Source organism: Myotis daubentonii, chromosome 13 (genome assembly GCF_963259705.1).
Source record: "Myotis daubentonii chromosome 13, mMyoDau2.1, whole genome shotgun sequence".
Taxonomy (NCBI): Eukaryota; Metazoa; Chordata; class Mammalia; order Chiroptera; family Vespertilionidae; genus Myotis; species Myotis daubentonii.
In genome coordinates this window covers 62,999,455-63,058,485 of record NC_081852.1, presented here as the reverse complement: position 1 = coordinate 63,058,485, position 59,031 = coordinate 62,999,455, and the positions used below count along the sequence as shown (strand labels likewise).

Sequence of the window (59,031 nt, the reverse complement as noted above, 5' to 3'; positions counted from 1 at the left end):
GCCCCAGCAGCCCTCGCAACGCTGGGCGCCCAACAGGACGCAGGGGATGTAGGGGCCGCTAGGTCAGCTTCGCTGCTTCGACCAGGAAAGGCCTGGAAGATGCCGCCTGGCCCTGACCTCCGCCCTCAGCGTCCGGCCAGCCTCCTGCCCGCCCACCAGCTCCGCCTGAGGCTCTGCTCCCCCCTCCCACCCCCACCCCGCTCCTCTGCCTCCTGGAAGTTCAGGCTTCAGGACTATGAGGTCGGAGGTGAGAAGGGATCAGGACCAGCTCTGGTCTTTCGCAGCTGGGGGGCTGGGTCCCCTTATTTGGCCCCCCGAGCCTCAGTTTCTCCACCTGGATAATGGTAAAACCAGGACAGACAGAACCCCTTCCTGAGATGGGGTGGAAGCCGGAGGAGGAGGGCCCGCTGCCCGGGGCCTGGCTCTCGGTAGCTGCTCAGCGACCGGCTGGCACCGCTGCCACCGCAGGTGGCCTCCTGTCCCATGTCCGGCCGATGTCCAGGGCGTGCTCGCGGCTGCCCCGCGGAAGGCCCCGGTCGGCTCTGCATTCACAATGAACCCGCTGTCATGGTCCCCGCGTCGTCCTCCCGCCAGCGTGTCTGACAGGGACCTGCACTGTGACCCCATCACACGCCGAGCCAGCACCGAGGCGCACAGAGCTCCCTTCAGGCCGACATCCGACAGGTCCCGCGTGGGAGACTGCAGGCGGGAGAGGTGCTCAGAGCGGCGGGGATGCTGGGACCGGTCCCCGCACATGCGCGAGGGGGGGGGGGGTGCAGAGGGTGGGGGGCGTCTTGGTTCATCTCCTCGAAGACCTCGGGGGTCCCCAGCACCCCCGACCCGCCTTGGCGAGCGCCTCTCTGCAAAGCAGGCGGAGAGCCTTGGAGCCCAGCACAGGAAGGAGACCACCGGAGGGCTCTGCGGCCTCCTGCCCTTCATGGAGCTACAGCCGCAGCCAGCGCTGACCATCCCAGTGCGGTTGGGCCCGGAGATGACCCCGAGGTGACCTGCAGATGGCCTGGAGGTTACCCAGAATCCCCCCTGCAGATCACGCTCAGAGAAAGGACTGGCCCTTCCGACAGACAGATGGGTAATTGGACCTTAAGTGCTCTTCAGCGGTTCTCAACCTGTGGGTCGCGAACAATGGCAATGCATCCTGCATATCAGGTATTTACGTGACGATTCATAACAGTAGCAACATGACAGTCATGAAGTAGCAACGAAATAATGTTATGGCTGGGGGTCGCCACCACATGAGGCACTGTATTAAAGGGCCGCGGCGTCAGGAAGGTTGAGAACTGCTGCTAAGTAAAGACGAAAAGTCTAAGACGAAGGAGGGGTGAGGCAGGGCCTCCCCGCTCTCCCCACTTGCCCCGTTGGCTCTGTAATCTCAGCTGCTGAGAACGTGGGCCCGCAACCCCCCACGGCCTCCCCACAGATAACTGGTGCAGGAGCCAGCCTGGATCAGTGACGGAGCAGCACCCACCCCCACCCCCACCCCCGTGCCCGGCCAGGGCCTCCTGCAAAGTGCAGGTGCAGAAAGTGCTGCTAAAACCGTACATGCCACTCCGCACTTCCCAGCTCGCCTGGGTCCCCTGGCAACCTGGGCAAGGCTGAGCCTGGCGCAGGCACCCCCACTGGGGGGACGGCCGAGCTGGCCACGCGACGTTCAAGGAGGGCCATAGGGGGGAGCAGGGGGGAAGGGGGGGGAGCTGAGACAGGGACAGAGCAGAGCCCCGCAGCTGAGCCCAGCCTGGGACCATCAGGCAGGACCCGTGGACATGAGGTCGGGGGTCAGCCTTCCCCAGCCACCACCCTGAGCTCTCGGGGACCAGGGAACATTCTGGTTGTGTGGCTTTCGCAAGCTGCTTCCTTGGGAGCATGACTGACTCACAGGCCGCTGGACCTCAGACTTGGCACGGCCCTGTCCAGACCTGGCACGGCCGTGTGGCTGAGGCGGGACCCAGGAGCTGAGGACGCCCTGAAACACACACACACACACACACACACACACACACACACACACACACACACACGCAGCAGCACCAGCAGCAGCAGCAGCGAAGGCCGGCCCTGCAATGTGCTGCTGCCTGGAGCTGCAGACACAGCCCGGGAGGGGGTGCGGGGGGGAGGGGCCTCACTCGGGAGAAATGTGCAGAATGAATTCCAGAGGCCGGCGGGCCTTTCCCGCTCCCCTCACCCCCACTCTCCAGTGGCGGGACCAGGAAGGCGCTCCATCTCAGAGCGGGCGTGTCCGAGGCTGCCTGCCCACTCAGCCCTGGTGGACCCCACAGGGCACAGCCACAGGGACAGGCCAGGCCACCCACTCCTTCCCTGGACCGTCCGGCCAGCTCACTGACTGTCCTGCTGCAATTGGCTGAACAGCGGCCCTGGGAGGTGTCCACGCCTGGCCCCGGCCTGGACTGTCCCTCACTTGGCCAAGGCGCTTCGAGCTGCGTCCTGGGGACAGCGAGGGGCCTGCGAGGCTGAGGGCCCACAGCAGCCAAGGGTCCCTAAGGGGCAGGGGCGAGGGGCAGAGGGCGACGTGAAGATGCTACACTTTGAAGATGGTGCCCACGCGAGGCTGGCGCCGGGCTCTGACCCCCGGGACTAGGAGATGACACCCTTGTTTTAAGCCCCTCGGTCTGGGGTGACTTGTTACAGCAGCCACAGGACACTAAGGCAGCTCCTCAGGCCGACTGCTGTCCCTCCTCCCAGGACCCGCTGTCCCTCCTCCCAGGACCCCCCCGTCCCTGATGCCACCCAGGGAGCCCTGTGGGCGAGGTTCTGGGAAGACCAGGCTCTCCCACCCACAGGCCACGCCGCCCACGGAGCCTGTCCCACGCGATGAGGCCTGCGGTGCCTCCAGGAGCGGCCTTTGCCTCGGGTCCCCGCGGGGTCACCTGGGAGGCCATTCCGGGGAGAGTGACATGAAGACGCATGAGCCTCAGCAGGGTGTTCCGAGAGCTGGTTCCTGAGTGGGGGCCACACACAGAGGGGAGGGGAGTCGCCAATCAGCCCTCAGACCCACCTGTCTGTCCCCATCCCCCCTCACCCCCTTTCTGCTTAGACACGTCCGCTGCTGGGCAAAGCCGCTCCTGCCTGTTGTCAAGAGATGGGTCCCCTCACTTCCAGGTCTGGATTCACCAGCCCCCCTCCCCCCAACACACCCTGTGGGGGCAGCGCTGGCGAGAGAGGCTCCCCCAATGTGGTCTCCCCAGAACTGGGGGACCAACCAGAGTCCCCGCCGCCCCCCGATGGCCTGGCCTTCCAAACCCCACACTTGAGACAAACCCCAGGACCTGAGTGTCCAAAGGGACACAGGGGTCTCAGACTCGCAGCCCCGGAGCCAGGCAGGTGGTGGGGACGGGGAGCAGCCTGTGGGGAGTAGCAGGGCCTGTGGCCATTCGACCTTTGAACCCAGACGCCTGAACCCAGCACTGGGCCCGTCTGGGGTCGGGGGGGGGCCTCACCCCCGGCTCACCCCCGAGGCCCGCAGAGCCCCAGTCCCACCGGACCCTTCGCTGGGATCCTGCCTCCCTCCGCGGTCACCCTAGGGAGCAGGCAGGGGAGGCTGACCTCTGACCTCCCCGGCGACTCAGTCACACACAGCGAACCCCAGAGGACCCCGAGGGCTCAGCACAGCAAGGAAGCGCCTGCAATCCATCCCCGTCGGGGCCCACGTTTAATTCGGCAGAAAGTACAGCATCACGTGGTTCCCTCGGCAGCTCAGGGGGCGCAGAAGGACGGTGCGCAGGGCCCCGCACTCGGCTCTGCAGGGCACAGGCGGGGGCACGCCCCGTTCCACTTTGGTTTGGGGGGGGGGCTCCAGGGCCACCACGCAGAGCAGCACCAACCGGCCTCGAAGCAGAGCACAGGCAGTGCCCTCGGGGAGGCCCTGCAGACAGACACCGCGTCTGCGGGCACCGCGGGCCCGGACGGACGGCTGGCGTAGAAAACGATCTGTACAATAAACCGGCGGCATCGGCAACAACACCGCCGGGTGCTTCTGTGAGAAGCAGGTGGGCTGCACGCGGTCACGTGCAGAGGAGGCGTGAGAAGGCCGTGGTGGCGGCTGTGCTGGGAGCAAATCCCAGTGAGCGTGGAAAGTTCGCGGGCAGAGACCCGAGTCCAAGGAGCGCTGTGTCCAGAGCGGGGAGCGGGGAGCCGGGAGCCGCGTCAGCCACAGAACCGGAGGGAACCGGCTCATAACATGCACCTGTGCACACACGCACACACACGTGTGCTGCAAATAAATACACACACACACACACACACTGCTGTCCTGGGGCCAGACCTCCCGCGGCTGCTGCTCTGCGCCCCGCCGGCTGCGAGAGGGGTGGGGGCTGTCCCTGGAAGCCGTGTCAGGACTTACAGCCCCTCCAGACAGGAACAGCCAGGCCGCAGGGCTCCGAACCCCCGCTCGCCTTCCACGGGCTGCGCCCCCACGGCAGGAAGACGGGGCGCCGGGCTGGAGTGACGGGGTGTGGAGGTGTTGACTTCCGGTGGGTATGGGGGTGCCGACGCGCTCCGCCTTGGCGTCGGGACCTCAGAGAGCCCTGGTCCGGGCCACAGGGAGCCTCCGACAGCACTCGAGCGCGAAGCCTCGCTGGGTCCCCCGGGCAGGTGCCCAGTGGGCTCAGGGCTCCCCTCAATCCTTCCCCATCGCCTCTGAGAAACGACGAGGCCTTTAGCCCATCCACGGGCACAGCAGGCTGCAGTGGCCCCGCAGGTTCTCCTGGGGATCCCAGCGCCCCACGCTCGGCCCGTGGGCTCACGCCCCGAGTTTCTGAATCAGGACGGGGCGTCTTGTCGCCTGTGAGCTGAGCCGGGGCCTCATGAGGGGCTGATGGCCCGGCTGTGACCTCGCAAAGGCCTCCGGAAGGTCCCGGCTGAGCCGTGCCCGGGGGCAGGAGCCTCGGACGTCGGGGTTTCTCACGCTGAGCCCACGGCCCGCGGAGGGAGATGTCTGCAATCACCGTGACGCTGAGCCTGCACCCGGGCGCCCGGCCTCACGTCTTCCTCCAGGCGAACGCCTCGTCAGCGAGGACCTGGGCCAGCCGTGCGTTGAAGGGCCCGTAGAAGTCCCGCAGGAGCCGCTGCGTGAGCGGCCACATGGGCCCCAGGCTGCGGTCCTCGGGGCGCCGGGCGTTGGAGGCGGGGCTCCTGGTCATCAGGGCCTCCTGCTTCTCGCTCAGCGGCCCTGGAGCGCGGAGAACAGAGGCTGAGGGGCAGCAGGGGCGCCGGGCAGGGCAGGCCTCCCCCCACCTCCCGCTTCCCACTGAGACAGGGGCCTTCCCCGCGCCCTTCAGCAGCGGGACCCCCGTCACCCACCCGTGCACCTGCTGGGACACCCACCCTCCCGCCATTCCACCAGGAACAGGGCGCAGCTCTCTCCCTCCAGGGGACCCCCCGTCCCTCCCCAGGACCTCTCCCCACACCACCCACAGCTGGTGCCGAATGGCCGCCCAGCTCAGCCCAGCCCTGCCCAGCCCTGCCCAGCCCTGCCTGGCTCCAGCGACCTTTGACCTCCGTACCGAGGCTGAGGAACTGGAAGACCCTCCGCATGGTGGACTTGACGTCGGACGCGTGGTCCTCCAGGCGCAGGACGAGGAGCTGCTCTCTGTGGAAGACGGCGAGCCAGTCCAGGAGGTACACGGCGTACAACCCCACCTGCAGGCGCACCTGGGCGGAGGAAGGCCTGTTCCAGGGCAGCTCCCGGCCAGCACCGCCCAGGGGGGCCCGACGTCGGGGGCCAAGCCCCAAGAGGGCCTGGCGTGCAAGCGACCTCGGACGCTGGGTTTAAATGCCGCGCGTTTGTTTTTCTAGATGTATATAGTATAGTCTCCTTTTCTTTTTTTTAGATATATAGTTATTTCAGATCAGCTGCCTCCTGCACGCCCCCTACTGGGGATCGAGCCCACAACCCAGGCCTGTGCTCCTCCGACCAGGAATCTAACCCATGACCTGACTCATAGGTCGACGCTCAACCATGGAGTCACACCCACCGGGCACACCACACATTCTTGCAAGACTCCCACTTAGGGGGGCGCTTCATCCTCGTGACGACCCTGTGGCGGCTCCACGGCACGGCCACGCCCTGGTCGGGGCACACGCAGGGTGCGGTTCCAGCTCTGGTTGGGGTGCGCATGGGAGGCAACTGCTCAGTATCTCTCTCTCCCTCTCCTTTCCCCTCTCTTTAAAATCAACAAAAACACATTTAAAACAATAAGCACCTGCCTCCTGCTGACTCGGGTCTCTGCCCTCAGGAGCCCCAGGGAAGGTGGGAGCCCCTGAGGTCCAAGGCCGTGGGCCCCGGGCTGCAGCCTGAGCCTGCCCGGGACCAGCCACAGCTCGGGGTGCCCGGGACCCTCGGTGCCTTCCCGTAAGGCGGGCTGGGTCTCAGGGCCCCTGGAGGACTGAGCAAGAGGGTGCCCTGGAGGAACCAGGAAGGTGCCGGTTCGGTAATGAACGAGCCCGAATCCCGTCCCCTCCCAGGGACGGGGGATTTCAAAACGTCTGATCTGAAAAACCAGCTGCACAAACGTGGAGCCTGGCGACCACACCCGTGACCTTGTCCCCGTGACCTTGTCCCCGTGACCTTGTCCCCGTGACCTTGTCCCCGTGACCTTGTCCCCCAGCCTCCGCATGTTCTCCTTCACAGCTGCAGGGCCAACGGGGAAGCTGGAGGCTGGAGGGAGGGCACGCCCTGGCCTCGCCGTGGGAGGAAGTGGCTGCGGGCAGCCTGCCTCCAGGGGGCATTAAAGACAGGCCAGCCCTGGCTGGGCAGGCAGCCCAGTGGTTAGAGGGGCATCCCCGTACACCAAGGGTGCAGGTTCGATCCCCGGTCAGGGTGCATACAAGAAGCACCTAATGAATGCATTAAAAAGTGGAGCAACAAAGCGATGTTTCCCCCCACCCCCCTCTCTCTCAAATCAGTAAGTAAAAATTCAAAATAAAATAACGACAGACGACAGGCACACCCAGCCTGCTTTGTGCTGTGGCAAATGCACTGCTCTTTTGTTAAGACGCTTTATAAGCCAGAGTTACAACCACCTCTTTGAGTTACTGGCCACTGGGCGCTCCCGTGTGGGTGTGCAACGAACGTGTCCACCAACTTCTGTTTCATTTTCTCGCACAAATCGGCCTTTCGTCAGTCTACGTGACGGCCCCAGCCAACGGATGAACTACCACTCTAAGCCTTACAGCAGCCTGGAAAAGTGGTATCTATCTCTCCCTCTCCCTTCCCCTCTGAAATCACACACACAAACCCTGCCCCCCCCCCCCGTGTGTATGCTGAACCCCCCCGACACCACCTGCAGCAGCAGCAGCAGGGCCCTGGGCCTGGCTGGGTCGCACGCACCGGCATGGCGTTGTTGAGGCTGTTGTTGTAGACGCAGGCACGCAGCGAGTAGTCCAGCAGGCAGCTCTCGAACAGCTGCAGCGCCTCCGTCACCTTCTCGTGGAAGTCTTCCGCGGACTTGTTGGAGCTGGCGAAGTACAGGTAGTCCGAGTACAGCCTGGAAGCAGAGTCGACAGCGTGTCACCCCCCAGAGCAGGGGGGTCGCCCTTGGGGTGACCGTGAAACCAGCGTGCAGTGACCGTGTGGAGTTCCATTCCTTAAAGCTCGACCGTTTCTCTTTGTTCCCGCCGGTGAGCCATTTTCCTACTCCCCTTTTTAAAGAAATATGTTGTTATTGATGTCAGAGAGAAAGGGAGAGGGAGAGAGAGAGAAATGTCAGTGATGAGAGAGAATCATGGATCGGCTGCCTCTTGCAACCCCCCACTGGGGCTCAAGCCTGCAACCCGGGCCTGTGCCCTGACCAGGAATTGAAACCTGACCCTCTGGTTCATAGGTCGATGCTCAACCACTGAGCTATGCGGTCTGAGCCCTACTTCCGTTTGTGTGTCCCCTCTCCCCACCCAACAGGGCTGCACCTCCCTCCACCCGAGGAGGGAAAAGGGGAAGTGCGGGCTCCTGCTTTCAGGGAGCACGTCAGGGTCCCCACGCCCGTCCGCCCCCTCGCCCCTCCCCCGCCCCCTCGCCCCCCGCCCCCCCCCCCCCCCCCGACGAGAAGTAGGTGGACGCTGCATAGGAATGCCTGCAGTAAGCGGTGCCAGGACTTCCCCACAACTCCCTCCAGGGAAACAGTCAGGTGACCACCTTGCAGGAGGGAAAGCCACTTGCTGGGTTAAAACGACTCAGAAAACATTGAGGACAGCAAACGTATCGAGAACAAGTACCCAGCCCAGCCAGTGCTGAGTGTCAACCCATGAACCAGGAGGTCAGGGTTCGATTCCCAGTCAGGGCACAGGCCCAGGTTGTGGGCTTGATCCCCAGTGTGGGGCGTGCAGGAGGCAGCCGGTCCATGATTCTCTCTCATCATGGAGGTTTCTCTCTCCCTCTCCCTTCCTCTCTGACATCAATTTTATAAAAACACATAACACATTAAAAAGAAGTATCCAAATGGACCTCACGGACTGGAGCAGGCACACCCATAAAAAGACCCGACGTAAGGAGACCCCTGAACGTCATTTTCGTCTTTAAAATCAACTCTACAGGATGAAGCAGGGAAAACACAGGAGACGTTTCGTCGACATAAACTCATAACAAATCATCACAGAGCTGCAGGCACACAATGCAACCTGGGGATGCATTAATAGAGGTAAGGCACTGAGAATGTGGGAGGGTGTCCCTCGGCTCCACCCCGGCAGGCCAGGACCCCTAGGGACCCTTGGCTGAGCTGCTGCAGCCAGAGAAGGGAGCCGGCAGGAAGCCACCTGCTTCCGAGGCAGGAAAGCTGCCCCAGGCTGAGAGATCCGCCCAGGTTCCTAAAGGACTGACCAGTCCATGGAAGGTTCAGGAAGAAAGGCAGGCTTGATTCAAGGGCAGATGTCTTGGCTGGGCAGTCCCGCATGACGTCAGCGGCCGGGCAGTAGGAGCCCAAGGCTGCAGGGGACGAGGTCCTGGGCAGAGCGAGGGCCCGGGACCCGACACCCAGGCAGCCCCGAGTGTGGGGTGCAAGCCCCTCCCTGCAGAGCCGCCTCATTCTCTTGCTCTTAAACCATCCCAAACAGATGGGGTTACATTTGGCCGGGCCTGTTTCCAACAGCGATTCCAAATATAAGCCCAACACATTCCGGCCTTCTGTGCTGTGGTTATTTTCGAGGCGGCTGGGGCGGCTGAGGGGTGTGACCACGGCCTGCTCCTGGGCAGCGCTCCTCAGCTCCATTCCTGAGCCCGGCGGGTCCCGGGACCCCGCACTCCTGGGGGGCAGTGGGGTTGCATGTATGCATTGGGGGGGGGCTCCCTGACCTGCTGCTTCTGGAAGGACCGCGTCTCTCCCCATGGGGACAGAGCAACAGCCACAGTGAGCTGGAAGGCCCTCCAGGTAGGAGCTAGACAGGCACCCACGGCCACGCTGCTCGCCTGCACAGACACCCACAGCCACGCTGCATCACCTTAGGACCTGAGGGTGTGGCTCTCACTACCTGCCCAGAGGCAGGTACATGGACCACGTGACAGCAGGGGCAGCCTGAGCCCGGGTCTCCCCTCCAGGCCAGGCCCTCGGGGGTTGTCCCACATGCACCCTATCGCCCTCCTGCACACACGTGGCCTCGGGTCTGCCTCCGGGGACCCAGCCAGCGGCAGCCGTGAAAACCTTGGCTTCCCAGCCGGACCGACATGGGATCAAATCCCCGCCTGGCCCCTCACTGACAGGCGACTGTGGGTCATTGCCTTCACACCACGGAACCCGCTCGCCGCCCCTGTGAGCACATCACCTCTCCCCTCTCCCCTGGCTGAGAGCTCACAGGAGGCGAGGCCTGGAAAGGGCGCGGCTGGCAGCCAGGCCGGTGCCCTGTCAACACGGCCTCGTCACTGAGGGTTGTCCCCACCCAACCAGACAGGCTCCAGGAGGGCGGGGGAGGACCTCAGTGTCCATCGCGGTGCGCCCAGCGTCTCAGGCCGCTGGCTGTTGGTATGTGCGACCACAGGGACCAACCGCCATCGCCCGTCATTATGTGGCTCCCGTCATGGAGTGCTCACGCCCTTGCGGTAGGACATCTCCCCCCATTTCACCGAGAGGTGAAGCAACTCGCCTGAGGCCCCACAGCCGGTGAGCGGCAGAGCTGGGGGTCAGGTGCAGCCACCTGTCCCCCAAAGGCCGTGTGGCTATTGTGGGATCCTGGTCCACTCTGCTCGCCACCCCCACCCGCCACCCGCCACCTGCCACCCGCCCAGCACGGAGCGAGAGCCTGGGCCCGGGACTCCCGCCCACCCTCGCTGTCCGGGCTGCAGGGAGTGAAGGCCCGTCGGTCAGCCTCATTCCTCTCATTCCGAGTCGTCCTTGTAAACCGATGATTGTTTAACCAGGCCCAGCGCGCAGCGCCGGTTACATAAGCCGATGAGGAACGCCGCGGCCCAAGTCCAGAGGCCCAAGGCGTTGGGGTCAAAACCAAGTCCCGGGCTCCTTCCCCGCCGACCTGTCGCCATGAAACGTGCCGTACGAACCTCCGGGGGTTGCAGGGGGGCGTGTCTGTGAGCGGCGAAGTCTACACGCAGAATTAGAACGAGAACCCGGAGCCGGCAACCTCCTCGCAGACGGGGCAGGACACCCCTCCCCGTGGCCACCGGTGACCTAGGTCAGAGGCCGGCCACCAGCCGCGGGTCACGGGTCTCGGCTCCCGGCGGGAACTGCCTCCGAATTAGGGGCAAACCCGTCAGCGTCTCAGAGGCAGGGGTGAGGGGCGTCGGAAAGAACAGGCCTTTCCCTGGAGGCATCGGATGAACTGCTGGTCGGTGGCGGCTGCTCCCTCACTCACCGGCCATTCAGCCCAGGGACGCACCGCCTGCGTCTTCACTCCTGATTTCTCAGGCAGAGAGACGGACGAGAACTTCTGGCCAAAGAGCCACCCCGTCCTGCGGACCTAATTTACTTCTTTTTGGTTTCACTCTCAGTTCCAACATTTTCAAACCCTCTCCCTTCAACCAATGATAGAAATAAGGGCCACATGTGAATCTAAATGTAGAAATAAACGCCCCCCCCCCCTTATCGCCCAGCCAATGAGTAAGAGGAAATGAACGATTTGGCCCCACTCCCTGGCAGCCAGCACCGGGCATCTCCCTGCAGAAGCGCAAGGTCACGGAAGGACCGGCCTGGCTCGCGGCCGGGGCCCAAGGAGGGGATGTCCTTCCAGCGTGACCTGCACCCCGGCCTGATCATCCCCCCTGGCTGGGTGGGAGGGGGCCAGCCCCTCAGAGAGGCCAGGAGGCGCGGCTTCTAAGAAGACGTTCCCACTGTGACATCGCGTGTAAAGGTTTAAAAAGCAATGAAACAGCTGCTGCCGTCATCACCCACACGGAGCACGCACTCCCCGTGGGCGGGAGGCCTGCCGGTCCCACCGGCCTCCGTGTTCCCTGGCTGCAAGGCCCGGCTCCGCGAGGACCGGCCGAGCAGGTGCGGCAGGTAACAGGCTCTGAGGATGGGCCCCCGGCCCGCTTCCTGGTCTCCTCGCCCTGCCTTCCCCGCCCCTGGAGTGTGGCCTGGGCCTCGTGACTTGCTTCTAAGCAACAGAGCGTGGCCAAGGCGACGGCGGTCGCTCTGAGATCCGGTCGCGGGGATGGAGGCCTCCGACCAGGCGGCAGGCGGCGTGCAGAGGTGGGGGCGAGGCCCTGGGACAGGACGCGGAGGCCGCCTCTGCCCCCGGCCCTGGAGAGCTGCATTCTCCGCCACCACGGGCGGACGCGGGTCCTCCCCGCCCAGCTGCCGATGAGACCCCTCCCCGGTGACACCCCGACAGTGAGGAGAGGCGGACGTGGATGCCCGGGCGGCTGGGCCAGGTCTGACCCTCAGCCACTGTGGTTTGTTACGCAGCTGTAGGCGACTGATGAGCTCCCCGTCGCCGGAGGCGGCCACGCACCCTCCCCGCTCCTGGGCACAGCACACCCGTGGCATGGGGTCCAGGCCTCCTTTTCTGATCACATGCCGGCTCCAGGAGGGCAGGCGCCAGACGCTCCATCGTTCACCACCGAGTGTGCGCGCAGCACCACGCACGGCCCCACGTGGGGGCAGGGCTCGGTGGCGTTTTAACTGGTGAAGGACTTCGAGTGGGTGTGGGACCAGGGGCAGCAGCCTTCGCTCTCAGTTCCCACGTACACAGAGCACTTGCTCTTTAAGAAGGAAGATGAGAGCGTGGCGTCCGCCTGGACAGCCGCCCTGTGCGGGACCCTCCTTCTCTCTTGATCCTCACCCAAGAGTGAGGGTATTTTCCCACTGACTTTTAGAGAGTGGGAGGGAGGGGGGAGAGGGAGAGAAATAGAGAGAGTGGCAGAGAGTGGGAGGGGAGAGAGATGGGGGTAGAAGGGGAGAGAGGGAGGGGGGAGGGAGAGAGGGAGAGAGGGAGAGAGAGAGAAACATCGATGTGACAGAGACACACCAACTGGGTGCCTCTCCCACACGCCCCGACTGGGGGAGGGGATCGGACCTGCTACCCAGGTCCATGCCCTTGATTGGGAATTGAACTCACAATCGTCGGTGTGGGGGCTACAGCTCTAACCACTGAGCAACCGGCCAGGGCACCATGACTCTTGCTAAGGAAGCCAGAGCTGGGGCTGGGGACCCAGATGGCTGACCCCGGGCAGCACTGCCCCCCTCGCTCAAAGGCTCGCCTTCATGGCGCTGGGCCCTCCGAGGCAGAGTCGGAACCGCAGGAAGAGGGGGCGCTCAGGGAAGTGGGCTCCGCTCCCCAAAACAGAACAACCCCCACCTCTGTCCTGTCCGCTCTCCTGCTCAGGACGCTTCGTCCCCTAGCTCACCTTCCTTCCCTGCTCACCTGGCAAACTCCTACTCATCCTTCAAAGCCCTCTGGCCTCAGCTCCTCCGGAGCTGCCTTTGAGGACCCCACTGGGAGCTCCTCGTCTCTTACGGCCACGCCTCACCCCTCTCTGCTCTGGCTGATCCACAGGCCCCAGTGACCACGGCCGTGCCAGCGTGTCCTCCCTGCCCCCCCACCCAGTGTGGGCTCCGGCTTCCCAGGGCCTGGACCTGGGCTGGCACCCGGGAACCACGCCCGGGCACAGGCTGCTGCCCACCTCTGTGCCCAGGCAGCGACAGAGGCCGCAGTCTCACCCCTGACCCCTGCCTTCCTCCGAATGAGGAACCAGGAGCTGCGGCAGGAAGTGAGCAGCTCACTCCTGGGAGGTGTGCCAACAGCATGACCTGCCGCGGGGGAGGGGCGGCTGGGAGGTGGCAGCGCAGCTGTGACAACACCCCCATGGGCGGGGGGCGGTCATTAGTCCCCAGGCCCCCCGTCAGGGCTGACCGTCAGCTATCCTGCCCCGAGGACCCCTGGTCTGTGTCAACTGCTTTCGGCCACGGGACCAGCCCACCCGAGTGTGGGAGCGGCAGGCGGGACGGGTTGTTCCGAGGTCGCGGTGGGGGGTCCTGAGGCTGGAGGCCGCACAGACGGACACAGAGGGAACCGGGCCGCCAGGGGGACCGTGGGGCGGACACGGGAGCATTGTCCACTCCCCCTGACCAGGCCGCCCAGCAGCGGGGCCCCTCTGAGCACCTCGCGAGGGCAGACGCGGAGGAGCGCCCGGGGCAGGACTGTGTGGCGTGTCCCCCGGGAGCATCGATGTGAAGCGTCCAAAACGCAGTGTGAGGCTCGTTCACACGCTGCCCTCACCCGCTGGGCGGGCATTCACGCTGGGAGGGCTTTCACGCTGGGCGGGCATTCACGCTGGGAGGGCTTTCACGCTGGGAGGGCTTTCACTCTGGGCGGGCATTCACGCTGGGAGGGCTTTCACGCTGGGCGGGCTTTCACGCTGGGAGGGCTTTCACGCTGGGCCGGCATTCACGCTGGGCGGGCTTTCACGCTGGGCGGGCAGGCTGGGGACACCACAGTGTAGGCAGCAGCGTGGGGCGGGGGGGGGGGGGGGGGGGGGGCGATGGGTGATTTCACACAGTTCCCAAGGTGCTTCCCAAAGCCTCCGGGACGATGTGTCTTGTTGCAGGCGAGGCCGTGGGGCGGGGCGTGTGCCGTCCTCGGAGGGACCGGGCCGAGCTGGTGCCCGAGGCCACAGCACAGATGACCACACTCGGTGCCTCACCCCTCGGGAGCGGGTCCTCTCCTGGCTGAGATCCGGGGGGGAAGCAGGTGCGGGCGGGTCGGTGCCCTGCGGGCTCCGGGGACAGTCCGGGCTGCGCCTCCAGCTCCCGGGGCTGCGGGCGGCCGGCTGGTGGCTGCATCTCCCTCGCCCGACTCCATGGCCCCGGCCTTCCGTCCTGTGCGCCGCGTCCTCTCCTCTTTCCAAGCCGCCCATCACAGACCTGGGCCCCGCGAATCCAGTGTGACCTCATCACGCAGGACTCCACAAAGACCCAGTCAGCAAGGTCATAGCCCACATCCGGGCTCGGGCGCTAACCGGTGCAAGAAGACAGAGGCCTGGCCGCCGTCCTCAGTGCCTGGTGGGCGACCTGTTACGGGTTGGACGTGGCTATGGAGTTCCGTGGGGGAGGTGGCGGCCGTGGGGCTCCGTGGGGGAGAAGGCGGCTGTGGGGCTCCGTGGGGGAGGTGGCGGCCGTGGGGTTCCATGGGGGAGAAGGCGGCCGTGGGGCTCCGTGGGGGAGGTGGCGGCCGTGGGGCTCCGTGGGGGAGAAGGCGGCCGTGGGGCTCCGTGGGGGAGAAGGCGGCCGTGGGGCTCCGTGGGGGAGAAGGCGGCTGTGGGGCTCCGTGGGGGAGAAGGCGGCCGTGGGGCTCCGTGGGGGAGGTGGCGGCTGTGGGGCTCCGTGGGGGAGGTGGCGGCCGTGGGGCTCCGTGGGGGAGAAGGCGGCCGTGGGGCTCCGTGGGGGAGAAGGCGGCCGTGGGGCTCCGTGGGGGAGAAGGCGGCTGTGGGGCTCCGTGGGGGAGAAGGCGGCTGTGGGGCTCCGTGGGGGAGAAGGCGGCCGTGGGGCTCCGTGGGGGAGGTGGCGGCCGTGGGGCTCCATGGGGGAGAAGGCGGCCGTGGGGCTCCGTGGGGGAGGTGGCGGCCGTGGGGCTCCGTGGGGGAGGTGGCGGCCGTGGGGCTCCGTGGGGGAGAAGGCGGCCGTGGGGCTCCGTGGGGAGAGCGTGGCCGTGGGGCTCCGTGGGGGAGAAGGCGGCCGTGGGGCTCCGTGCGGGAGGTGGCGGCCGTGGGGCTCCGTGGGGGAGGTGGCGGCCGTGGGGCTCCGTGGGGGAGGTGGCGGCCGTGGGGCTCCGTGGGGGAGAAGGCGGCCGTGGGGCTCCGTGGGGAGAGCGTGGCCGTGGGGCTCCGTGGGGGAGAAGGCGGCCGTGGGGCTCCGTGCGGGAGGTGGCGGCCGTGGGGCTCCGTGGGGGAGGTGGCGGCCGTGGGGCTCCGTGGGGGAGGTGGCGGCGGTGGGGCTCCGTGGGGAGAGCGTGGCCGTGGGGCTCCGTGGGGGAGGTGGCGGCCGTGGGGCTCCGTGGGGGAGGTGGCGGCCGTGGGGCTCCGTGGGGAGAAGGTGGCCGTGGGGCTCCGTGGGGGAGAAGGTGGCCGTGGGGCTCCGTGGGGGAGAAGGCGGCCGTGGGGCTCCGTGGGGAGAGCGTGGCCGTGGGGCTCCGTGGGGGAGAAGGTGGCCTTTGGGCTCCGTGGGGAGAAGCGGGCGCAGCGTGAGGACCTCCCATGCAGACTGGGTCTCGAGTGGGAGGAATGGCCCTGGAGCTGCCCGGGCGGCACTGGCCCAGCCTCGCCCCATCCCCGTCGGCGCAGGAGGTGCCACTGTGCCTCGTCCACGCCAGGCAGCGCCTGCTCTTTACGCCACAGCCATTCCGCCCGGCCCCCTCCTTCCCGCTGGTCTCACAGAAAAGCCAGAGCCGCACACCCAGAGCCGGCGGACAGGCCTCGGTCAGGCCCGGAGCCGGGGACCCCAGGCGTTAACCCCCCGATTCCAGGGCCATTTCTCACTTCCTGGCAGTGCCGGCAGAGCAGCCACAGTCCAGCCAAACCCGCCACAGGCTGCGGGCGGCAGACCAGGCCTGAGCGGCCAAGAAACCATCACAACCGTTTAGACGCAGAAGATCGCCCCGAATAATATTTACGTAAGAAATACCGCTAACATTGCAAGGCCAGCTTGTTTATTTTTTTCCAAGAGGCACAATCTAGTTTGTGACAAGAAGAAAGACTATTCTTTCAATCCGCCTCGTCTCCTCCCCACCCCGGCCCGGACAGAAAATCTGAACCGCTCACCTCTCGTCCGCTGGCGTGGCTCACTGGTCAAGCATGGACCTATGAGCCAGGTCAGGGTTCGATTCCCGGTCAGGGCACAGGCCTGGGTTGCGGGCTTGATCCCCCGCGAGGGGTGTGCAGGAGGCGGCCGGTCAGTGGTTCTCTCTCATCATGGATGCCTCTCTCTCTCCCTCCCTCGCCCTCCCGCTCTGAGGCCCGTACAATTAAAAGTCCTAACAGCAAAGCGCTCACCTCTCCACGGGGTCCCTGAGCATGACGATGAGCCTGGCGTCCGGCTGGAAGGCGTGGATGAAGTCCTGGGTCAGGAAGGGCGGCTCGCCGTCCGTGCTGTTGTCGTAGAAGAAGGTCCAGGCGTTATTGTCCCACATGGTGGAGGCGCTGGCCTCCCCTGGAACGGAGACGCGGCCGGTGAGCTGCGCCGAGTGACGGGGCCCCAGAGCAGCCTGCGCCAGGGCCACGCCTGGCTGATGCCTTCCCTGCACACGGCCGCGGGGGGCGAGCTGGTCCCCACGCTGGCAGGCTGGTCTCCAGGGAGCGGAGGCTGAGACCCACCCCCTGCCGCAGTCACACACACACACACACACACCAAGGACCTCAGTGTGGCTCCGTGGTTGAGCGTCGACCTATGAACCAGGAGGTCAGGGTTCAATTCCTGGTCGGGGCACGTGCCCAGGATGCTGGCTCCATCCCCAGTGGGGGGCGTGCAGGAGGCAGCTGATCAATGATTCTCATCGTGGATGTTTCTCTCTCTCTCCCGCTCCCCTCCTCTCTGACATCAATAAAACTATATTTTTAAAAAGGACCTCAACCTGGACCTCACGGTGACCCAGGCGGCAGGCGCGTGCCTCCCACGCTCGTCTCTGCAGGACGTGCCCACGCCTCCACCGGCAGCCGGCCTCCCGGCTCCACGCTGTGAGCGCTGCGCCGTGCACAGCTCTGGGGCACGGAAGGGCCCGCGGAGCACGGACGAGGTGTTTCCCTCAGGGATGGAGGGACGCATCGGGGATGGAGGATGCTGGGAGCTGATCCTCACTAGGAAACGTGCGCAGTCGCATCGACTCCGCCAGGAAGCCCCATGGCCAGTTCCCAGCTCTCCGAGGGGCTCCCGGGACCCCCGTCTCGGGCTCCAGTACAGCTCCCGGGACCCCCGTCTTGGGTTCAGGTCCAGCTCCCAGGACCCCCGTCTCGGGTTCAGGTCCAGCTCCCAGGACCCCCGTCTCGGGCTCCAGTACAGCTCCCAGGACCCCCGTCTCGGGTTCAGGTCCAGCTCCCGGGACCTCCGTCTCAGGCTTGGGGTCCGGCACACCCACCCCCCAACCCTCACCCAGCCGCCTCTCCTCAGTCCTTCCCGGGGAGCTGTTCTGTTTTTTAAGAGGAAAGCCACAGAATACAGAAAGACAGTCAGAGTCCTCTGGAAGTTCCACTCACAGTGAATAAGGGACTATCAGGACAAGGCGAGCATCTTAGACTAAAGTGCACAGGTTCTGCCAGATGTCACAAACGAGCTCTACAAACAAGAAGCACTGTCTACTCACCCATCCATCCCCACCCATCATCCATCCACCCACCCATCCATCCTTCACCCATCCATCCACCCATCCTTCACCCATCCCCACCCATCCTTTCCCACCCACCCATCCCCACCCATCCTTCACCCATCCCCACCCATCCATCCCCACCCATCATCCCTCCATCCTTCACCCATCCCCACCCACCCAACCTAACCCATTATCCATCCATCCTTCACCCATCTCCACCCATCCCCACCCATCCATCCATCCCCACCCATCCATCCCCACACACCCATCCAGAAAGCATCCAGCTGGTGTGTAATAGATGCCCAGCACTGCACTTGGCGTTGTGGACAGATCAGGGAGAGAGGACGGATAACCCCTCCTCTCTCAGACGGGATCTGGAGCAAGACCGACAGGTCAGCACTCAGAGCCCCCGGGTGCTCTCTGACAGGGCAGAGCGGGGGCCGAGGGCAGAGGCAGCACCTTTCAATGTGTCTAGAGCCCCAGCTCCAATGACCCCGGCCACTCAAGTCCTTGGTGACTCCAGCCTTCAGTCCAGACCACAGAGGAAAGGCCCCCCTGACTGTGGGCTGAGAGAAAGAAAGAGCCTATAGCTCTAGCCAGGCTCTAACCGGGGCAGAGCTGAGTCGCCGCTCAGGGCTGGGAGGAGCCCAGAACGGATCTGGTCCAACAAGCCCATTTTACAGATGTGCAGACTGAGGTCAGGACCACGAACACAGACTCGGCACACGGTACATGAGCAGGGCTGGACGCCAGCTCCCCCCGCCTCTCTGCTACCATGAAACACCCCGCTCTGCTCTGGGTCAGTACAGAGCAGCCTATCTGCTCTTTATTCTGCCTTTGCAAACGAAGACGTAAATAACATCAGGAAACCCAGCGAAGGCTTCCCTGTCTCAGTCATTAGCTCGGGCTCCCTTCCCTGGCCCAGGCAGGCATATTTTTGGCTTTTGCATAAGAACGTGAGACCTTCCCAGAGGCACACGGGGTGGGAATCACAAGTAATGAGACTTGTGGTTTGGGGTGTTGGGACCCCAAGGCTGTAAGAATATAGCGAGTAGCCAATCCAGGCTGGGAGCAAGGGGTATGCGCTCCTGTGGCTCCAGGACTTGGATTTGAGCTAAAATTAAAAACAAAACAGTCAGGACTTAGGCAGGTTGGACAAGAGAATCCTAAGTAAAGACCCATCGTTCAAAGGGCGGTTACAATCCCTCCCAGTCGCTGCTAACAGAGTCACTGAATCTGGAGATTCAAAAATCTAACAGACTCAGGACATTTTTAAAAACTGGTTTCCTGCCAACTTAAGCAAAGCCTGTGATTCGATGTCTCTCTTCCAGGGGATGCGTGGGGACAGATATCCTGAGCTGCACCCAACACAGCGAGCAGATGAGCTCTGATAGCGCACCCCGTGCTCGTGCACGAAAGCCATGACACGCATCGCACCTCCTCGCTCTGGCCTCCCAGGCACCGGGTGAGAAGGGCCACTTTCTAGCAGCGATTGGCTGGCAAGGACGCCCGGCTGGGGCTGTGCCAGAGGCTGCCTCGGTCTCCCTGGGTCCCGGCCGGGATTACAAAGCCACGCTAATCACTTCACGGCACTGTGACCCCGTCCAACGCAGGCGGGTTCGGCATTTAGAGAAGCCAGGCCTGTGCCCTTCGTTAGAATAGGGACAAAGAAACGGCAGCTTAAAAACAGCCATTTCAGCTGCACTTGAGTCTCCATGGAACCAGGACGCCCCCAGCATGTCTGCTTCATAGAAACCGTGACGACAACGTGTCACCCAGGGCGAGGAGACGGCGGGAGGGGGACACATGCTCATCAGGGTCATGCCCTGGGCGCAGGCGCGGGACGGCCCCGGGCTGAGCGGCTGAGGGGCCGGGCTGCTTACCGATGACGATGCGGCTCCTCCTGCCCGGGTCGCCCGCGGCGCCGGCCTGCAGGCCCCGGTGGATCTGGTGCGCCGCCAGGTCGAAGAGGTCCAGGTAGTCCTCCACGGGGTAGCGGTCCCGCAGCCCGTCTCTCAGGCGCACGATGCCTGCGAGGACCAGAGGCAGGAGTTACCCAGGACAGCGCTGCTCGCCGGCTGAGGGCTCCCGGGGCGACAGGAAGGACGGAGGCCCCCAGCCACGTCCAGAGCCAGGCTCGGCCCAGGAGGCTGCTGGTGGGGGCGTCAGGCAGACAGGGTGGGCACTTGAGTTTGATTTCAGAGAGGAAGGGAGAGAGAGAGGGAAACTTCCATGATGAGAGAGAATCACGGATCGGCTGCCTCCTGCACGCCCACCTCTGGGGATGGAGCCCGCAACCTGGGCCTGTGCCCTGACCGGGAATCAAACCAGCAACCTCTTGGTTCATAGGCCGATGCTCAGCCACTGAGCCACACTGGCCAGGCCGTTCAAGAACCGTCACCGTGTCTGCTGGGAGGGCCAGCGTCTGGCTGGGTGAGGTGGGCGCCAGGGCCGACGGCTGGGCCGCGGGACGCGCACACTGCACCTCGGCTCTGTCCTGTGCTGTGGTCAGCAGCCTGTCCGTCTGTCCAAACAATAAGGAAGCTGATGGTGCCGGACAGACACGTGGGTTGAGCTCGGCAGTGACTCTGGCATCAGCCACGTGCAGCCACCACGGGCCCAGCCTGACGTGGCTGCATTTCACCCGCAGGCCCAGTGACCACACACCGGCCCAGTCCAAGCCGCCGAGGTCAAGGGGAGTGGACACGCCCGTGGACAGACAGGAGGCTGATGGTGCCACCGGTTCCCACCAGGGGAACGGAGCTTCCACGAGGGAAAGGGGGAGTTGTGGGGGGAGCACCCCCAAATGAGCACCAACGGGACACCCTGGCTCCCGCCGCCGCCGTCGCTGCACCCCCGACACATCTGTGCTCTGTCCGCTCTGGGAGGCACATCAAAGGATTTGGTCAAACGTTCGTCAGGAAACACCCTGAGCGCCGGCCCCAACTTGGTTCCACTCGGGAAAATGTAGGTCCCTCCTCACAGCCTGGCCCCGCATCCGGAAAACGCCCTCGGCCCGCCCAGACTCCAGCATTTGTCATTCCCGAGCTCCGGTGACCACATGTCTCCTGGCAGAGGGAGAAGGTCAAGGAGAGGAAAGAGTGACCGGGCGTAGGGTGGCCCCGGCCGGGCAGGAGCCACAGCAGGAGGGACGGCGAGGCCACGCCAACCCGAGGGGCAGGGGCGCTGGATCCCCCTCCAGACAGAGGCACCAAGAATCATCTCCATGTGGCTTCGTTCCAGCCCAAGCAGATGCCGGTGACGGGTGAGGACACAGGCACAGAGCAGCTGAGCGGGCGCCCGGAGCCCGGGCTGAGCCCAGGGAGGAACCCGCCCACGGGCAGCCTTTCTCATCTCTGCCCAGCGGAGGGGCTGCAGGGGACAGGTCAGAGGGGGAGGGGACAGGTCAGAGGGGGAGGGGACAGGTCAGAGCGGGAGGGGACAGGTCAGAGCGGGAGGGGACGGGTCAGAGGGGGAGGGGACAGGGCAGAGGGGGAGGGGACAGGGCAGAGGGGGAGGGGACAGGGCAGAGGGGGAGGGGGACAGGTCAGAGGGGGAGGGGACAGGTCAGAGCGGGAGGGGACAGGTCAGAGCGGGAGGGGACGGGTCAGAGGGGGAGGGGACAGGGCAGAGGGGGAGGGGACAGGGCAGAGGGGGAGGGGACAGGGCAGAGGGGGAGGGGGACAGGTCAGAGGGGGAGGGGACAGGTCAGAGTGGGAGGGGACAGGTCAGAGCGGGAGGGGACAGGTCAGAGGGGGAGGGGACGGGTCAGAGGGGGAGGGGACAGGTCAGAGGGGGAGGGGACAGGTCAGAGGGGGAGGGGGTAGGTCAGAGCGGGAGTGGACAGGTCAGAGGGGGAGGGGACAGGTCAGAGCGGGAGGGGGTAGGTCAGAGCGGGAGTGGACAGGTCAGAGGGGGAGGGGACAGGTCAGAGGGGGAGGGGACAGGTCAGAGCGGGAGGGGACAGGTCAGAGGGGGAGGGGACGGGCCAGAGGGGGAGGGGACGGGTCAGAGGGGGAGGGGACAGGTCAGAGCGGGAGGGGACAGGTCAGAGCGGGAGTGGACAGGTCAGAGGGGGAGGGGACATGTCAGAGGGGGAGGGGACAGGGCAGAGCAGGAGGGGACAGGGCAGTGTGGGCCAGGACAGCCCCCAACAAATGTCCACCGGCGCCTGCCCTCACGCTCCTCGGAACGGCGAGCTGCCCGCTCTGCACCGTCCCGGGCCCTGCAGACCACGGGCGCTCGGTAGCTCCCTGGGCGGCTGGGGGCCGGCTCCTGCCTGTGGGCGTTTGTCTGGGAAGGATGAGCTCAGACAAGGGAAGGATGACTCTGCGTCTGCGCCCGGGAGCCCAGCCCAGTGCCCGGCCCAGAGCAGCCTGCCTCGCTCCCCCCCGACCCCAGGGACCTCAGTGAGCAGAAGGCGTGGCGAGCCCGGCCGCGTGGCTCAGTGGACGAGCATCGACCTATGAACCGGGAGGTCACGGTTCAATTCCTAGTCAGGGCACGGGCCCAGGCTGTGGGCTCGGTCCCTGGTGTGGGGCGTGCAGGAGGCAGCCGATCAATGATGCTCTTCCATCATTCATGTTTCTCTATCTCTCTCCCTCTCCCTTTCTCTCTGAAATCAATAAAAATAAAAATATATTTTAAAAAAGAGAAGAGCCTTAACCGGTTTGCCTCAGCGGATAGAGCATCAGCCTGCGGACTCAAGGGTCCCGGGTTCGATTCCGGTCAAGGGCATGTCCCTGGGTCGCGCGGGCACATCCCCAGTGGGGGGTGTGCAGGAGGCAGCTGATCGATGTGTCTCTCTCATCGATGTTTCTAACTCTCCATCCCTCTCCCTTCCTCTCTGTAAAAAACCAATAAAATATACTTTTTAAAAAAATAAAAATAAAAAAAGAGAAGAAAAGGTGTGGTGAGTGATGGAGGCAGAGGCCCGGGCCACCCCTGGGCCCCACCCCCCCACCCCCCCCCCCCCCCCCCCCCCCGGCCGGGGCGCCGCGCGCTCACGCACCGAACCGCTTGCGCGTCCACCAGTGGGGCTCCTTGATGGCGGAGAACTTGACCTCGGGGTGCAGCCGCAGGCGGTCGTACAGGTCGGTGGTGCCGCACTTGGGCTGCCCGACGATGTAGAAGCGCGGCAGGCAGCGCAGGCGGTAGTGGCGGCCGGCGGCGTGGGCCAGGTGCCCCCAGAAGGCCTTGCGCAGCGCGTCGAAGGTGGCGCGGAAGCGCTTGGAGTAGAGCGCGTAGGAGTTGGTCAGGTAGGGGTCCGAGGTGTTGCGCCCCGTGAACTCCTCGTACCAGCACGGGCTCCTGCTGCTCGGGAGGAACTTCCTGGGGATGACGGCGAACATCTGCGGCGAGAGAGGGAGGGGGACGGGCAGACGGACGCGCGTTCGGGGGGAGGCACGCTCTGACAGGGACTCCCCACCAGCATCGAGCAACACCGGTGAGGAGCCGAGGACCCTGCCTTTTCTTAGCCCAAAATTAAAAAGTAAAAAATCCTTTGGAGAAAACGAAGATGAAAGTTTGATCAAGAGTCACCCTAGCATGATTTATCTTTCACACGCATGCACACGTGCACACACGCACACGCACACGCACACACACACATGACAGGCTAGGTAAACAGTGGGGGCCTTTTCACTGGTTGTATATTGGAGACAAAAGTACTAATTAGGACAGAATGGAAACAGGCTGAGGGAGACCTAAAAGGCAGCTGTAGCCCGGCCGGGGTGGGGGAGGGTAGAGCATCAACCTATGAACCAGGAGGTCACGGTTCGATTCCCGGTCAGGGCACATGCCTAGGCTGTGGGCTTGATCCCCAGGGTGGGGCTGCAGGAGGCAGTGGATCCATGATTCTCTCTCATCGTTGATGTTTCTCTCTCTCTCTCCCTTTCCCTTCCTCTCTGAAATCAAGAAAAAATATCTTTTTATAAAAATACATCCTATCCTATGTAATAAGAGGCTAATATGCAAATCTACCGAACTGCGGAACAACCAGTCGCTATGACGCACACTGACCACCAGGGGGCAGATGCTCAATGCGGGAGCTGCCCCCCTGGTGGTCAGTGAGCTCCCACAGGGGAGCGCCGCTCAGGCAGAAGCCGGGCTCACGGCTGGCGAGCGTAGCGGCGGTGGCGGGAACCTCTCCCCCTCCGCAGCAGCGCTAAGGATGTCTGACTGTCCAACTAAGCTGGACAGTTGGACAGCCCCCGAGGGCTCCCGGACTGCGAGGGCGTAGGCCGGGCTGAGGGACCCTCCCCCGAGTGCATGGATTTCGTGCACCAGGCCTCTAGTATATAAATAAAATAAAAAGCAGCTGAAATCGCCGTGACCACCTGTCCATCCTCCTTCAGCTGTCCAGCTGCACCATTTATATCGGAAAGTCCCTTCTCAGGTAACGTAACAGACAACTCCCCGCGCACCCTGGGCCACAGGCGTCCGATTACCCCGTCACCCGGAGAGATTCTTCCCAGCGATGCTGACAGAGAAGCGTCCATTTTCCAAAACCCGCCCATCGACAGTCTAGCGGGGGGCCACTCACGTGGGGCTCCTGCCTCCTGAGGTCGTCTGTGCCCGGGAGCTGCCTGGCCGTGAACTCGATCCTGGCCGCGATGCTGTCGATGACTGACCTCAGGCCCGGGGCGTCCTTCGCGGAGGACAGGTTGCCCGCGGGCGGCTGGGGATGCAGCTCCTGGGCGTCACTCGGGCTCTCGCCGTCCGGCGGGCCGGGGCTGCCGGGGAAGGCGCGGTAGCGGAAGGGCGAGGCGAGCAGGAGCTCCTGGCGGGCCCCCGAGAGGATGTACGAGGCCATCACCAAGGTCATGATGACCAGCCCGAACGCCAGGCTGCATCGCCGCCCCTTCCCCAAGCGCCAGCACCCGCCCCAACTCTCGCTCCCGTCCGGCCGCCCCTCCAGCACGGCCAGCAGGTTCATCAGCTTCCCGTCCACGCGGGACGCGGCCCCAGTGTCGCCTGGGCGCGCGGGGCCCTCCTGGGGGACGTGGGGGGGGCCTGCTCGGCCGCCAAGCAGCGGCTGGTGCGTGTCGTCAGGCGACACCTGGATGCCCCCGTCAATGCCGGGCCTCATGGTAGCGCCCGCGGCCGGCCGGCCCCAGCCATGGGCGAGGAGCCGGGGGTGTGCGGCGTGCGGGCGGCTGGAAGGGGGTCTTGCGGGCACAGGAGGCGGTCGGAAGGCACGGGCCACGGGTGTGAAAAGGAGGCGCCGCCGCAGCCCCGGGGCACGGGGGAGGGCGCCCTCTGGTGCCACGGGAAGACGTGGCCTCCCAGGGTCATGCTCCGCCGGAGCCGCGGCCTCACGCTCGCGGGCAGCCCCGCCGTCCCTCAGGTCCCCCCCGGGCACGGGAGGAGGTGGGGGAGGCCTCGCTGGGGAACGCGGGAACGCCCAGGAGATCGGCAGGGGTCATGGTCTTCTCGGGGGGCCGGGCCGGCACGCCATCCGCGGGGTCCCCTTCTGCATCCCGTGCTCCTGCGGAACGTCTCCTCCTCGGGGGCAGGCCAGTCCTTAGAGCGTCAGCTCACCTAAACGGCAAAGGGAAGCTCTTCTTGCTTGTTCTTTTCAAAAGTATTTTTACTGATTTCAGAGAGGAAGGGAGCGGGAGGGAGAGACAGAAACATCGATGAGAATCACGGATGGGCTGCCTCCCGCACGCCCCGCACTGGGGATCGCGCCCGCCACCCGGGCCTGTGCCCCGACCGGGAATCGAGCCGTGACCTCCTGGTTCCTGGGTTGACCCTCAACCGCTGAGCCACGCGGGCCGGGCAAGAAAAGAGGTTTCGTTCCTTCGTGCGGTGACACAGTAACCCGGGGGCATCTTCCAAGGAGAGACAGCTAGGCTCTGGCCCCAGCCCACTGGGTCACAAACAAGTCACAGGAAAGCAAACAGGGTACAGGGAGGTCCTGGGGCCTTGGGGCCTGGCTTTGGGGTTCAGTCTCAGCCAGCAAACGTGGCCCCAACACCAGCAGCACCAGCCCCACGTCAGATACCTCATATTCTGCCCACCTCTCAAGCCCCACATCCGCCCCCCGACCCCACGACCCGGCTAAGTTACGGGAGCCCTCAGCCCCTGGGTTTGGAATCTTTCCCAGATTCAGGCTCAGCTGGTGACGGGGAACGTGAGAGACGAAATGAAATATCAGCGCTTTAAGCCGACGGAACGCCCAGAAAGGCGGGCGGCGCGGCCAGGAGCAGGCGGAGGCCAAATGCTTTCCTCTCCCAAGGCCCGACGCCTCCTCCCGGGACCCCGGCTTTACTGCCCGTGCAGGAAGCAGGAGCCCACGAGCCTTCAGGCCGACGAGGACGCTCCTCACAGCGGGGATCGCACAAACACCACTCGGCTCGCGGTCCCTCAGCAACGAGACCCAGCGCGCAGCATCCCCCGTGAGGCATCGCCCTTCAGACCCTGCACTCGCTGTCCCGGGCACCGTCCTGGGAACAACACGAGTCTTTAAAGTCTATGCAGAGAATCTTGTGGTGATAAAATGTATTGTTGCCCAGATGATCCATCTTGGTAGATGTAGAAGAAGAAGAAGAAGAAAAAAAAAAAGCGGCCTGGCCCAGGTGGCTCAGTGGTTCAGTGTCGACCCATGAACCGAGAGGTGACCAGACCAATGCCCTGGTTGTGGGCTTGATCCCCAGTAAGTAGGGGGCGTGCAGGAGGCAGCTGATCGATGTTCCTCCCTCATCCATGTTTCTCTCTCTCTCCATCCCTCTCCCTTGCTCTCTCTCTAAAATCAAACAAATTAAATATTTTTTTTTAAAAGCCAAACCTCCTCAGTTCCAGGGGCGGTAGACCGCCACGCACGAGCTGTGTGACGCTGAGGAAGCCAGGTAACCTCTCTGAGCTCTGGTCTCCTCACCAGTCACATGAGGACCGGAGACCCTCCCGACCCGTCGGCCAAAGCACTAAGTTAGCTGGCGCATGAAAGGAGTTTGCATAATGTCTACACGCCTTTCCCATCCCCTGAAAGGGCGGTGCCGTTCATGATACTCGCATCTGCAGTGACTATGGCGACAGGCGGTTTTTAATTGGCGGTGAAGGCCAAGGACATCTGAAATGGCGTTGGAAGTGGGAGATCCCACCGCACCGACTTCCCTCCGTGCCCTTGCCCGAGCGTGGTGGACGCCCCCCCACTGTCGGCACACCCTCTCGATCCTGCCGTCTCCAGGGAAGGTGGGACCAGTCTGCGTCAGGGCCTCGTCCTGCTGGCTGGCGGGCTCGGCGGCCGGAAGTCGCTAGCGGGGGGCGCCCGCCCTGGGCCCGCAGCGAAGCCGGTGCTTTAACGGCGCACGTGGACCGGGCAATAGTCACGCAGCGTCTCCTGAAAGGGCCTCCCCAGCATTCCCTGCCGCGTGCTTAACCCACTGGGAAGAGGTGGGACGGACAGAGTACAGACTTTTTAAAAAGTATTTTAAATATATTTTTACTGATTTCAGAGAGGAAGGGAGAGGGAGAGAGAGAGAAACATCAACGATGAGAGAGAATCACTGATCGGCTGCCTCCTGCACGCCCCGCACTGGGGATTGAGCCCGCAGCCTAGGCATGTGCTGATGACCAGAATCGAACCCGGGACCCTTCAGTCCGCAGGCCAGTGCTCTAGCCACTGAGCCACACCAGCCGGGGCAGACAGACAGACAGACAGCTTTACAGCAGGACTTTTCGGGGCCTTCCATCTGCTCATGAGCCCTGTGAGCCCACAGGAGAGGAAGATACACAGAATTTCCAAAACACACCCGGCCGTGAACTTCTCCCCGAGGTTCAAGGAGCCAGCTTGAGAAACCCTGGCGCGCGAGGGCTGAGTCAGGGGTCAGGCAGTTCTGAGAAGAGCGGAGGGGGCGGGGAGGGGGCCGTGGGAGCAAGCTGCCCCGGAACGGGGACATCCCAGGCCCCGCCGCCCGCACCCTGAGGCGTCTGAGGCGCGTCCGCGCCGCGAGGCTCCAACCTCCGCCTCCAACTTGTCCACCACCCTGACCCCTCTCTCGGGACAAACAATCCTTCCAAACCAAAGACACAAAAGGGCAGGCCCCGGCCTGGCAGCCCGTCCCTCAGCCAAGAACACATTGCTTTAGCGTCGGAGATAAGGCTCCCGCCGGGGTCCCCGTGGGGGGCATGTTCCCACCCCGTCCCGGGCGTGGAGGGCCTCATCAATTTATTTTTAAAGAAAACACGGTCTCTGATGCTCCAAGACAAGAATGTACAATTCTCGACCCAGCAGAAGGGGCAGAACATTCCCAAACCAGAACAAAGGTTTCTCGATCCCAGCAAAGTACGTGAACACGCCCAGGGAGAGGGAGCCGCTGACGGCGGCCGCAGCGCGGCGGGCGTGTGGGCTCCGCGAGGGGGCACAGGTCAGGGCCTGGAGCCCGTACAAGATGGGGGGGGGGGGATGTCATAAAAAACATGAGTATTTGGGCCTGGCTGGCGTGGCTCAGGATCTTCCCAAGGATCCTACAATGTGTGCAGCTCTTAACCGACGCACCTCCGTGGACAAACATTGGACGGACGGCCTGCACCGAGGAGGATGGATGGCTACTCCGTCCCTGGCCTGGCCTTTCCCACGCGCCACAGGTGACCCCGAAACAGTCCCTCCGACACCAGACACTCGGCTGTCCTGCCTTTCAAATGGAGCCACGCAGGCCCCGCCCTCACCACGTTCGGTGCCAGCGGACTCGGGTCAGACGGGACCGGGCGCGCCCGCTCAGGTGTTCACCCTCAGCACCGGGTGTACGTTTCAGCGAGATTTCAGGAGATTGCTCCCAGCGGGCTCAATGCGGGGCCTGTGGCCGCAGGCTGCCACCGTGGGAACCCGCCACCACCGTGAGAGATCGCATCACTGCTCCCAAAATAGCTGGCGTTCAATTCCCTGGCCGGGAGGCCCCCCATTAACCTCTGCACCCCAGCGTCATTAGCGAGCCATTTATAACAAGATCGTAATCGAGAGCCAGGAATCCCACCGCAGGCTCCGTAACTGAATGCCCCCTCGTGTCAGATCCATAATGGCGTCCAGTGTCACCCCAGGAAACACGTAGGAAAGCATGGCAGCCATGAGCTGACACAGCAGAAGAGAGACGTGTGCGACTTCAGAAGCGATCTGGATGGAGTTACACAAATCGCTTCTTGTAGGTGGAACATTCCCGCCTGCCCTCTGGGAGCAGAGAGGAAGCGATGGCTAATCACATCATTTCACTTTAATGTTTTAGCGGAGGAAAATGGATGGTTCCTCATTAACCTTTACTAACACACAGAGCCGCTCCGATCAGGCTGTCTCACCGCGGACGTCTCTCTCTGGGCTGTGGATGTGGAAATGCACGTTCCCACGGAACATCAGTCCGTGGACATGGAAATGCACGTTCCCATGGAACATCAGCCCGTGGACATGGAAATGCACGTTCCCATGGACATCAATCCATGGACATGGAAATGCACGTTCCCATGGACATCAGTCTGTGGACATGGAAATGCACGTTCCCATGGACATCAATCCATGGACATGGAAATGCACGTTCCCATGGACATCAATCCATGGACATGGAAATGCACGTTCCCATGGACATCAATCCATGGACATGGAAATGCACGTTCCCATGGACATCAATCCATGGACATGGAAATGCACGTTCCCACGGAACATCAGCCCGTGGACATGGAAATGCACGTTCCCATGGAACATCAGCCCGTGGACATGGAAATGCACGTTCCCATGGACATCAGTCTGTAAACACAGAAATGCACGTTCCCACAGGACATCAGTCCATGGACATGGAAATGCACGTTCCCATGGAACATCAGTCTGTGGACATGGAAATGCACGTTCCCATGGACATCAATCCGTGGACATGGAAATGCACGTTCCCACGGAACATCAGTCCGTGGACATGGAAATGCACGTTCCCATGGACATCAATCCGTGGACATGGAAATGCACGTTCCCACGGAACATCAGTCCGTGGACATGGAAATGCACGTTCCCATGGACATCAATCCACGAGCGGAGGAGGGACCAGGGTTCCCATTCAGCTCCAAGACATCCTAAGAACGTCACTGAGGCTGAGAGAGCTGTCCAGAGTGGAGGGTTCAGCCCAAACAATAATAGCTCATCCGGTTCCATTCCTTTTCTTTTTTAAAAATGTATTTTTATTGATTTCAGAGAGGAAGGGAGAGGGAGAGAGAGAGAGAAACATCAATGGTGAGAGAGAATCAGCTGCCTCCTGCACACCCCCACTGGGGACCGAGCCCGCAACCCGGGCATGTGCCCTTGACCGGGGTCGAACCCAGGACCCTTCGGTCCACAGGCCGATGCTCTATCCACTGAGCCACACCATCTGGGGCCTCAGGTTCAGTTTCTAGCTGGAGATGAATGCTTTCGATCACAAGATCTAGTCAATCGACAGAACGAAGCTACCCGGGTGGACGCTCACTGGCCTGCGCGGTGGGAAGGACACGGGGGCCGTTATGCGGGCGAGGATGCTAATGGCGTGTCCACTTGGAGACTGCAGACCGGTCACGTCCGTGATGGGGCCTCTGTATTCGCAGAAGTCCTTGATCCTGACAGGTCACACCCTGCACCGGAGCTGGGGGCCGGGCCAGGTGCCTGGCAGTGACCTTGAGCAGGTCACGCAACCTCCCTCCGCCCGCTTCCTTGGGCGTGAGGTGGGAATGAGCCCAAGACTCCTGGTCGCACGGCTGTGAGCGGAAGTGAGCCAGCTCGTGTGAAGCGTTCGGAAGAGCGTCCGGTCCACGGATTGAGTTCACGCTTCTGCACACACAGCCCTGGCCCACAGCTAAGTGTTTGCTAAGCAGCAGTCTAGCACTATTTTTAAAATAAATTTTTACTGATTTCTGAGAGGAAGGGAAAGGGGGAGAGAGAGAAACACCAATGATGAGAATCATTGATCAGCTGCCTCTTACACGCCCCCCACTAGGGATTGAGCCCGCAACCCGGGCATGTGCCCTTGACCAGAATCGAACACGGGACCCTTTAGTCCGTAGGCCGACACTCCATCCACTGAGCCAAACTGGCCAGGGCAGGTCTAGTCTATTTAGTGCAGATCGCAGATGGCTTCCATGGCTGACCCCTCCGTGTCTCCACACCCCTCACCACACAAGCGACGGTGCCGTTCCTACAACTGAAGGCATGGAATACGCTTCCCTCCCCCACCCCCCACCCCCCACTGAGTTCAGAGACCCGCTTTGGCCCATAGAACACGGCAGGAGTGACCACGCGCCAGTCCACGCCCGGGCGTGAGGACCTGTCGCCTGCCCGGCACCTTTGCCGTCGAAGGACACGGCAGTGCGGCCGGGAGGAGGCGAGAGACACAGCCTGGCACAGCCGATCCCTGCGGACACGCGAGAAATGGCAGGTTGCTCCCTAGTTCCGGGAGTTCTGTGACGTGTCGAAAGCCGACCGACGTGCTCCTCCACAGACAGTGGACGTGACCAAGTCAGACCAATGTGGCTCCACACGCAGGAGTCCCGGAAAGCGTGTTCACACGAGCAAAGGGAGTCACGGGCCCTTCACCCGCAGACCCAGGCGTCGTCTGAACCACGGCCCTGACCGTCGCGGACCCGGAACCAGACGCGCCCCACGCTGCTCCAGCCAGGTGGCCGCTGTCTCGGGAGCGAGACAGGCCCGCCGCCCGCCTCACCCCGGGGCTTCTCTGGTAAAACGTGTTACAACCAGCACAGCTGCTCCGCTTTGTTCTCCGACAGCTGATCCCGCGCCCCCGCCAGGGAAGAGGCCTGGCTCCTTCCTCTCCAGAGCTTCTGTAACTCCTTCCTCCCCTGGAGCAAGCCCTTCCTGAAGCCGGATCTCACCTTCCTGACGACGAGCCGCCTCATCCGGGCTTTGTCTGGAACCGGCCGGCTCTTCCCGGTTGGCCCAGAGCGCGGTCCCGCGGAACTCAGGCTGGTACTTTACGTTCTGGACATCACGTCAGTGGTGAGAGGGAACGGCGGCCGCACGCGTTACAGCGTTGGACGTGCACTCTAACCCCAGGCGCGGGGGGGGGGGGGGGGCGGGCTTTGCTCTCCAAGGGCCATTTGGAGCTTTACCACACCACTCGCGGGCCGGGCCTTGCGAAATATCGACTGTAAACTCAGCCTGCGGTGTCTGGTCGGACGCGTCATGAACTCACCCCGCTGCCTCGGGAGGGCCCCACCAAGTGCTCTCCCGGGCCTTACCCCGCCCGCAGGCCGGGCGTCACCCCCCCACCCTCACCGAGGCCAGTCTCCCCCACAGGCAGCCCCCTCTGCGTCCGGCCCGGGGAGCCGGCTGAGCCAGCTGTGCCTCCCCTTCCTCCTGTGCACAGCGGGGGTGCACCACCTCGGTCCCCAGGGAGACGGGAAGAGCAGGGCAGACGAGCGCCCGGCACGGAGCAGCCTCAGCCACGGCGGGCGCTGTTCCCGTGACTACAGGAGGGGCTCGGCCTCGCTCCGGGCCCCCCGCGCTCAGGGGACATAACCCCGGGCCCCAGGGAGCAGTCCTCCTGCCTGTGGCTGATCCCAAGTCGTGGGGAGGGGGGCAGGAGGCGGCTCTGGGCCCCCACACGCGGGGAGAAGAGTCGCAAGGCAGACAGCAAAGGCAGAGGCGCCTGATCACCGGGGTGGGAGCGACTGGGCGGGGGGGAGCCCGAGAGGCTCAGGCCTCGGAACCGGGGTCGGCCCAGCACCTTTCGCTGCCACCGGGAGGGTCCGTTTTCCAGAAAGTGTCCGACCCCAAGGCCTAAGGGTCTGGCTGGGCGAGCCGCCTCTGGGAGGGGAGAGCAGAGAGGAAGCCCCTCCCCCGGGCATGATGGCCCAGGTCCACGCCAGGCCAGCGCCTGCGGACCAGCCTGCAGGCACCTGCTGCCCAGCCTGCATTTCTCAGTCGGGGAAACTGAGGCCAGGGCGGCTCATTATGAAGACAAGCTCATCATAAAGACCCAGGTCTGACCCCAGTCCCCGCCCCCCGGCCCCCGCCCCCCGCCACGGGGGAGACCATCCTAACCTCGACCCGTCGTGGCCTGGAGCAGACAGCCCAGCCGTCCAGCCCGCACCCCACCCCTCGGGAGTCCCTTTAGGGACAGAGCTGCTGTCTCCCCCACAGACACGGACGGGAGCCCAGGAAGCCCTCGGAGGCAACGCGGGAGGAGACGCAGGCACCCCCTCCCCTCGCCTCCTCGACCTGGGCTGCCGAGTCTCAAACCGTCTACACGGGCAGGGTCCCTGACACGCCACCTTCACTCAGACCATCGGCACCAGGCCTCCCGCTCCGGCCCGTGTGCTGCGTGCCTGGCGCGGGGGGCTGCCCACGAAGTAGTTTCTAAGTTAACGAGGGGAGAAGCGAACGGCCAGCAGGTCCCCAGGGCAGGGCTCGGGCCACCGCGTGACGTCCAAGTGACAGGCGCCAGGCTGAGCGCCAGGCTGAGCGCTCCATGGACTATACTGTTGAGGCACCTCGGCCATCTGCGTGGAACACACGGTCAGCACCCCATTTCACAGACGGGGAAACTGAGGCGGGGACTCCAGGCCCTGCCCGCCTCCCCCAGGACTTAGCGAGGGGAGCTGGCCGGGGCATCTACAGGCCCCTTAGCCAGCGGCATGACCGCAGGCCAACCCTCCCCACCTGGACCCTCGCCTCTTCCTCTCGCAGCGGGCCATCACGCACGGCCCACGGCTCGCCGGAACCCCGGAGGCGGTCACTTCTGTCCTTACTCTGCGCAGGCTCACGAAGGCTCCGACGGCTGCAACAACGGACCCTGAGCGCCAGACGCGGGGCCGTCTGGGCTCCAGCACAGCCCGACCTCAGAGAGGAGATTCCGGCTGCCTCCCCGACTTCTCCCCGCGTGCAGGAAAGCGGGTGGGAGGATGTGATCCGCGCACAGAGCACGGAGACTGCGTGGCCGGGCCCGGAGGAGCAGGGTGGCCCGTCCCCACGGGGCCCCGCCCGCCCGCGTGGGCTGCGTCAGGAAGAGTGCGAAGGTGGCGAGCGCGGAGAGGCCCAGCCCCGTGTCCTTCGGGCGGCAGAGGGAGGGGACGTGCGTACACACGATGCTCACGTGTTCAAACCGCGTGCGAACAATGGTGCGCAGGTGTCCGGTCCCCCCAACGCATACATGAGCGGCCGCTAGACAGACAGAAGCCGCCGGTCTGAACACTTGTCAGCACTGTTTTATCCCACAGGCCCACCCCCCTCCACGGGCTGCGCCCAGCAGACAGGGACAGCCTGACCGGGCGGCACCGGCGGCCCCGGGGACACACACGGTCACGGACCCTGTGATGTGGGCAGGCCACCCACGCTCTGAGCCCCGGTCGGCCGCTGGGCTGGGCTGTAAACGCGACACTCGCCAACCCCATCAAGTATCGCAGGGGGGCCCGGCCAGTGTGGCTCAGTGGTTGAGCATCAACCCCATGAACCAGGAGGTCAGGGTTCGATTCCCGGTCAGGGCACAGGCCCGGGTTGCGGCTGGATCCCGAGTGTGGGGCGTGCAGGAGGCAGCCGGTCCATGCTTCTCTCTCTCTCCCTCCCCCTTCCTCTCTGACATCAATAAAAATGTACGTTTTTTAGAAAGGACCACAGGAGGGTGAAGGGAAACACGAAACCGCGCCCGGTGCCGCCTCTGCCCTCCGGTCTCATCCCAGTGCCTCGGGGTCTGCCTGTCTGTCTGGCTGTGTGTCCAGCTGCCTCCCCCAGCACCACCGGCCGGCTGGACTGGAACTCCAGCTCACCCTCAGATGGCAGCCCAGCCCCCCAAAGCCCAGGTCAGGCCCCCCTCTGCCCCACCCTCCTCCTCCCACCTCGACGTGGGCTGCTGGACCGGCCTCGGCCGCGTCCTCTGGGCTGTCACCTCCGCTGTCACCTCCGCGAAGGTTGCAAATGTTTCCCGAAGGAAGGAAATCAGAAAGGACGCCTCCCGGCCAGCAACACGCATACAAAGATAGCGCAGTCGCCAACAGAATCCCCAGGGAGTGTGGTTTCTGCATTTAAAATAGAACTGAAATTCTGCGAGTTTTAAAATTCTCCTCTCTAGGGTCAGTTCCTTCCTATGTCACTCCGAACCCATTTCCTGGTACCGACCTAGCCTGCGGCCATTGTGCTGGCCCGGCTCCACAGGGGACTCTGCTGGGCTGGCCCAGGCTCCTGACACCCCAAGGCCCCGGGGTGCGTGGGGCGGGGGTGCACCTCCCGCCTGCCCTCCTAACTGAGCTTTCCCACTTAAGCAAACACCAACACGCTGTGTCTTGGTTAATTAAACGATTCTTATCTGTGGCCAGAAGTTTTGTTTTTTCCATTTTGTTTTGTTTTTACCCGTTTTTTTGTTCTTAGAGGCCCTTCAGGCACATTTCTGAAGGTGCTCCGTCCCCCCAGCATTTCAGGACGAGGAAGGAAAAAGTCCCTCTTCCCTCCGATCATGTTCCTTCCTTTCCTGTAAAGGGAACCTGGGAACGTTTCAAAGACAGCAAGTATTCAGAGGCAACTACCATCCAAATCGCCTCTCTCCTCCTTCCTCTTTTTTCATATTTAATGTCTGGTCCCCTCAGCTCCCTTCCCCTCCTCTGCACTTCAGAAGAGACGATACCAATTACCTACGTAATTAAATGAGTTCCTCTACTTAATCCATTCGGGGTTTTTACTGGTTTTATGGGCGGGGAAAACGAGACTTTTGGATTAAACAATTCCCCACGGCATTACAGGGTGCCAGGGCTGGAAGGGGTGTCGGCCAGCTCTTTCCAGCAGGGGAGGGGGATGGACAGAAGCTTCTAGAACCTCTTCAGCTTGCAGGCGACGGTGGGACTCACACCCACGCCCAGACCTGCTGTCACTGCCCTGCCTCCCTCCTGAGCCCCACCCTCGCCTCCCAGAAACCAGCAGAAAGAAGCAAGTTGAGCTGTGACCCAGCAATCGGGTCATTTTCACGTTCTGAGCAGACACAGTTACGACCTGGCTGGACTGCCCTCGGCTGACTCAGCTTTTCTGAGGTTTTCACACTTTTTGTTGCTGTAAAACCTCAAGCAAAAAAAAAATGAGTGATTAGGAACAAATGCCAAAGCGTTGACTTTACAGTTTAAAAAGGAGACAGAGAGCCCGGCCGGCCTGGCTCAGGGGTTGAGCGTCGACCTAGGAACCAGGAGGTCAGGGTTCAATGCCCGGTCAGGGCACAGGCCCGGGTTGCGGGCTCATCCCCAAGTGGGGCGTGCAGGAGGCAGCCGATCCGTGATTCTCTCATCACGGATGTCTCTCTCTCTCTCCCCCATCTCCCTTCCTCTCTGAAATCAGTAAAAATATATTTTAACAAGAAGAGCAAAGGCTCAAGGAGGGGCCTTCCCAGGAGCCTTTCAGAACCCGCGGCCTCCAGGCGGCACAGGAGCGAGGCTGGCGAAGCGCTTCCCCCGAGCCCGCCCGGCAGCCCTCGGTCCACACAGCATCCTCTCACCAGCTCTGCCCTGAGCAGAACCACGGGCCCTTAGATTTATCGCGTTCCTGCGACGACAGGCTCACCCGGCCGGCCGCCTCCCCGCGCTCAGGGCAGCCCCTCCTGTGAATTTTACAACCTGACGGGCCCTCATGCTCCCCCGGCCCTTCCAACGGGAGAGTCTTTACCTGGGACGGTGATGGGCTCATCCCACAGCCCGGGAGGACACCGAGCCCCCCCGGGAGCGTCCCCAGGACCCTGCGGTTTCAACACCAGTAGCAAGCGAAGCTGCTGGTGGAAACCGCAGCCTCAATCAAGTCCTTGCTGACGATGCCCTCGCGTCGCCTTCTGGCGGCATCTCAGGATGGATGCACCTGGAGGCCGACCGCGTGACGGCCTCTGGTCATTACAGCATCGCTCGGCCCCAGTGGGCATGGGGCTCGGACGCTGCGGGCCGGCGGCCTGGGGAGTCTGCATCTTTAGGAAATCGGTTTGTAGACGGTTTAATTAAAATATACCGGAGCATAATCCCATCAAACCAACCCACGCAGCCTCAGCATACGTGCACCCAGCCAGCCTCAGTATACACGTACCCAGCCAGCCTCAGTATACGTGCACCCAGCCAGCCTCAGTATACACGTACCCAGCCAGCCTCAGTATATGTGCACCCAGCCAGCCTCAGTGTACGTGCACCCAGCCAGCCTTTAGCATCTGTACACCCAGCCAGCCTCAGCATATGTGCACCCAGCCAGCCTAAGTATACGCGCACCCAGCCAGGCTCAGTATATGTGCACCCAGCCAGCCTCAGTATACGCGCACCCAGCCAGCCTCAGTATATGTACACCCAGCCAGCCTCAGTATATGTGCAAGCAACCAGCATCAGTATATGCGCACCCAGCCAGCCTCAGCATCTGTGCACCCAGCCACCCACAGTATATGTGCACCCAGCCAGCCTCAGTATACGTGCACCCAGCCAGTCTCAGTATACGTGCACCCAGCCAGCCTCAGTATACGGGCACCCAGCCAGCCTCAGCATCTGTGCACCCAGCCAGCCTCAGTATACGTGCACCCAGCCAGCCTCAGCATAATTGCACCCAGCCAGCCTCAGTATATGTGCACCCAGCCAGCCTCAGCATCTGTGCACCCAGCCAGCCTCAGTATACGTGCACCCAGCCAGCCTTTAGCATCTGTGCACCCAACCAGCCTCAGTATACGTGCACCCAGCCAGCCCCAGTATACGCGCACCCAGCCAGCCTCAGTATACGTGCACCCAGCCAGCCTTTAGCATCTGTGCACCCAACCAGCCTCAGCATACGTGCACCCAGCCAGCCTCAGTATATGTGCACCCAGCCAGCCTCAGCATCTGTGCACCCGCCTGAGCCCTTCAGGGGGACTGGGGTTTACTCAGAGCTCATCAGGGAGCACATGCAGGGTAACTGGACTGACCCCGAGGCTCCATGTGGCCTCTCTGGGCCTCAGTTTCCCCATCTATGAAGTGGGGCGAAGGCCTATCCAAGCTCTAAGCTGCATATAATCCTGAGGGGCAGCGGAACCCCGTCTGAGAATCAAGCCTTCTCCGGGACCAGAGAGAGAGCATGTGAGAAAGTGCATCGACCTCATGCACAAGAGCAAGGAAACAGAACCTCCTAGACTATAGCCTCGGACGCAGAGGCGGGTCCCCAGGAAACGGGTCCAGGAGCGTCTGCAGCAGCACCCCTCTCAGGGGCCGGAGGGAGGCAGCCCGACAGACAGACGGGGGACAGAGAATGTGTCCGTCCGCACACAGCACAGCCCTGGCCGCGAGGAGGACGACGTGCCCCCCCAGATCCCTGCGTGGAGAGCCGTGGGAACACCGAGGGCAAGCAGCCCGGCCACGGAAGCACCTGCTGGAAGCTTGCGTTCATGGAAAGTCCGGGAGAGAGGACAGGAAGCGCGCTTCCCGCCGCCTGGGGCTGGGGGGGCGGGGGGGGCGGGGGGAGGTCACGAGGGGCCGAGGGCTGATGGCCACACGCTTCCTTTCTGAGCTGATGCCATGGCCTCGCCTGGAAGGTGGTTCCAGTCGTGTTCACGTCTGTGTACATACAGAGCCCCCTGCCTGGCACCCTCTCCATGGCGGATGCATGTGTGTGAGTTCCATCCCAATCAAGCCGTGTTCAGAGAGCGGGTGGCACAGAGCACGGCACAGACGGACGGTCTCAGCGGTGAGGCCGGTGGAGAGGTCAGGTGGGAAACTGACTGCAGCTGTGCATCACCCACGGACGCAGACAGCAGTGCGGTGAGGGCAAGGAAGGGCGGCTGCAGGGTGGACGGAGTTCATGGGGGGAAAGACGAAGGGGACGTCCGCAATACTTTCAACAAGAAAGATAAATTTAAATTAAAAGTAAATAAATAAAAAGAATGGGTCGAATGGGCAAACGGTCTGTTCCATGATTTTAAAATAACAAATCAGATGGGGAAAAAAATAAATCAGATGAGAATTTTGCAACGCACACTCATACACACAAACACACACACTCACACACACACACACATGCACGCTCACACGCGCGCATACGCCCTCTGAACAGCTCTGCAGCTCCTAACAGGGCCACAGACACAAAGCTGGTTTCCGTGGGCAAATCTACAAACCAAGGAGAACGGCCGACTCGAGTGGGCCTGCACTTTCCTATGGATTCGTTTCCGTTTTAACAGCCAAAAGCAAAGTCATTTTCTGCCGCCCAAATGGCAACCGAGGTCTCCTCTACTTTTTAATGCATCAGTTTTACTCTCTGAGCCAGACTGTACCCCTTCAAAGGCCCCGGGACTGGCACCTGTCACCTGTCACCTGTCAGCCGCCGCAGATGCACTTTTTGGCTGGAAGGGCTTTCGGAGGCGGCCCCACAGCTCGGCCCCCACGCCTCCTCCCACCGGACTTCTCACGGGAGCCGCTGCAGCGGGGGCGGGGGGGGCGGGGGGGACATAAGAGCTTTTCGGAGTCAGGACAACGGACTGCCCGCCGCCCCCTCCGCTCCTCGCTCACACGTCCCCGCGGCAGCTCCGTCCTCAGCGCAGCTATTTCCTCTGGCGTCGGAGCAGCGCCCTTGGCGGGGCCGCACGGCTTTTGGGAACACAGCGTCTTCATTAAGAGCTGTGACAGCCAGAAGGGACCCATCATCGAGGCTCAGGCTAAAGATGAAGTTCAAGAACCCCTGGTGCACAGGAAGCGGGGCCTCGCTGAGGACACGCCATTTCAAAGCCACTTCTAGGCCCGGCCAATGCCTCTTCCCGGGACGGAACGTTGGCTGACGGGTCACAGGACGGGCCCAATGGGGTCCCGCCTCAGCCCCGGGACGCACACCAGGGCTGCGTGGGGACCAGCGCCCGCAGTGGGCAGGGGAGGAGTGGCCCCCAGGCCGGAGGGGGGCAAAGCAGGTACCAGCCAACCCGGGCCACGGCTAGGACTCGGGCACTGCCGGACCCCACGCTCCCTGTGCCACCTGCCCCTCCCCCGTGTGACAGGAAGGTCGCAGGTGGGGAATGCGGGCCTATGGGCTGCCACCCACCGGTGGGCCCTCCCGACAGGCCACGTGCTGAGACTCGGGGGAGAGGGCTTCTGCTGAGAGCTGCCACCAAGCATTTCAAGAACAGCTCACACACACACACTCACACACACACTCACACTCACACACACTCACATACACACACACACTCACACACACACGCACTCACACAAACACACACACTCACACTCACATACACACACACATACACACACACATACACACACACATACACACACTCATACACACACACACAGACACACTCACACACACTCACACAAACACACACACTCACACAAACTCATACACACACACATACACACACCCTCACATACACACACACACACTCACACACTCTCTCACACTCACACACACACACACTCACTCACACACACACACTCACACTCACACTCACTCACTCACAAACCCCTGCAGTGCCGGAGCAGAGGCCCTGGCCCAGCCCCACCGCAGCCCGACCCTCCCTCCGAGCGGAGGCGGAGGCGGAGGCCGAGCGGTGTGAGACCTCCTGCCAGTGCGTGTCACAGCACGGCTGTTCTTCGTGACAAGGTTTGGAGTCAGCTGCTCCCCAGACGCCCTACAGAGGCCTCGGAGTTCAGCCCGGAACCAGAAACAAAGATTTCCCGCTTCCCCCCCGCCCCCAGCTAGACCACAGAGAGGACACCAACCCCGTTCTCCTCACATCTTCCTAGAGCAACAGCAAGTCTGACATTCGGGGCCCAGGGGACGGACAGGGGAGCCCCAGATCCCAGGGGACCTCAGCCAATGCCTCACCCTCCGATGTGGCTGCAGGTGAGAAGCGTGGGGGGGGGGCAAGATCACCCCTTGGCCACATTCCCCGGGGACCCCCTCCGTGTGCGCAGGTTCACAGACCAGAGGAATGACCCTCCCAGGCCGGGGTCAGGCCTGTGGCTCGGACACTGCGGTCCCGGCCGGCCCACGCCCGGCCACGCTCCCCATCTTTAATCAAACACTCACATTCCACACGAGACGGGGAGCCTGGAGACGAGCTGGCTCTCCCGCGAGGAGGACCCCGGGCCCCCTTCCCCGGGCAGGCGGCTCCTGCTCGTATTCCCAAAACCCCACCCCATGTCCATGCTACTCCCCCCCAGACGCTCGAGACACAAAAAGCTGTGGTTTCTACCTTTCAATCGCCCAGAAACCAAACGCCGGGAGACCCCAGGCCACTCCATCCAGCGCTGGTCTCCTCCGGACAGTGGGTGACGAGCGTGAACTCGCCTGCACCCTGCTACCCACTGGGGACCTTTCCCTTTCTCTGGGTGCACACCCGGGAGCCCACAAAGTCCCTGACCCCTTTGTCCAGCAGAAATGGGCTTTTGGGAGAACAGGGGGGTCTCCCGCTCGCCTCCCGCGCCGCCGGCCTCCGCGGGGGACTCAGCGCCCGGGCTGACACCCGTGGGGGGGGGGGGGGCGCACACCAGCTGACGGAAGCGTGCAGGTGCAGCCCAAACCCACCGACGTGGGCGCGAGGCGTCCACAGGCCCCGGAGGGCGGGCAGAGCTACCAGACCCCCGGCGACAAGGGATGAGACCTCTCACACCCCAAATGCAGGTTCCAACCTCCTGGCAAAGATGCCCGGATGCTGGAGTCCAACCCCAGCGGGTCCAGGAGTCCCCAAAGGCGTAGACGGAGTCGGCGAAGAAGGAATGACACAGAGACAGCATTCAGTTCATCAGCAGCCTAGCCAGGATCTCCAGCCAAGTTCTGGTCTCGATCTCCAGAGAGGTTCTGCTTAGGATCTCCAGCCAGGTTCTGTACAGGTTCTCCAGCCAGGTCCAGTCACCAGGTTCTAGTCAGGTTCTCTTGCCATGTTCTATAGTCAGGTTCAGTCCAGGATCTTTTGCCATGTTCTCTCCAGTGAAGTTCTTCTGTCTCCATGCTCCGTGTAGGTTCTGTCTTCTGAATTCTCTTCTAAGCTCTGTCTCCTGAGTTCTGTGTCCTAAGTTCTGTGTCTTGCTGTCTTGTTACATCTGTATTTATACCAGTTGATTCAATCCTATCAATCTCTATTACAAAGGTTAGGGCGTTTCTTATCTCCATTCCAGGGAGTAAAGATTATGTAGCTTAAGCATGATTGTTCGTAGTTAAAGTGATTAATTACCCGCCTGGCACTTAGTTAAGGGGTTTTATTCCCTCCCTAACTTCAGGGGAAAATCCCTACCTGGGGATTCAACCTTTCTCGGAGAGGTGACCTTGGTTAAAACACAGCGCCAAGAAGGTGAGCAAACATATTAAGAACCGTATGCCATATATGCCAGGTCTCTTGAAACAGCAAGGATGGACCGGCTCCCGGCACCCGGAGCCCAGGGCTGCCTGGAGGGGGAGCCACCCGCTCTCACGTCCCCTCCTCCCTCTCAGAGGCCCAGGGAGCCAACGGCCCGCGGGCGTCCATTCCACGTCAAGAGAAACTGGGAACCCCGGGGTCCCGCGGTGAGAACAGCATCGCGCGGCGGGACCTAATGGCTCGCCCAGGCCGGGGTGTCTGCAGGCACCCGGGCGGCAAGGCTGCCCGTTTCCGTCACAAACACAATCCTGGATAGCGGCCCAGTTTCTGTTAGGACACCTCTGCTTCTGAGGATCCGCCAGCCGCTTCCTTCCGAGGGAGTGAGCGCCGAGGCCTGGACCGGGATGCGTTCTAGAACCTAACACAGGCCCCCGGGCACCCTGCTCCAGGCCCAACAGGTGACATTCAAAAGCCACTCAGGACCCTTCCAGCAGGAGCCGCCTGGCCGGCCCTCTGCCCGACTTCATCAGCGAGAATGCAGCCGGCCGGACCCGAGCCTGACCCCAGCCTGACCCAGCCAGACCCCAGCCTGACCCCAGCCTGACCCCAGCCTGACCCAGCCTTACCCCAGCCTGACCCATCTTGACCCCAGCCAGACCCTAGCCTGACCCAGCCTGACCCTATCCTGACCCCAGCCTGACCCTAGCCTGACCCCAGTCTGACCCAGCCTGACCCCAGCCAGACCCCAGCCTGACCTATCCTGACCCCAGCCTGACCCCAGCCCTCCACAGGGCCCGCCAAAGGCCTCGGAGCGCAGCTGTGTGCCTAGCCCTCTGCACAGATGGAGAAACAGCCCAGAGAGTGAAGCAACCAGCGAGGACAACGAACCAGGATCCCAGGTGTCCCTCGGGTCCTGGCCTATGGGTGTCCGTGTGGGAGAATATGCAGAAGTCATGCATCCCACCCCACCCAGGGAACATACATGAAAACTGCATGTGCAAGGTCAGGGGCTCAGAGACACCCCAGCCCCGGTTCTGACCATTACAGGACCCACAGAGCCCGTGTGTGCGCGCACCCTGACGCCAGCCCTGCTCCGAGCCGTGGAGGTGCTAGCGCTCAGGAGCCCGCTCCGAGGCCCGGCTCCGCTGCACCCCCAGGCCGGGCCGCCCGGCAGCAGGTTACGTAACTCTGACTCTCGGGGTCCGCTCCCCCGGCTGAGTGCCGCCCCCACGCACCTGGCCCCGGCCCTGGGGGCAGCCTCCCCGCAGAGCTGCTGCTGCTGCTGCTGCTGCTGATGCATTTCCTCCACGTCGTCCCTTTCGCCATCGGCACAAACGGGGAACCGCTTGCCACTGCCGCCACCCCCACTTCCACTCTGGGTCACGCCCACCTCCCCTGAAGCCGTGATTGCCATTCTCCCCACCCACTCCACTCCTCCTCCGCTCTCTCCCTCTGCCCGCCCGCCCGCCGGTGCCTCCCCAGGCTCCGAGCCGGTCCCTGGGATCTCCGAGCCGCCGCCCCCCCTCCGACTGAGACAAAGGGGCACCTGTGACCTGCCTGGCACGGGGCCAGCTGGGAACCAGCGGGCACCCGGCAAGCGACAGCTGTTTTGATCGACGTCTTCCTCCCAATTCCCCAACCTAAAAGAAGCCCTCGGCCCAAATTCCCACCAGACCTTAGCTCTTCCTCCGGCCCCTGGGCTGATGCGCTAACCGGGTAACAGGCTCCTGCTGTGAAGCGCAGCCTCCGCCCAACTCACCGGGTCGGTGCTTTATTTCCAGGGAAGCGTCTGGGGGAGGAAGTCTCGCTCCGAGGACCGTGAGGAAGCCCGCTGTGCAGTGGGAGCGCTCCCCTCCCAGCGCCTGGCCCGCTCGCCGCGTGAGAACACAGCCGCTCAGGCCCAACTGAGCGGAGCCACCGCCACCGCGGAGCAGGAAGTCAGAGTCACTCCTGAACTTCCGACCCCAGACCGCGGGGGGAGGGGGGGGGGCGCGCGGGGAGGGGGGCGCACCACCACCACCAGTGACGGAGCGCGCCCCCTCCAACTCACATGCTGCTAAAGGGGTGCCCGCCACCGGCTGCTCTTAAAAGACACTCCGGTGCCAGCAGCTCCTTTTGAAAGGGATTCAAGGGGGCTCCTCTCTCCTACGAAAGGGTTCCTTCCAGGTGGCATCTGTGAAAGCCTGGCCTGGTGAGGGGGAGGAAGGAGGCGTGGGGAGCTCTGAGGCCCCGCCCGGCCTGGCGGGGGGAGGGGGCAGGCCCAGGCGCTGGGGGTGCGAGGCCTGCACTCATCACCCACTTACCGGCTGTGTGAGCCTCGTCTTAACACCACGTCTGTTAAGATGAGCCCCTCACAACCCAGGCCTCTCCAGCAGGGTCCCTGCCTCCCTGTCCCCCCAGCTCGGCAGGCCGCGCACTGTTCACTCGTTCACTCGCGGGTCAGCTCCCTCCCGCGAGGGCTGGGCCCAGGTCCACCTTCCCATGGGACCATCGCCAGGGGCTCAGCCAAGGGATATGTTTGGTCAACGAAATGCTATAAAAAGTTTCATGCAGAAGCACATTCACAGAGCTATCGGATGGCCCACAGGCAGGCGAGGGAGCCTGGCACGCGGCCACAGGCACAACGGGCAATTCTCAGCCCCTCAGCCTCGGGGGCGTGACCCTGTCGCATCTCCCAGTAAACAAACAAACACCCAAACACCAGAGGACGCCAAGCTCCGACCTCCCACCTCCCTCCGGGCAGGCCCTCACCGAACCCTCTGCTCTGCTTCTAGAATTCGAGCCCACCCTTCATTCCAGGCTTGAGAATTCTCTGGAAAATTAACAAAACCTGTCTAGTGGGTTTCCTCCCCCTCGGCTGGAGCTGAGTCCACGCTGCCTTCTGGGGGTGGGGGTGGGGTCCCGGGCTCACCCGTCAGGGCAGCCCGAGCCTCTGCTCCCTATCCTCCTGGTGCCAGTCAGGCCTTGGATGGCCACAGTCTCATCACAAACCAGCACCAACCCAAAGCGGCTGGTGGTGCAGGTTCAAAGGGCCTGGGGCTCGCCGGCCGGGCGGCTCAGTGGTTGAGCATGACCTATGAACCAGTGGTTTGATTCCCCGGGTTGCAGCTCGATCCCCAGTAGGGGGCGTGCAGGAGGCAGCCGATCAGTGATTCTCTCTCATCGTTGATGTTTCTCTCTCTCCCTTTCCCTTCCTCTCTGAAATCAATAAAAAATATATTTAAAATAAAAAAAGAACACTTCCCTGCCACTCATTTAGGACTATAAGAACGTATCTGGTAAAGACTGCCTCGTGTATAAAGCATGTTTATTCCGACGCTCGCTTAAACTAAACCACCTTCGATCTGTTGTGATCAATCAACACGTCCTGCTCCGACAGTGTGTAAACTGCACAATAATTAGTGCGGTGCTGGGGTGGGGGGGGCGCTCATGGCTTTGCAATGGGGTTGGGAGGGGACCGAGCGAGACCCTCTGCTCAGCCTCTGCAAACGCCACATCCCCCCAGCGTCCTGGGGACCCAACCTCATTCCCGAAAACTGCGGGCCATTAACTCGCCCGCTGAATCCAGCCCAGGGCCCGGGGGACGGGATAGGGGAGCCCCAGGAGCGGCCTCGGCCCGGCCTCGCCGCCTCCTCCTCCAACCTCCTCACCGGGGCGCGGACATCCAGCCGCCGGCAGCCCAGCCCCGGGTGCGGCTTCGACACCCGCGCTCACGGGGCCGCAGGCACCTGGGCACCCAGGACCGCGACGGGGCGGCGGGGCTGCCGCGCGCAGCAGCCGGAGGCTCCGAATCCCAATACGCACACGCGTGCTCGCGCCGGGGCGCCCCGAGGAGTCGGCAGGCGCTGCCACAGCTCCTCATTCATCCCCCAGAGGCAAGGCTCCGGGCACGGCGCCTGCATCCCGCGATCCCAAGGGCCCCAAGGGCGCCAAGGACCCCCCCCCCCCCCAGCGCGCTTCCTCCCACAGCCACCGCGTCCTCCGCCCGCGCACACAGCCCCGCAGACTCGCGCTCCACCACGACCGACCGCAGCGCTGCCCCGCGCCGGGGCCACCCCCACCCGCACCCCCACGCCGCCCCGCCATCCCGCTCAGACCTGCCACGCTTGGCTCAACAGGGACCCCGCGCCGCCGCTGGGAAGCGCCTGCAATGGGAGCCCGTGGGCGCCGGGAGGAGGCGCGGGCGGCGAGCGGGGGGAAGGGGCGGCGCCGAGAGCGAAAGTTCAGGCCGCTGGGGCCCGGCCACGCCCCGGTCCCTCCCAGGCCCGCCCCCGCGGTCCCCACCCCGGAACCAGGTTTCTCGGGCTTCAGCGCCCGGGGCCCCCGCCCCCCGCCATCACACGCCCCCTCCGCCTCGAGCAGCCGCGGCCCTGGAGCCAGAGCCGGGAGCGGGGCGGGTGCCCACCTACCTGCCTCGCCGGCGCCCGAAACTTCCCCGAAGTGCGCGGCGGAGCGAGCGCCCGGCAGGGAACCCCGCCCCCAGCCCCCCTCCCCTGCCCCCCACGCGCTCACACGGCGAAAGCGCCGGGCTGTTGGTCCGTCCGTCTTCCGCCCGCAGCCGCCACCGCGGGTGGCGCTACCCCCGGGACCGACCCGTGCGCCCCCCGCAGGCCTCGGGCTGCCCGCAGCGCCACCACCCCGGCGCCCGGTCCCCGGTCCCCCAGCTCCGGCTGCATCCACTCCAGCCGGCGAGGGGGACGCGCGGGCCCTGGCGCAGCCACCGGCCATCCTGCCCGTGGGGGCCGGCGCGCGGAGCCGCCGTAGCACCGCCAAGATCGGCGGCGAGGGTCCGCCCTTCCCGGGGACCGCGGGAGCCTCGCGGAGCCCGGGCCGCGGAGCCGCACCGGGCCCAGACCTGCCTCGGCGTGGCGCGCTCGCAAGTTCATTGTCTGCTGGGCCGCCGCCGCCGCCACCAGCGCCGGGAGCGCCGCGGGGATTGAGGCTGCGCACAGCCTCCGCGGCCGGGACTCCCGGTGCCCAGCCCGGCCCGGCCGCCGCCGGCGCTGCGGGGCGGGCACGCGGAGGGAGCGGGAGCCCGGACCCAGGCGCCCCCCGCCGGCCCTCCGCGCCCCACCCCGCGCCTGGCTCCCCCCTGGTACCTGCGGGAAACGAGCGCAGCCCCGGGGCCTCTGCGGCTCCGGCTCCGCGGGAGCGCGCCCAGCCCCGCGCCGCGAGCCCGGCATCCAGGCGCGGCCACCTGCCCCCCCGGGCGAGCGAGCGAGCGGCGCAGGAAGGAAAAGTTTGGGAGTGGCGCGCGGGTGGCGAAGGAAACCGCGGGAGGACCCGCCCCCGCGCCGGTCGCGGACGCACAGCCGCGCGGGTCTGGAATGCGAGGCCCGGGCGTGCGCCGCGCTGGGTTTGGTCCCCTCCCCCCCTCCGAGTCACACGGGGTGCGATGCGGGGATTTCAAACGGAAAGAAAGCTGAGACCCTGGAGTCGGCCAGCGACCCCCCGCCAGGCGTTTTTAACGACCCGGCGGTCCGGAGCCAGCCCCACGCACTGGGACTCCAGGCCGCGCCGCGGGTGGGTGCTGCGACCCCGGCCGGGCTGCGCTTGCGTCCCCGGGAGGCTGACGGGCTCCGGGGCCCCGCGCCGTTGCTTCCGCGGGGAGGGGAGGGGAGGCTTGGCGGGACCGAGCGCCACCCCACCGCCCGCCGCAGTGGCCCGAGGCGGCCGCCCCGAGAAACCACCTGGGCTGCCCGAGGTCACGGGAGCCGCGCCAGTGGCCGGTTCCGCGGATTCTGTTGTGAGGACGCCATCGGTTAAAGAAAAGACGCTTTGAATCCGGGAAGACTGACTCAAGGGGCGCTCAGAGCCCGCAGCCCGCCGCCCAGGAAACAGGTCCGAGGGACAGAAGCGAACCCTTGTCTGCAGGCACGCAGCCCGCTGCCGGCCCACGTCCCCGTGGCCGCGGTCCAGAGCCCTCCTTAAAGCGACCAGAAGTGGGGCCCAAAGTGCCTTCTAAGCGGGGAGCCTGCACACCGCTAGGGGGCGCCTCCTGGCAGTGTCCTTTCCCCTCCCCCCCTCCTCTTTTTTTCTGAAAAACATGATCTTCAGCCCCCCCCCCCCCCCAAAGGATAACCTGCCTGGAGGTGGCCCGCTTCTGCTCCGTGCAGAGTCACACTCCGGATGAAACCGCAAATGGGAAGATGGGGTGAGAGGGGAGTTCTTCCAAACGGCCTCTTGTTTTCCTGCAAATAATGCCTCTTACACAAAATCTACACCGAAAAGTAACGCAGCCTCGCGACCAGTCCTGGAACCTCAGACCCGATGGCTTTTTCCACACAGACGCCTTGGTGATTTTTATTCATCATCATTATTTTTTTAAAAACAAAACTCTTTTTTCTGGAAATACAATGAGCTGCTTTTTTGCGGGGTTCATAATTCCCCATAGATGGTGATGCCATTTTTCAAGGTCTTACCCAGGCTGTGGCTTGGGGGCTTATTTATTAGCTCCCAAGCAAAGCCCGCCTTTCAGGGAGGTTTATATACCCGAGTAATTGCGTCGGGGGACACGGGGCAGGGCGCCGCTAAAAGGGCCGGTTGTACGTGGGTCTGCAAGGAAGGCCCTGGGCCAGGCAGCTGTCAGACCGGCGTGCGCGACGGGTTTAAACAAACACGGGGAAGGTTCTATGGAAACACGGAGGAGGAAATCCCTTCTGTAAGGGTGTGTGGAACATTATTCCACAACCGCACACACCGCCGCCCCGCCGTCTTTCCTCTCCTCCCTCCGAGTCAACACTGGCTCCTTGTGGAGATGGCGCTGGGCCCACCGGGATCGCTTTCACATTCAGGTGTCAGGAACCACGTCTGACACGGAGCAAATTGTTTCTAAGTGAAATCACGGAGCCACTTTGATAGAATTCCACCAGGGACTTTGCAAAGGGATTTGATGCACGTGCCTGAGATTAACTTGGGGGGGAGGGTCGAGTTTTCCCTCTCAACGTTCATTTCAAAAAACACCCAAGAACTGCACTTGAGCCTGTGATTCTGGAGAGTCGAGAGAATACCCAAATGCCAGGCATGTGTGAAGGAGGGGGTGATGGATAGATAGATGGACGAGGAACGGTGAGAGAGGCTGATGCCAGCATGACATTAGCAAGTAAGGGGTGAAAAAAATGCAGATATCGGAGAAAATAAATTTCCCCTCCCCATATGCACGCTTGGAGGATGCCGTAATTCTGGAGTTAAATCACCTGGCGTCAAACCTGCTTCCCATACCTACCAGCTGAGGGACGTTGGGCAAGCCCATTCTCCTTTCTATGTCTCAGTTGGGGCTTCTAATAGCACCTCCTAGCGGTAGATTGAATTATTGATTCCCTGGGTTGGGGGGCGGAGGGGGGGGCGGGGGCGGGGCGATAACGGGTCCACATCCTTGTCACAGTCTCAGAGAGCATGGATGATCTTCCCCATTCCTGGACTTGGACTTGGCCACATGACTTGCTTCAGACGATGAGATCCGGGGGGGCTTGCGACTGAATCAGAGGCTGGAAGCGTGTTGCAAGCCGGGCCTGCTCTCGTTGGTTCTTGTGGCCCAACATGAGGAGAACATGTCCCAAGAAGCTGCGGCCTCTTCCAGCAAGGCTCCGGAAGGAACACACGCGGAGTACACCTGAACTCAGCGTGCGGGCCGGAGCCAGATCACCCCACCTACAGCTGGCCTCGGAGCTGCCCCCGCTGACCTACGGACACATGGCGGGGCAGGTGGGGTGGGGGAATGCCAGCTGTAAGCCAGTAAAGGTTGGAGTTTTGTTACACAGCATCGTTGTGGCAGTCGCTGACGGGTACATTCCCTCAGTGGGCTGGTGTGAAGATTAATGACAAAATATTTGACAAATACTAAGTACAATTCTTGGGACTTGGAAAGAGCTCAGAAACATGAGCTCTTACTAGCAATCCACATAATTGACAGCAGTGTTGCACAGCGACGTCATAATTTGTAGCTGGCTAATTGGGTTAGTGAATAAGTATTACTTGATAAAGATTCTCTAAGAGCGAGGACATCACAAAACTGCAAGGCCAGGCGCCTGCCATGATCCCCAAGTCGCATCACTCCTTCTTTCCTTCATCCAGCAGGTGGTCCCTGACACCTGCTCTGCGCCACACACTGGAGCGAATGTTAGAGCCACCAAGTCTCCATCCCCAGCCACGGACGGGACCACAGAGCCCCACGTGGGACAGGCCCTCTGCTGAGCCCTTCGGCTCCGTCATCTGACCCTCACAACAGCCAATATTATTTAGACCCAATTTTTCAGGCAAGAAGACGGAGGCAGGCTCAGAAACCTAACAACATAGGAAAAGGACCGAGGCCACTCCATGCCTGTGTGCTGGTGCCAGTGAACTCGAGTTCATGGCGGAGACACCGGACAGGAGAGAACGGTGAGAGCAGAGAACGCGGTGAGCACAGCGGGTCCCTGTCCACATCACACGTGCTGGGCGCCTGGGATACGGAGGCTCAGAGCCCCGGCTCCGCTCCTGCCACCAGCCCTCAGTGAGACCCCGCCCCGCCCCGGCCCCCACTTCCTCTGACCGCAGGGAAATCACGTTGAAAGCTGCGCTGGGGGGTCATAGAGCTGTCAGCAGGAGAGGGTGCGGGGAGTCAGTCCATTTCAAGGGAGTGACAGGGTAGGAATCACAGTTCTGGGAACGGTTCCAGCACCGTGAGAGCGGGGACAGCAGACACCTCCCGAGGAAAGGAGACAAGGCCAGGCCTTGGGCACCACTCATCACGGCCGGCTCAGCAGCCACAGCCTTGCTTCGGTCAATCCGCGGCCAGGACATCCTGGCTGGGTGTGTGGGGTCTCCCATCCGCCGCCTCCCAGCACGCAGCGCCCCTGGAGGAGAGCCATGTGCGATGCGCCCACAGGCCTTCATGACCAGCCGATGCCTTCCCCTCACTCCCACGTGTGAGGCGGGGACGGCGTGGGCGTGGAGGGCTGCGGGGTCAGAGCCCCCTGCTGGCTGAGGCTGTGCCGGGTGACGGGGCCTCGGGGACCGGGCACAGGCTCTCCATTCCTTTCTGCGGCCCCGGCTTCAGATGGCGGCCCCGGCCTGTGACTGACAGGTAGACTTCTCGGCCCCCTGGAGCGCATCTCCGTTTCATAAATTTAGAAATTCTCCGTTAGACTCTCTCCTGCCGCAGCAGCGCATCCATTAAGGGCACTTGAAGCCGATTTGGGTGTGCTGATCCGTCACCGATCCCCGGGACACGTAGGTTCCTGTGAAAATCTCCCACCCCCGCTCCAAACCGCCACCGGATTTAGGATGCTGCCAAGCGGGCTCCTGAAAGCTGCAGGCTCCCACTCCGCGCGGAAACTTCCGTGAAGAGTGGAGTGAGCCCGGCAGGCGTGGCTCAGTGCTTGAGCGTCCACCCAGGAACCAGGAGGTCAGGGTTCATTCCTGGTCAGGGCACAGGCCCCGGGTGCGGGCTCGGTCCCCAGCAGGAGGCGTGCAGGAGGCAGCCGATCCATGATTCTCCCTCATCATTGATGTTCCTATTCTCTCTCTCCCTCTCTCTCTCCCTCTCCAAAATCAATAAAAATATATTTTAAAAAGAGAGAGAGGGGGATGGGACCAGTTTTAAACAACTGAACGTGTGTGCTCTGAGAGCTGTGCACCCTCACGAGTCCCCCCCACCCCCGGGGGGGCAGTTCCTTAATCAGAAGATGCTGCCATAGACGGAAGGCTGTGGAATTCTATTTCCACCTTCCCTCCTGGGAGGTGAGAGACCAGCAGCCCCAGGAGGGCAGCCGTGTGAGTCCCTTCCCAGCCCCGGCTCAGAGCCCAGCCGCCCGCAGCCCCGTGAATGCCGGTGAGTGGCTGTGACTTGTCCACCAGACGCAATGAGAGTTTCACCATCTCCCACAATCACTGTTCTCCCACCAGTGAGATTGGGGTCCGCAAGGCACAGGCAGAGCCTCAGAAGGAAACCAGACGGAGACCCACGTGAAGTGGGGCCCCTGGAGCAAATGGGAACGACACACCCACACCCACCACACACACGCACACACGCGCGCACACGCACACGCGCGCACACACGCGCACACACACAGGCTCAGCCGTTGTTGGTGACGCCCTGCCCAGCTCTGCTGCTGGCTCCAGCCCACCTGCTCCACCCGCAGCCCCCAGTCCTGTGAGTGTCCATCGGCACCTTCTCCTCCCGCCCAGCCCCGCCCCAGGCCCGCGAGGAGCCTGCAGGTGGCTTTGCCGTCTCTCCGGAGCCGCAGGCATCCTGAGCGCGCGGGGAGGTTGAGAGGAGGTCCTCAGTCAAGGCAGCACTCGGGGGCTGAACCCACAGCCAGGTCAGCGCACCCAGAGGAGCTGGCGTCACCGCTGGCTGCTGATCTGGACCGGGCAGTGGCCTTCTGGTCAGTGGTGAGGCTGGGCCTCCGGCCTCCGGGCCCGTCTCAGAGACCTGGACGCCAACCCACCCCCGTCCCCTAAGCACACGGGCAGAGCAAGGAGAGGGGCCAAGCACCTGGCTACCGAGGCCCCAGGGGAAGGGAAGGAGGAGGGGGAGGGGGAGGGGGAGGGGCAGGACAGGTCCCCCCTCCCCTCAGGAGCCTCCTTGCTACATAGAGACAGGAAGAGGGTGCTTGGCTCACCCTGACCTTCGGCTGAGCACTCACCTGGGGGCCTCACATGTCCCCTCAGGCCAGGGCACTACTGACCGGGACCAGAGGTGGCCCGTGGCAGGCTGAGGCACCACGGCGCGCACAGCCCTGTCCAAGGGGACATTGGCCGGCTCAGCTCCTGCTGGGCGGGTCAGGGGAGCCAGAAACCCGAGTTTTATTGTGAAGCAGCCCATTAAGAAAAAAAAATCTTTGACTGGCAACTAAGTCAGATAAGAAATTGAGCATCCAGTGGAGTCAACTGGTCCGAGTGCAGGAGAGACGTCCACGGGCCACCACTTCCATGCGCCTGGGCCAGGGGCTTCCCACCTCCTCAGCTAAGCGGGTCCGTGCGGGGCTGGGAGGGCTAAGAGGATGCTGCCCGTTCTACAGCTGAGAAAACTGAGGATCCTGTGCTTGGCCAAAGGCACACGGCTTTGCAAACAGCAGAGCAGCAGACGGGGTGGTACCCCCCATCCAGAAATGGGCCAGATGTCACCTGGGCGCCCCCCCCCCCCCGGCCGGTCATCACCAGGAGGGCTGGGCGCTCAGGCGGGGGCCTCTGCCAGGAGAGTGAGGGGCGGGTCACCTGGCTCCTGATTCGCACATCACTGTACCAGGAGCCCATGCCCACAAGGGCTGCAAGCGGCTTCGCGGGACAATGCCACCGTTACAGGCCTCAGGGCCATCTGTCATTCTTTCTTTTTTTAAAAAAAATATTTTTTTATTGATTTCAGAAAGGAAGGGAGAGAGAGATCGAGCCCACAACCCAGGCATGTGCCCTTGACCGGAATCAAACCGGGGACCCTTCAGCCTGCAGGCCGACACTCTATCCACTGAGCCACACCAGCCAGGGCCCACCTGTCATTCTTGTTTACGCCTTTTATTTTGCGGCCCAGCCCGGCTGTGATGTTTCTGGCCTCTGGTTGGCCCCGGGTAGGGAGGGTCCTGGGAGGAGGAGTCAGGCCCCGAGAGCCAGGAAGGGAGAAGGACGTGCCCTGGACCAAGGCCTGGGCCCTGCAGCGCATGAAGGCCTGGGTCCCTCTCCCCCAGCACCCGCTGTCTTTGCCCCGACCTGAAGGGACCTACCCTTCCTGAGTCCTGCTCCTGGCCTGCTGCCCACAGGTGCCCACGAGGTCGCATTGGAGACAGAGCCTTGCGGTGCCCCCTCCACCCCCTTGCCCACACTGGTCTCCCCGCACCCCCCACCCCGGGTGGCCTCTGGACCCCCAGGAGTCCTGGTGTCCAGCACCCAGCTTCCTTGTGGGGCTCCCCTGAACCCCCGCCGGCGCACGGGGCTCCCTCTGCCTTGAGGGGCTCAGGAACCGGAAGTCCGGTCCTCGCCTCGGTCGCCGCGCCGCTGGGCGTCCGAACGAGGCTGTCACTTAGGCTGCGGTCAGGGACGTGTCCAGCTGCCTCCCAGCCGGGTCGTTATAAAAACAATCATTTCCTCTTTCAACGCAGCCCCCGAGCTGAGCGGGACTTGCAGGGAGGAATCACATATTCATAGAAACGACGGTGGGCGTCCCATCGGGAACATCAATGAGGCGAGGGGACGCAGAGGCCTCCTTCTCTGTGCGCCCCGTGAGGGCACGGCCCCCCTCGACGAAGAACCCAGACGCCAGCAAGGTCCGCCTGCCGCCCAGCGCCTCCCCACGCGCAGGCAGGGCCCGTGAGCAGCTGTGTGGGGTCGCCCGGTCCTTCGGGCCTGCACCCCATCTCGTAAGTCCCCCAGGGAGACAGGAGCGCCCCACTTTATAACGGAAGTTAGGCTCAGAGAGGGCAGAGCCGCCGGACCCCGAGCTGAGTCCTGAGTGGAGGGCGAGCCCGGGACCTGGGCGAGCTCTCCCTGTCTCCCCCTCTTCACTCCGCAGATCGGCACCCGCAGCAGCCCCAGGACTGGCCTTTCTTCGCCCGTTTCGTGGACACGGACGCTGCCGCGGACAGAGCTTTGCTGGGACGCCTCCCCGAACCCCGAATGTTCACCCAGAGGAGGGTCCCAGCACCCCAGGCCCCTGGCCCACTTCTCCTGGGATTGGGGGCCCCTGGGTGGCTTCCGGTGTGTTTTCCGGTCCTGCTTGCTGTGCAGCTGGATCTTAGACCCCCAGCCGTGGAGGCCAGGCTTTCTGCGCCTCGCTGCCTCCTGCTGACTCAGCGGGCTGGGCCCCGCCGGCTGCCCTCCTCTGGCCGCGGGTGAGAAATAGTTATTGTTGAAGGGTCGTCTGTGTCCTCAAAGGCGCTCAGGCCTTTAGGGGACAGACAGGCTGGGAACGTGTGGCCTGACTCCCACACCTGCCCCTGTGGGTTTGGCGCCAGGGCTCCTCTCCACAGGGGCCCCATTTACACAAGCCGAGCTCCACTTCCCCTTTCCAACCCGATGTGGTTCTGCTGGGGAATCAGACAAATGCCTTGGCCCCCGCACCTCCGTTTACCCATCTGCACAATGGCTGCAGTCAGATGCAGGTGCTGATGGGCTTGTAAAGAGCCCACCTCTGCGTTGGGTGTCGACCTATGAACCTGGAGGTCAGGGCTCGATTCCCGGTCAGGGCACAGGCCCGGGCTGTGGGCTCGATCCCCCGTGTGGGGCGTGCAGGAGGCAGCCGGTCCGTGACGTGGTGCCTTTCAGTCTGTCAGCCTCCCCCTTGTCCCTTCAGAACTGGCTGCCTTCCCTGTCTCCTCGAGCCATGCCGAGCGGGGGTTTGGGGGAGGAGGACCCCTTAGACCAGGCGGGGCTTGTCCTGGTGCCCGGGGAGGTGGGCAGGATGGCCACACTCCGTGGGTGGGTGGATCTGAAGCCCACGCCTCTCTCCCAAGCCCTGCATGTTGTGTCCCGCTGCTTCCTGTCTTCCCCCAAAGCGGCCCCAGACGTCCTGCCCCGACTCAGGGAAGGCCAGTCACCCCACGAGGAGGCTGGGGACCGCCCTGGCTTCCCGCTGGGCTCTCCATTCTGCTTGGTGACAGTTCAAGGACCTGACCCTCCTCTCCTGCCCCATGGCCGTGGCCCCACTGGGGCCCCTACTCCCCTTGCAGGAGCCTCTGGTGGGCCTCTGGGCCTCCAGCCCACTGTAGCCAGAGCTCCATAACTCGTGGCTTCCCAACACCCTCTCCTCAGCCCTGGGCCTTAAATATGTTTCCCCCTCAGCCGGGGAGGCGCCCCCTGCAGGGTAGCAGACACCTCCTGCTCACTGACTATCCATGCGCCCCTGCACCTCCCGGCCCAGCTCGCAGGTGGAGGAGGCCGCGTGACGAACTCTGGACAACGGACTGGCAGTGCGTCAGGTGACGGTGTCATTTCAGGCTGAAGGACAGAGGAGCAGGTGGCAGCTCTTTGCCGACTGTCTGGTGAGATGGTGGCCCCCAGGCAACACAGCCTGCATCACCGAGTCACCACAAAGGGGCACCAGCTGTTGGCACGCAGCCTGGCCTCTGCGTGAACAAGAAGGGGTCGTATGTGTCCAGCCCCCGAGAGGCCAGGCTGGTGGCTGCTGTAGCGGAGGCCTCGCCCATCCTGACTGGTATCCTGGTGAATTCCCTTCCCTCTTGGACACAACTCGTCACCTCCTCTAGACGCCTCCTGCCCAAGCCCCTCAGGCGCCCAACCTGCACTTCTACAGGGAACTGTGATTTCCCCAAGGGGAAGGAATTTATCATCTTCATCATCATCATCCTCCTCCTCATCATCACCATCGTCATCACCATCATCATCACCATCATCCTCGCCATCATCCTCGCCATCATCATCACCATCATCCTCACCATCATCCTCGCCACCATCATCACCATCATCCTCACCACCATCATCTTCACCATCCTCATCACCATCCTCATCACCATCAGCAGCATCGTGTATCTTTTCTTACCACATCTAAATGCGTTACACACACACTGTATCTTATCTAATTCTGGTCATCACCGTCTGACATACGTACATTGTATTGTTCCCTTTTGTAAGCCAGGGAACCGAGGCTCAGAGAAGTACGCGGCTTATTTCATCAGCCAGACGCCAAGGGCAGTCTGTCTGTCCAGACCCACCGCCAGTGCGCCCAACCGCGCCGAACCCCTCCTGTCCGTCCCAGCCCTGGCCCTGGCTCTAGCACGCCTCAGCGCCCCACAGGTTCATTGAATGAATACGCAAGTGACGCTTCCTTCCTGCATTCCTTTCATGCAGTAGAGCCGCGGGGGAGGGGGGGGGGATGTGCGGGGGGGGGGGACGTGCGGGGGGGGGGTGCGGGTCGGCGGGGGGGGGGGGTGCCCTGGTGCTGGGAGCAGGTGGCGAGCTATGCCAGGACGATCCCCATCTTGCCCGCTCACTCCAGGGCAGCTGACTCGGACATCTCCCCTCAGCTCCATTGGCGGAGGGTGCTGTGAGGCGCCTTTAAGAGGAACTGAAGGAGGATGGGATGAACACAGCCCTCACTGCGTGCTTCCACCTTGACACCGGGATTCTAAGACCTTGGTCCCTCCCGTCCAGGAATAGCCCTTTGCCCCCTCCCCCCCGCAAAGTCGCACGGCCTTGCCCAGCGAACAGAGCGCTCTCCGGTGTCTTATTTCTCTGGATTCTGAGATGTGGGCTTATTCTCCCCATTTCCCAGAGGAGAACACTGAGGCCTAGAGATGTCAGGCAGCGCACGAGTGAGCCCACGTCCTCCCCAGAGGAGCCCATGGGGGGTGGGGGAGGCCTGCTGGGAGAGCAGGGAGCTGGCAGGCAGCTCCGGGAGCCTCGTCTCTGGTATCACTCAGCACAAGGGAGCCATTGTGCGGACCGTCCTCTTTCCTGGGCAAAAGGAAAGGCCGATCCAAGGTAACAAGCGGGGAGATTGTGAGAGGCCCAGGGAGGCCAGTCCTGGACGTGGCGTGGACGCCGGCGGAGAGCGGCCGGGTGAGCAGGCAGCCTGTCCTCCAGCGGCTCCGCGGATGCCAGGCCAGGGAGAAGGACGGCGCTGTCCTCTGGGCAGGGCCTGTCGTAACGACCGCGCCCAGTGGACAGGCTCGGCGTCCGGAATGGGCTGCGGGGGGCCGTTTGTCCTCGTCCACACCTCGGCCTGATCTGCGACCCAGCAAGACAGCAGGGTGTTTGAATCCACTCTCATGACGGGCTCCCCGGCTCCCGCGGATGAGAGGATCCACAGCCGGAGCCGTCGCACGAGGAGGGAAGAGAGGGCCTCCTTCCTGGGAGCAGTGTCCTGCCCGCGGCTGGCCCTGGTGCCCACGCGGCTGCGGCCATCTCGCCTGCCGCCAGGGCCCAGGCCCACACGCGGAGTGGGCAGAGCTGCCGGGATCAGGAGGAAGGGGGCCGGCGCCTCGCCATCCGTTGGGCTTGCCTCGCTCGGGACTCCCGGCCTCTGTGCCTCAGAGCACACTCACCCTCCGTGGATGCACCCAGTCTGGCCTTTTCCGGGGGCCATGGAGACGCAGGAAACTGTGCCAGTGGATGGACGGGGACGTGCGGATGGATAGACGGGTAGCCACTGCCTGGTCAAAAGGCACGAGGCTGCCCAGCCTGTGTGGCTCGGTGGTTGAGCATTGACCTCTGAACCAGGAGGTCACAGTTCAATTCCCGGTCAGGGCACAGGCCCGGGTTGCGGGCTCAGTCCCCAGTGTGGGGCATGCAGAGGGCAGCCCATCAATGGTTCTCTCTCATCATGGACGTTTCTCTCTTCCTTTCCCTCTCCCTTCCTCTCTGAAATCAATAAAAAATATTTTTTCTTTAAAAAGGCATGAGGCTGCTGTGAAGGAGACAGGCTCTTTAAGGGAGGGCATCCGTGCCCGCCCCACCCCACCCTGTAAAACAGCCGGCCAGGATGTCGGGACCTTGCCAGGCAGCAGGACACCCGTCCTGTGACATCGGGGAAACAGGCAGAGGCCGGCCCTGGGACCCGCCCGCATGGCAGAGGGGAGGGAGGATGCCACCAGCTGCTCCGGAGCCACTCTGGGGGATGCCAGGTCCCTGGGCTCCGAGGGACTTTCGGGACTCAGCCCCGGTGGCAGGGGAAGGACTCATGTTCCCATCCAGGCCCCAGAGTGTCGGGCGGAGGCTCGGGGCAGGGCAGCGCCTGTGCCCCCACAGGCACCTCGAACCACCCCGCACCCGGCACCTGACACGGACAGGGATGCTCGGACAGGGACGCTGGGAAAAGCCGTGTGGGCGTCCGTGTGGTGGCCCAGACCGTGCGGGAAGCAGGCAGGAGGGGCTCTGGCAGGGATGGAAACAGAACACCCCCCTCCGCTGTGAGCGAGCAGCCCCCGAAGACGGAAGCAGCTCTGCCGGCGACACCGATGATCTCTGAGGCCAGAGACGGTCTCACAGACGCCCCTGACTGGGCGGTTTCCAGAGCATTCCGACCGGCAGGCGGAATGAGAAATACTGGACACCTAACCGCTTGGGAATAATTACACCCCAAATGCAATACCTTAGCCAGCACGTCAGCCAATCGATGTTGTGC

General features: G+C 63.3%; 1 protein-coding gene across 4 annotated transcripts; it reads right to left on the bottom strand.

Moving 5' to 3' along the window:
- Positions 1-3,099: 3,099 nt before the first annotated feature.
- Positions 3,100-47,215, bottom strand: CHST15 (carbohydrate sulfotransferase 15). 4 transcript variants are annotated; one of them, XM_059661779.1, is made up of 8 exons: positions 47,078-47,215; positions 24,308-25,305; positions 22,775-23,114; positions 19,647-19,793; positions 16,457-16,613; positions 7,364-7,520; positions 5,538-5,685; positions 3,100-5,203 (listed from the first exon to the last, which is right to left on the bottom strand). In XM_059661779.1, the coding sequence occupies exons 2-8, from the start codon at positions 24,851-24,853 to the stop codon at positions 5,013-5,015; spliced, it is 1,686 nt and encodes a 561-aa protein (XP_059517762.1). In that variant the 5' UTR covers positions 24,854-25,305; positions 47,078-47,215; the 3' UTR covers positions 3,100-5,012. The 4 variants fall into 4 exon arrangements, with proteins under 4 accessions (XP_059517762.1, XP_059517765.1, XP_059517763.1 ...); XM_059661782.1 differs by lacking the exon at positions 47,078-47,215 and adding an exon at positions 46,388-46,453; XM_059661780.1 differs by lacking the exon at positions 47,078-47,215 and adding an exon at positions 46,076-46,170.
- Positions 47,216-59,031: the final 11,816 nt, after the last annotated feature.

Coding starts and splice junctions, on each gene's coding strand:
- CHST15 (XM_059661779.1), bottom strand. CDS start 24,853: ATGAGGCCCGGCATTGACGGGGGCATCCAGGTGTCGCCTGACGACACG. Junction 7,521..16,456: donor CTCAGGGACCCCGTGGAGAG/GTGAGCGCTTTG, acceptor CTCTGCTTCCAG/GCTGTACTCGGACTACCTGT. Junction 5,686..7,363: donor GCCTCAACAACGCCATGCCG/GTGCGTGCGACC, acceptor TCCTCCGCCCAG/GTGCGCCTGCAGGTGGGGTT.